This window comes from Arvicola amphibius, chromosome 1 (assembly GCF_903992535.2).
Source record: "Arvicola amphibius chromosome 1, mArvAmp1.2, whole genome shotgun sequence".
Lineage (NCBI taxonomy): Eukaryota > Metazoa > Chordata > Mammalia > Rodentia > Cricetidae > Arvicola > Arvicola amphibius.
In genome coordinates, this window is record NC_052047.1 from 85,312,473 (window position 1) to 85,373,906 (window position 61,434).

General features: G+C 45.2%; 1 protein-coding gene across 1 annotated transcript; it reads left to right on the top strand.

Moving 5' to 3' along the window:
- Positions 1-52,836: 52,836 nt before the first annotated feature.
- On the top strand, positions 52,837-53,415 carry LOC119812398 (39S ribosomal protein L35, mitochondrial-like). The gene has a single exon (XM_038327077.2). The coding sequence runs from the start codon at positions 52,837-52,839 to the stop codon at positions 53,413-53,415; it is 579 nt and encodes a 192-aa protein (XP_038183005.2).
- The last annotated feature ends 8,019 nt before the right edge of the window (positions 53,416-61,434 follow it).

Below are 61,434 nucleotides of genomic sequence, written 5' to 3' on the forward strand. Positions count from 1 at the left end.
GCTGGAGAGATGGCTCAGTGTTTAAGAGCATTGCCTGCTCTTCCAAAGGTCCTGAGTTCAATTCCCGGCAACTACATGGTGGCTCACAACCATCTGTAATGAGGTCTGGTGCCCTCTTTTGGCCTGCAGGCATACACACAGACAGAATATTGTATACATAATAAATAAATAAATATTAAAAAATAATTTAAATAAATTCTTAACATATAATAAGATTGAAGCAGTCTCCACAATGGAAGCTCATGGCCAAATGGATTTACTACTGAATTTTGCCAAACTTTTAAGAAAGATTTAATCCCGACACCTCCAAGCTGTTTTACAGAACCGAAAGGGACACTACCAAACTCAATTGATAACATCGGTATAACCCTGATACCGAAAGCAGATAAAGAAACAACAGCAAAGAAAGCTACAGGCCAACCTCCCTGATTAACACAGATGCAAAAACTCTCAACAAAATACTTACAAACTCTGTTCATGAGCATACAGAAAGATACCACATCACAGCAAAGTTGGTGCCCTGCCAGGGACACACAAAGGTTTCAGCCTGCACACCTGAATTAATATAATGTGCCATATTAATAGACTGAAAGACAGAATCACCTCAACAGATACAGGAAAGGCATTCGACAAAGCGCTAACTGCCTTGATGATAAAAAGCATTTTAGAAACTAGAAATAGAAAGAGCAAACACATCTCAACAAACTGACGGCTGCCTATGACACTCAGACAACATTATACCAAATGAGGAAAACTCAAAGTATTTCCGCAAAACCAAGAGTAAGACAAAGGTGCCCACTTTCTACACTTTATTAAAAGCTAGAGCAATAAGACAAGAAAAGCAAATGCAAGGGTATAGAAATAGGAAAGGAAGAAATGAAATCCTTATTCACATATGATATGATTCCATACATATTCTAAAGACGCTACCAGAAAACTTCTGAACTGATACTTTCAGCAAAGTTACCACTTTGGTGCAAAATTACCGCACAAAACCAGGAACCTTCTTGTATCCCAACAACAAATATGCAAAAGAGGTGTCCTAGTCAGTTTTTATTTTATTATTGCCACAACCTCGAATTACCTGAGAAGAGGAAACCTCAAGTGAAGAATTGTCCTGATCAGATTGCCCACAGCCAGGTCTGTAAGGAAATGTCCCAAGACCACTGTGGGTAGCACCATCTCTAGGAGGGTGGGCTGGCTTTAAGACAACTAGCAGAGAAAAAACTAGAGAGGGAGCTAGTAAGTCCGCGGCATTCCTCCCTGTCCTGCTTCAGTTCCTGCTTGAGTTCCTGCCCTGACTTCCTCCAATGACCTGTGACCTGGAAGTGTAAGGCCAAACAAAGCCTTTCCTCTCCCAAGATGCTTTTAGTCAGGTGTTTTAGCAACAGGAAGCAAACTAGAACAGGAAGAACTTTAGAAAGAGTCCCATTCACAACTGCCTCAGAAAAGAGCAAGAAAGAGAGAGAACTCACACTGGAACAAACCTAATCCCGGAGATGAAAGCCCTGTACACTGGAACCTTTAAAACATTCGAGAGCAATATTGAGGAAGATACTAGAAGATGGAAAGGCCTCCATGTGCATGGGCTGGAAGAGTCGATATCGTGAAATTGCCAGTTTGCCAAAAACAATCTGCAGGTTCCTTGTAATTTCTTTTGAAATTCCAATTTCAGTTTTCTCAGAAATAGAAAAAAAAAACAATCCCAAAATGCATAATGAAATACAAATGAGAAGGCTGGAGAGATGGCTCAGAGGTTAAAAGCACTGACTGCTCTTCCGGAGGACCTGAGTTCGATTCCCAAGCAACCACATGATGGTTCACAACCATCTGTAATGAGATCTTGTGCCCTCTTCTGGTGTGCAGACATGCATGCAGGCAGAACACTATATGCATAATAAATATATAAATCTTTTTTAAAAAGGAATACGAAAGGCAGCCAAAGAAAGAACACAGGTGGAGATGGTATATCACAGATCCGTAGTCATAGATACCGCATGATGCTGGCACAGAAGCGGCCTTGCAGACCAGTGAAGCATGATAGGGCACACAGTACGAGCAGCTAACTTTTTGGCAAAGGTGTCATAAACAGGCAGTGGGGAAAAGACAGCCTATTCAACAAATGGCACTTTCAAACTGGACACCCACCTGAAGTAGAATAAAATTAGATCGGCCATAGCTCTCACTCTGCATGAAAAACAACTCTAAGTGAATCAAAAACCTCAACTTAAAACACGAAATGTCTGATTACAGTACCCAGTGTATGAAATTCTCAAGACAAAATAAAATGGAACAAGAATAAGGGCATCTTCAGTGAGCTAGGTGTGCTCTGCTTCTCAGCACCTTGCATGCTACTCCGCTCGGCCATCCCTTTTCCCAGCTCCACGAAGTGTCTTCTCATAGACCTGCCTTTTGTAGTCATCCCAGAGATACAGCTTCAGTAGCATCCTCCACGGCCCCGTCTCCTCAAGAAACCTTGGTGGATCTCTCAGGCTCCTGGGTACCGGTGGCCACTGCCGTCTTGAATCTGAGTTTAATCAAGAAACTTCTGAGTAGGATTCCAGGAGTACAGGAAATGTCCCAAGAATTAACAAGTGGTATTGTGTAAAATTAAAAGCCTTCTTCACCAAGCTGGAGAGATGGCTCAGCAACAGTGAAGAGCACTTGTTGCTCTTGCAGAGGACCTGGGTTCAGGTCCCAAAGTCCACATGGTAGCTCACAACCATCCATAACTCCAGTTCCAGAAAATTCTTTTTCTATGGGAATCAGGTGTTCACATGGTACACATACGTCCATGCAGGCAAAACATGCATACAAATAAAATAATAAACCTGATTTCAAGAAGCCTTCCTAATGACAAAAGGAACTGTCAACGGTGTCCAGACAGCCAAAATTGGAAGAAAGAAAAATTTTTGCTCATTATATCTCAGACAAGGGATATCTAGAATATCTAGATATCTAGAATGCAAATGCCTGAAAACACACACACACACACACACACACACACACACATACACGCTAGATAAATGTAAGTTTACAAAATCTGAAGGGCTGGAAAGGTGAGGCAGTGGTTGCAGAGGACCTGCTTTTAATTCCTTCACACATGTGGGAGCTTATAACTGTCTGTAACTGCAGCTCCAGCAGATCTGATCTCTTCTGACCTCTGCAGGCACCAAATACATATATAGTGCACAGACATACATGCAGGAGAAACACACATGCACATAAAATAGTAAAATCAACCTATTTTTTGCTTGCTTTTTGAGACAGGGTTTCTCTGTGTTAGTGTGTCTGTCCTAGAATTAGTTCTGCAGACCAGGCTGCCCTTTAACTCAGAGACCCGCAAAGGCGTGTACCACCATGGCCCTGCTGTAAATCTAAATTTTTTTTTAAATTAGAAATAGAGTGACTGTATGACCTAGCTATAGCTCTCCTGGACATACATGCAAAGGACTCAGCCACAGACAGGTGCAGCCTCGTTCATTGCAGCTCTTCTCACAACAGCCAGGAAATGCAATCGGCCTGATGTCTCCCAACAATGGATGGATAATGAAGAGCAGTGTGCATACACAATGGAATTTTATCCAGCTGTGAACTAAATATGATTATGAAATGTGTAGGAAATTGGATGGGACTGGAAAGAGGGCATTAAGTTTGGTAGCTATAGTGTTCTGAGTGAGAAATGTCCCCCGTGGTTCCAGGTGCTTAAGTACGTGGTCCCCAGCTGGTGACACCGTTTGGGTAGGATTAGGAGGTGTGGCCTCATTGAAGGAAATACTTCACTCGAAGTGGGCTTTGAGGGCCACAAGACTTGCCCCATTCCCTGTTCGCTTTCTGCTTCCTGCTTCTGGTTGGAGATGTGAGCCATCAGCTGTCACCAAGCCATCCACCTGCTGCCATGATACCTGCTGTGACGGGGCCTAATCCCTCTGGAATCACGAGCCAGAATAAACCCTCTCTTCTCTTTGTCACCCTGGTCGTGGTGTTTTATCTCAGCAATAGAAAAGTAACGAATACATCCCCCAAGCTCAGACAGGCAAACACCATATGTTCTTCCTCGAGTGTTGATCCTAGCTCCTAATTGTTAAATATGTGCAGTTAGGTGGGAGTCAGCGTGGGTGGCGGCCAGAAAAGCAGAAAGGAGCCCATGAGATGGAGAGGAAAGAACAGGAGCTGGGGGTCAGGCAGCGGAACACTGGAGCACGTGATGTGGAAGTGTGAAGGACAATATTGGCGGTGGAGGGCGCAGCAGGGACAAGGGGAAGGGAGACGAGGAGAATGTGGGGGGAAGCAACAAAAGGAATCGTGTATGAAAATTCCACAATGGAAACTGTCACTCTATAGGCTAATTAAAAATAAATTAAGGGCTGGAGTTGGCTCAGAAGTTAAGAGCACTCTCTATTCTTCCTGAGTTCAATTCCCAGCAACCACATGGTGGCTCACAACCATCTATAACGAGATCTGATACCCTCTTCTGGCAAGCAGGAATGCATGCAGAAAGAACACCATATACATAATAAATTAATCTTTAAAATTAATTAATGTCAGGTGTGATGATACAGTCCTTTAAACCCAACAATTGGGAGGCAAAAGCAAGCAGATCTCTGAGTTCAAGCTCAGCCTGGTCTACACAGCAAGATTTGGGCTATCTAGGGCTACATAGTAAAACCATTTCAAAAGCAAAAACAACCACAAAACTGTCTCTTTAAAGAAAACCTGGTCATGCTGATTTCTGTCTATAATCCAAGTGCTCAAGAGACTGAGGCAGATGTAGCAACATGAGTTCACACCCATCTGGACTACACAGTGAGCCTAGGTCAGCCTGGTCTACAGACTGAAACCCGGAATCAAAACAAGAGCCAAGAGCTCTATTGGCTCATGTGACCTTGGGCAACCACAGTGTATTAGATTACTTACTAGCACGCCAGGTGGGGCATGTGTACTTGCTAACACTTCCTGCTTCGTGCAGATTAATATTGCAATTGGAGAGCTCTGCATGGAAGTGATGTAATGCTCTGAATGGGCCCAGTCGCTACAGAGCACCTTCAGTGTGAGGACTGTTAGGTCAGGTCCAGTGTGGGGGCCGTTAGGTCAGGTCCAGTGTGGGGACCGCTAGGTCAGGTCCAGTGTGGGGGCCGCTAGGTCAGGTCCAGTGTGGGGACCGCTAGGTCAGGTCCAGTGTGGTGGACGTTAGGTCAGCCCATTCTCCTCCCGTCCTTTTAATGACTATTATTTCACTCCCTGCTTTTTTTATTTTATTTTTAAAAATTCAGTATTTTTAACTTCTTTTATTTCTATTAGTGTTTTGCCTGTCTCCTGAATGCGCACCATGTACATGACTGGTGCCCTTGGAGGCTAGAAGAGAGCATCAGGGGTTACTGGAGTTACTGATGGTTGTGAGCCACCATGTGGGTGATGGGAACTGAACATGAGTTCTCTGCAAGAGCAACAAGTGCTCTTAGCTGCTGAGCCATGTCTCTAGCTCTTAAAAAAAAATTTCAGTCAAGCAGTGGTACAGTTAAGCAGTGGTGTTGTGCAGTCTATAATCCCAGCACTCGGGAGGCAGATGCAGGTGGATCTCTGTAAGTTCAAAGCCAGCCTGGTCTACAGAGTGAGTTCCAGGACAGACTGAGCTATTATACAGAGAACCCCTGTCTCAAAAAAGATTCACATTTATTTTGTGTGTGTACATGTGTACATGTGTACATGTGTGTGTGTGTCACAGGATGCATGTAAACATCAGAAGACAGCTTTCAGGAGTCAGTTTTCTCCTTCTACCGTGTGGGGACCAGGAATCAGAGTCGGATCCGCAGGCAAGAGCCTTCGCCTGCTGAGTCATCTCAGAGGCCTAAATGCCTTTTAAACTTCTTCTAAAGCTTGTGTTTTCCAGGACTGTGCAGTTCCATACTGCGATAATAGCCTTGCGAGTTTTCCAGGCCACCCCCACCTTGAGGGCCACTAGCAGTGACTGCTTCCCAAGATCAGATAGCCAGGCTTCCACTCTCAGGGCAGGTGGCTTTAACCTCCGCAGGAAGAATGTCCGTGATGTCTTCAGTTCTTGAAGATGAAGAAATGGAAATCTCTGGAAGGAAAAGGGAATGAGGCTGACTAAATATTAAAGAGAAGTCCGCAGCATGTTGGCTGAAAACTGAAGCAACAGAGCAGCAGGCTAGTGGCTGTCAGGATGTCACGTGGCCACTGGACCAGCAGGGAGAAAAAGAAACAGACCCTGCCAGACCCTCTAGGACTAGCATGGCCGACCAACATGCCCACTAACTCTCCTTTGCTTCATTATATGGACATTTCCATGTTATTGGCCTTGTAGTTTTGGCTGATCCACCATGCAGATGTCATAACACACCTCTGAACTCACGCAGGGATATGAAGAAGAGAGTAGACACTACTCTGGATACTCTGTGCTTCTAAAAATTCCACCTCACCCCTACCCTTAAGCTTGGCCATTAGGTATGCTGTCTAAGACAGCCTCCAAGACAGCGGGCGGGCGTTCTGCTTTGAGTGTGCATATCCATGCACGGCAAGCTGCCCCTCCACTCCTCATCTCTTCTTGCCTACGAATACCTCTCCGACAGTGACAAGAACTGGGAAGACTGGGCAAGGACTTGGTCTTCTTATGTCACACGGAGACCCCCCAGAGCTCTTATCCTTAGCCACACTCCACTCTGGAGCTTTGAGCTCTCCCCATTTACCAGGTGTGTCTATTTATACAGCCTTTTGGCACTGCAGCATGACATTGGGCATCTACAAATTCATATTCAAGAATCACATGAGGGCGGGAGAGATGGCTCAGAGGTTAAAAGCACTGGCTGCTCTTAGAGAGGTCTTAGGTTCAATCCCCAGCCCTTGCACAGTGGCTCACAGCTGCCTGTAACTCCTGTTCCAGTTGTTCTGATGTCCTTTCCTGACCTCCACAGGGACCAGGCACACACATGGCAAAGAGATGTACATGCAGACAAAACATTCAAGCAATAAAAATAAATAAGATATAAAAATAAAAATAAAATTTAAAAAAAGAATTGTATTACTGAGTTTAAAAATACAAACAATGTTTTAAATAAACATAGACAATTTTGTATTGGTCCACACTCACACATAGCTATCCCAGGCTGTATGTAGCCCACAAGCTGGGGATTGAACAGGCCTGATAAAGTGTCGTGCCCTGCACTGATCACTCCAGCTTTCAGCCAATACCCAGTTTCCAAATGAGAAATCACCCTTCTCCCACGAGCTAAGCTTAAGGGGTCTTTCTCTCAGATAAATATTTGTTTATGAAATTTGTTTGTCCTTTTATGAGCTAAAAAGGCAAACTCCAGTCCAAGCATGGTGGCACACCCTTTAATCCCAGCACTTGGAGAAAGAGGCAAGCAACTCTCTGTGAGTTTGAGTCCAGCCTTTGTGTACATAGTGCATTCCAGTCTAGCCAGAGCTAAAAGAAGGAGGTGGGGGGAGAGAGTGAACTCTACAAATTACAGGATCCTGAATTCTTTTAAAGATTTTATTTTTTATAAGCCCAACATGGATGCTAGGAGCCCTAACCTCTAAGCCATCTCTCCAGCCCCAAAGATCTCATGTTATGAAAGGTTTATTTGATTGTTAGGAATTGAGGCTCACTAAAATTGGTGGAAATGGAATCTGGCTTATTTTGTTGTAAGGTGTGAGGAAGAGGGCCTTCCATTAACCATAGAGAAGCTGTTCCTACACATTCTGTGGCTGAAGCAAGCAAAAGTTCTAGGTTAGCTTGGGTTACATAGCAAAACTCCATCTTAATGATTAATAATAATAACAATAATAATAATAAGGCTGGGTACAGCATGCCTACCTACAATCCCAGCTCTTAGAAGGTAGAGGCAGAAAGATCAAGAGTTCAAGGTTATCCTCAATGCATAATCAGTCAGAGACCACACTGTCTACATGAAACCTTGTCTCAAAAACAAAGTCTAGGACTGGAGAGGTGGCTCAGAGGTTAAAAGCACTGGTTGCTCTTCCAGAGGCCCTGAGTTCAATTCCCAGCAACCACATGGTGGCTCATAACCATCTGTAATGAGATTTGGTGCCCTCTTCTGACCTGCAGGTATACATGGAGACAGAACGCTGTATACATAATAAATAAATAAGTCTTTATTTTTTTTTAAAAAAAGCAAAGTCTACAGAGAAAACATAACAAAGAAATCGTATCATAACCTGTTCACAGAGCTTTCTGTTCCTCCCAGTCCTATAGTCTTTCAGTCCCAAAGAAAAACATGGAGGCCTACATTAATTATAAACTGATTGGCCTATTAGCTCAGGCTTCTTATTAACTAACTCTTCCATCCTAAATTATCCCCTAATTCTTGTCTGTGTTAGCCATGTGGCTTGGTACCTTTCCTCAGTGAGGCATTCTCATCTTGCTTCCTCTCTGTCTGGGTGACGACTGCAGACTGCTTCTTTTCTCTTCCCAGAATTCTCCTGTTCTCGTCTCCCCGCCTCTACTTCCTGCCTGGCTACTGGCCAATCAGCATTTTACTAAAAGTAATACAAGTGACAGGATAAAAGAACGCTATCCCACAGCAATAACCTGGGCATAAAAGCTTGTAATGTCCTCACTTGGGATTCTTGGGTCGGGGTATTACTGGAAGCTGGAGACCAGCCTGAACTACATAGTGAGTTCTAGGCCACCTTGGTCTGAAAATAAGATCTAGTATAAAACAAATAAATAATAAAATAAATAGATGTGGATTCCTACATGGCTTTGAACCAAAAGGATAATCCTAATACAGCCCTGAGTGTACTATGTCAGAAACAGATGTGTGTCATCTTTCCATAATGTAAGAATTTATTAAACAATAGTATTTATTAAATAATAGAATTTATTAAACAATAGCAGTTCACAAACTAAGCCAGTTCCATTGACTGCAGTTCACCAAGCACTGCTGGTTTCTCCTGGTAGACAGTGATTGGCTGCCACAGGTTCTTCCATGACTATCCACTAACAGTATCCTCGGATCACATATGACCCTTCACAGAAGAATACCTACATTACAGAGTCGCAACCAGAGACTTAGGAGGTTGTGGGGTTCAAGGAGGCCTAACTGAAGGCAAGAGCAGAGAGCTGGTTCAGACTGAGAAGCCACTGCAGGCGTTAGAGTCTCTGTTAACCCGGAGCTGTGAGAGGTGCCCAGAGCTGGTTCAAAGTGAGACACAGGGCTGGCTTAGGTAAGACACAGCATCTGTGCAAGATGCAGGAGAAGGTCCAGATAGATGGAACCGGAGCCAGTCTGAAGCCCTGAGGACAGAGCTGGGAGTCTGTCCATTTTCTGACCCATGGGTCAGATGAATGGACCAATCTGTCTAGTCCTTCTGACAGCCAGTGCCATCATGACCCCTCGAAGATTTCCCAGGCAAAGGGGTGGCATCAGTCACTGGTCTGGTGTTTGGTAAGTTTTTCTGACATGTTTTTTCTATGCTCTTGTGACTGTGTGTTTCTGATCCGATTTGATAAGTTCCCAGGAGGTAACAATTTACCTACAGGGTAAGTTAGCTGTGGACTGTGCCACGACTCGTGCCAGACAGAATGTTTGTGCACCCCAACAAGATATAGAACCCTGCTTTCTCGGCGTTTGCGCTAGAAGTGGAGCAAACTGCTCTTCTGAAAATGAGTCACTTGAGGAGCAAGGCAAGCCGAAAAGCTTCTGTTTTATGTAACAAAGAGTCTCAGAGCAGGCTCCAGCCTGATCCTCACAAGTGCCCTCTGGGGGAGTCGGCTCTTCTGCACTCTTTATGTGGCCATTGTGGCCCAACCCAAATCAGCCTCTGGAGTCCCTTTGGATGCCCTGGTTGTTTTTAAGGTAGCTTCCTCAAATTCTGAACCCTAAGCACTCACACAGTGGAATGCTCCCCAGAGATTCAAACGAGGTAGGAAAACTCAAGGTGTACAAGGATAGAGCCGTCACCAAGGCAGTGCTTGTGATTTTGTTTGAGGTTTATTAAAAGGGCCTCACGTAGCCCAGGCTGGGCTCAAATTCACTACGTAGCCCAGGATGGCCTTGGATATCTGGTCCTCCTGCCTCTACCTCCTAGGCGCTGGAATTACAGGTGTGTACCCTCAGGCCTGCCTTACACAGTGTTAGGAGCTCACGCTTTGCACACGCTAGGTAACCATCCTACCAGCCGAATTGTGTCTTCAGCCCATCAAGAGTTTTGAGGGGATAAAAAAAAAAAATCAAAGAACAGTACAGAGTGGTATCACTTACTGGTTTCATTGTGGGGATTGAACACAGGGCTCACTCATGCCAAGCATGTGCTTTCTCACTGAGCTATAATTCCTAACCCAGTGTCCTTCATATGCCACTATTTGTGTTGGAGGAAGACTTTATACATATAAGTATGCGTATGGGTGTAGACAAAAATACCTAAGAGTATGTTAATGCCTAAGGTGGCAGAAAAACTAACCTCTTACTCTATTATTATGATTATGATTATGATTAGTAGTAATATTTAAGTGTATTGGGTCTGGGCTGGAGTGCATGTGTCTCTGCTGATACAATACTCACCCAGCATGCCCTGGGCCCATTTCCCCAGGACTACACAAACCAGATATATTACACATGTGTAATTCCAGAACTCTAGAGAGAGGCAGGAAAATCCACTCTAGCCATCCTCAGCTGCATAGAGTTGAGGCCAGCCCGGGCTACAGAAGACCTTGTACAGATAAGCCAACTGTGGAAAGGGTTGCCATACTCAACAGCCCAAGTGTGAACTCTGTAGCCTGATGTGTGTGGTGGTACCCTGCCGTTGTGCTGTATGTGACCTACAGTCGTACATAGCAGTCCTGGTGTGCATGGTTTACAGACTAAACAGGAAGAGGAAGAAAAGAAAGTTTAAGAAAATATACCTCTTGAGCAGAATAGCTATTGTCTGAAGAATTCTTGCTTAAAATATCCTAGTGTTCATGTTTCTCTGTCTGGACAGAGTTTTCTTTTTATATCTGTTACCAACTATTCATTTTTTAAGATTTATTTATTTGTATTTCGTGTGTATGGGTGCTTCGCCTTGTGTATGTGCACCACGGGCATGTGTGGTGCCCTCAGAAGCCTGAAGAGGACATCTGGTCCCCTGGAACTGGAGTTAAAAACGGCAGTGAGCCACCATGTGGGTGCTGGCAATTGAACTTGTGTCTTCTCAAGGAGTAAGAGCTCTTAACCAATGAACCATCGCTCTAGTCTCCAGCTATCGATGTTTTTAATGTTATTGCATTTAGTTATTTTTATATTTACCTCTCTCTCTCTCCCCCCCCCCTCTCTCTCTCTCTCTCTGTGTGTGTGTGTGTGTGTGTGTGGTGTGTGTGTGTGTGTGTAATGTGCATTATATATGCGATCACGGACATGGAGATCAGAGAAAAATTAGCAGGAATTTTGGAGGAGAATTTGCAGGAATCAGTTTTCTTCTGCCATGTAGGAATTAAACTCATGTTCTGAAGTTCATCAGCAAGTGCCTTACCTGTCAAACCTCCTCATCCCCCGGTTTCAATGCTCTTTCATTGTCATTTTGTCAGTGTGCACACTGCTAACCAGGCACGTTCTATGACCTAAGAACTCTAGGGTGGATTGGGGACGTAGCTCACAGGGAGAGGACTTGACCAGCTCTAAGATCAACCCCTGGTAACACAGCACCACCCTGGGCGGGGTAGAGAGACAGACAGACAGAGATCTCCAAGATGAAAATAAGCCCCATCTGGGATACATTGGATCCTGTCTCAGGGAACAAAAGAACGGGCTATAGAGATGGTTACTCTCCCAGAGGACCAGGGTTCAATTCCCAGCACCCACATGACAGCTCCCAACTGTCGAAAACTCCAGTTTGGGCCTTAATGTGCACCAGACAAACATGTGGCACACATACATATTTGCAAGCAAAAGACTTAAGCAAAGGAAATAATAATTTAAAAACAGACTAAAATTTATTGGATTTCTTCTGGAAGCTGAAGATGGCCAAATATTTAGTATGGACCAAATAAAACCTGAAAAATGGGGCTGGAGAGATGGCTCAGTGGTTAAGAGCACTGGCCGCTCTTCCAGAGGTCCTGAATTTGATTCCCAGCAACCACGTGGTGACTCACAACCATCTGTAATAAGATCTGGAGCCCTCCTCTGGCATGTGGGCATACATGGAGGCAGAATGTTGTATACATAATAAATAAATAAATCTGAAAAATGTTCTTAACTTCCAGCCCTCCAAATTCTTCTATGTGAGTTTCCCTTGCTATTCTACAGAAAGCATGAGAGACACACACACTAGGGTGTGTGTGTGTGTGTATGTGTGTGTGTGTGTATGTAACTGTTCATGCACATATATGCATGTGGAGATGCTCTTGTTCCAGGAATGTGGCCACAACATAAGGAGCTATAACTATAGGACTTGTGACAATTACCTGGTCCACCCAGGTAACTAGTAATCAGAATGATGCAGTAGGGGGTGGTTATATTGTGTTGGGAAATGGAAACAACCAGTTGCTGATTGAGTGTGGTGACTGAAATCCCAGCAACTAGGAAACTGAGGCATGAAGCATCATGAGTCCCAGACCATTCTGGCCTACAGAGTAAAACCCGCTCCAAAAAAATTCTACAGAGTAACGGATAGGGAATCATCCTGATTTTCTGAAGTTGTATAACTATTGTGCAAAGGGTACGAAAGTAACATTACTGACCTTTGGAATTAGATTTCTGGGGGGAATAGGCTTTATTTGTTTGTTTTTTTACTTCTTTTTCTTTGTTGTATTTTACTGAAATAAGGTCTTACTGTGCGGTCCTGGCTGGTCTTTACTGAACTCACTACGGAGACCAGGCTAACCTCCAACTCACAGGGATTCTCCTACCTTTGCCTCCCAACTGCTGGGATTAAGATGTGTTCCACTATAACCAATTGTTGTGTGTTGTTTTTAGTTCCTTCTTTGTTTGCTCTTGCCCACATTTTTCAAAATTGCTGTAACCAACATGGCTTCTTTTATAATTAGGAACTCCCTCCACCTAAAATTCCATCTGGAGGATTCTATGAGGACCACAGCTTTCTGGTTAGTCTTCTGCACTGAGGGATGTACATAGAGTAAATTCAAAGCATTGGACCTGGGTTAGAAGGGAATTCCTCCAGTACAATTGAGTACCATAGGGCAGGAGGTAAAGCGGAGGGGCGGTAGATAGTAAAAGGGCACAGGACACTTTAGATGATTGTCGCCTTGCTCTCCTTCCGAGCAGTCATCCAGTGATATCCTAGCTAAATGGGTTATTTTACATTTTCAGAACTGATGAACTTTATGAATCACCAGGACAATATGCCATATTTTTTTTAAGGACATGATGTTATGTAGCCCAGGCTGCCTTCAAACTTGCTATGCAGCTGAGGATAGCCTTGAACTCCTGATCCTTCGGCCTCTATCTCCTGAATGCTGGCATTGCAGCTTTATGTGGTGCTGGGGCTCTTACCCAGGGCCTTGCCCATGATAGGCAAGCGCTAGGCCCACTCAGGTAGCCCCTCCCCCAGCCCGCTATGCGCTTTTTGGCTCTGATATTCATAGAGACTTTGAAGTCTAAAATGCAGGCTGTTAGGGAACCTTGTCTGTACTAGAGAGTAACAACTCTCCCAAAAAGTGATATGAAAAATTAAAAATAGAACATACAGGTCAGAGCTGGATGTAGTGGCTCATATCTAAAATCTCAGGGAGGCTAAGGCAGGAAGAGGGTTAGCCTAGGCTACAGTGTAAGACCCTGCCTCAGAAGGAATGGGGTGTGACTGGAAAGATGGCTCGCCCACTAAGAATATGTACTGCTTTTCCAAAGGACCCAAGTTCAATTACCAGTACCTACATCAGGTAGTTTACCACCACCTGTAACTCTTCATTCCAGGGCACCTGACACCTCTGGCCTCTTTGGGTGCCCACATGCATGTACATACCCACACACAGACTCATACACATGCACATGATTAAAAATAAAATAAGTTTTAGCTGGACTTGAGTTGTATATACAAGAATGAAAACTGCAGGAAAGATGGAGCTGGTCAAAAACAGCCGGATACGCGGCAAACTGTGTGCCCCGCCCTTCCATTGCCATAAAGAATGCACAAGGGCCTGGTGCCACGTGAGACAAGCTACCCAGCTCTCCACAGAGCACATTCCCACATCAAAACCATCTTCAAAGCTGTGAACCACTCCCGTGAGTTCCGTAAGAGCAACCCAGGACCCCGCTTCATGTGGGGCTGAAATGTTGATCTTCATGACAGCCCCAAGATGCTTAGTTGACAAATACCAGTTTGGCTGCCACGGATCTGAACAAGAGCATTTTTCCCATTCACCAGTGTCTGAGAAAATGAGCAGTAAATATTTGTCCTGGCTTGCCTTGGAAATTGCTTCCAGGAAACTAGCTCCCACTGAGAGACGTGTTTGTGAGAGATAAGACGCCTGCTCTGTGGGGATACCAGCTTTGCGTTCTGATGGAGGAAGACATCAAGGGCAGGCCTGCAGGCAGCATGCAGTGCCGGAGCAGAAGTCTGTGGAGTCAAACTTTCTATCTAAGACCTGTGTGGTGGGCTCCTGAGATGGAGCTCTCCATAGTGGGGGGTCAGGAGCCGCGGTCTTCTAGTGTTGGAGTCTGATGGACTAAGCCTAGAACAAACTTCACCCTCTGGAGGGTGGGCTTCTGGACTATTAGCTATGACTCTGTGCCTAGCTCAGAGCCTCCTGCACAGCAGGGGCTAAATCAGTACTTGTGGGCCGGATTCATGCTTTCTATAACGTTTAACCCTTTAGAGGTCATGTTACACTTTCAAAATTAAAACAAAAATGAATGAATGTAGGTGTCGAGGATTGGACTCAGGGACCAATAATAAGCATTTCAGTGTTATCTCTGAACCCCTAAGGAAACTATTTTCTCACTTTCTCATACTCAAAACAGCAAAGACTCACTCTCCAAGAGAGTTTTTCTTCTTTTAAAGTGTGTGTGTGTGTGTGTGTGTGTGTGTGTGTGTGTGTTCGTGCCGCATGTGTATATGTGTGTGTTCCTGTGGAGGCCAGAGAAGGTGCTGGATCCTCTGGAGCTGGAGTTACAGTTGCAAGTTGCCTGACGTGGGTGCTAGGAACCAAACGTGGGTCCTCTGGAAAAGCAGTGTGCTCCTTAACTACCGAGTCAAGTCTTCATCTTCCACGGAGACAGTTTTCCTATGCGAAAATAATTATTTCCCTTCCATAGCCTTTTTGTTAAAGTACATTTATCTTGTATGTGGGAAGGATGGGTATGGGGGAGGTGATATAAAGTACACCTGGGCAACTTTCTTATTTTTCTTGTCTTTCTTTTCTTTCACTGAAAATATTTTTCATACAATATATTCCCCTCCCCCAGATCCCCCTAGATCCTCCCCATCTCCCTACCCATCCAAATCCATGCCCCCCCTCTCTCTTTTTCTCTCTCTGAAACAAACAGGAAGGAACCTCCAGTGAGCTACGGACAAGATGAAGTATATTTGTGTTCCCTGCCCCTCTATACCCTGGGACCCTCTTTGACCAGGAGTACAGTTGGGAGCAGCTATGAGAATTAGAAAATCACTTCAAGATGGATTATTATTTGCAGTCTGGCACTCCAAAGATAGTTCGACAAGATATATATATATATATATATATATATATATATATATATGGTCTACAGCTCTGCCTGCCTGGGGAAGCAGTCTCTGACCGAGCACCCACAGGATAGGTGTTGGTAACTCCGAGGATGGCTGGACTGGTGTTATAGATAAGGAGTATATATGTGTGATGTCAGCACATTGGTGCACACACCGTAAGGTAGGGACATTTCTCAGAGAAGGAAGATGTGGGCTGGAAACATGAGATGTATCTATTACTGATGACATATGATGTTTTAGAACAGTGGTTCTCAGCCTGCGGAGGTCAAACAACCTTTCATAGGAGTCATATATCAGATATCCTGCATATCAGATATTTACATTATAATTCATAACAGTAGTAAAATTACAGTTATGAAGTAGCAATGAAATAATTTTATGGTTGGGGTCACCACAGCATGAGGAGCTGCACTAAAGGATCGCAGTGTTAGGAAGGTTGAGAAGCGCTGTGTAAATGTACTTTTCTTTTGGGGCCTCCAGCTCAAAAAAAAAAATTACATGGAAAGTTATTGTTAATTATGAAAGCTTGGCCTTTGCTTAGATTTGTGTCTAACTAGCTCTTATAACTTAAATTAGCCCATATTTTTAAATCTATATGGCTTGCTACCTCATCTCCATTTTATCCATCCTGGTATTCCGTGTCTGGCTGGCGACCCTGCCTTTCTTCTCCTCAGAGTTCTCTCTGTCCAGAAGGCCCACCTATACCTCCTGCCCAGCTGTTGGCTGTTTAGCTTCTTATTAAACCAACCACATTGACACGTCTTCACACGGTGTAAAGGAATATTCCACAGCAGCCCTGCTTCAGAACTTAGCCTCTTATTGTTTAGACTCATTTGCTTGTTGCAAATTGAGGGCCCTTGACGTTCACTACAGAGGTTTTCTGATCAGGAATAATAATAAGAAGCTTGCGTGCATTCCAGAGGAACTGTCACTGGGCTTTTTGTGACTAGAACAGGGAGCTCAAAGTAGCTTAAGAATCCAGGTGCGGTGGCTAACACCTGGAATCCCAGCACTTCGGAGGCTCAGGCAGGAGGATTGTAGCAAGGACCACATAGTAAGTTTGAGGCCAGTCTAGAATACAGCATGAGACTCTTGTCTCAACAAACAAGCAAGCAACCTCCTCGGGCCCTGTGGGCTTTCCCACCCAAGCCTCTCCTCTAAAATGAACACACACTGTGTGGCCCTTGTCCGCATGCTGCCCCCTCATTTCAAACAGGAAGAGCCTATTCCACAGGGCAAAGGTCAATGTAAGACTGAAAATTGACCACCCGCCCTGACAACCCTGCTGTGGTCTGGAAGGCTGGGGCACAGGTCTTTGGGGAAAGATCATAATTGTTTGTAAAAGAGGCCTATGGGCTGGACACAGTGGGTGCATGCTTGCCCTCGGAGTGAATAACTGCTCTGGACGAGGGATGGGGGAGCCAGGGGTCGGAGTGAAGAGGACCCCTCCCTGAAACTCATGGCTTCTGTCTCGTCACATCACCCACAATTCCTCATTGGAAGTTTGCTCTCTGTGTCTTTAAAGTTTTTTCCCTTTTGGTTTTTTATGACAGGGGTTCTCTGTGTAACAGTCCTGAAGACTGTTGGCCCTTTGTAGACCAGGTTGGCCTCAAACTCACTGAGATCGACCTGCCTCTGCCTCCCAAGTGCCGGGATTAAAGACATTTGTGATAGCCGCCTGGCTGTGTCTTTAAACTTTTATCCCTCAAATTTAAAAGCCCCACATACCTTGGCCCATTCTGTTATCAGCAATACTAAATCTCGTCAAGTCCTGCACGCTGTCCTCTGACCTCTACATGGGCGTTGTGATATATACATCCACACACATAAACACAAATAAATAATAAATGTAATAAAGAGAAAAAAATGGCAAGAACCAAAGAAATAAATGAGGCATGCTGTAATCACATGAGTAATCACAGCAGTTAAGACAAGAAGGCAGGAGGAATAAATAGTTCAAAGACATCCTTGGCTACATAACAAGTTCAGGGTCAACCTGGGCTACTTGAAACCTTGTCTTAAAACAAACAAAAACAACAACAAAAAGAGGTGTGTGGAGCCCTGAAACTACTTTCGAGAATATTTACCAAGCTCCCAGGTGGACACTGCAGTGCTAGGAAGCCAATTCAGGGTTCCCAGAATGCTTGGCAAGCACTCTACAACCAAACTACAGCCCCCAGAATGCTGTGCAAGCACTCTACAGCCAAACTACAACCCTTCAAGCCATATTTTCACCCTCTAGCCCCAGGCTGTCCTGGAACTCACTGTATAGTTCAGGCTAGCTTTAAATTTAACAACACTCCTAGCTTGGCCTCCCAAGTACTAGGATTACAAACAGGAGCCACCATGCTCAGGTTGGCTTCAGGTTTTCTGGAACACAAAGTCCAAAACACATCCAAGAGAAGAGGCTAACAGGAGTTCGACCCAGAAGTACCCGAACCCCAATCCCTAGCCCCAGTGGACTGCAAGGGAAGTTGCTGAACAGTAGGGGGAAACAAGAAATTATTTAAGAAATTATAATCGTATCAGGTGCTGATGGTGCACACCTTTGATCCCAGCACTCAGGAGGCAGAGGCAGGTGGATCTCTGCAAGTTCAAGTCCAGCCTGGTCTACAAGAGCTAGTTCCAGAACAGGCCCCAAAGCTACAGAGAAACCCTGTCTCGGGGGGAAGAAAACAGAAGAAATTATAATCACACGAACAGGCATGGTTGCTCACCTGTAATCGCAGCACTCCTAGGCCAAGACAGGAAGGTGCTATGAATTCAAAGCCAGGCTCGGCTCCAAAGCAAGTTCTGTACTAGCATGGACTGTAGGATAAGGCCTTGACTCAAAATATCAGAAGAGGCTCAGGCAATGGCTCAGTTCATAAAGTGCCCACTGCACCAGCATGAAAACCTGATTTGAGATTCCCCAGAACTCGCAGAAAACAAAAGCAAACTAACAAAACCCTGGATGCACTGATGTACTTCTGTAAAGGATGTAGGCAGAAATGGGGCATCCCTGGAGCTTACTGACAGCCAGCCTGGCAGAATCAGTGAGCTCCTAGTTCATGAAAGACCCTGACTCAAGCAAAAAGATGGAGAAATAGAGATAGATACTCCTAACATCCGTCTCTGGCCTCTACACACACATCTACATTCCCATGTGCACACTTACAAATGCACACACACACCTGCACACACCTACACACTTAAAATGCATACACACACACGTGCACACTGAAAAGTGCATACACACTTACACACGGTGCACACTTACAAATGCACACACACCTGCATACACACGTGCACACTTACAAATGCATACACACTTACACACGGTGCACACTTACAAATGCACACACACCTGCATACACACGTGCACACTTACAAATGCATCCACACACCTGCACACACGTACACACTTAAAAGTGCATACACTTACACACACGTGCACACTTACAAATGCATACACACTTACACACACACGTGCATACTTACAAATGCACACACACCTGCATACACGTGACAAAAGCATACACACACACCTGCATACACATGTGCGCACTTACAAATGTATATACACACACCTGCATACACATGTACACACTTACAAATGCATACACACCTGCATACATATTACACACTTACAAAAGCATACACACACACCTGCATACACATGTGTGCACTTACAAATGCACGCATACCCTGCATACACCTGTGCACACATATACCTGCCCCGTCCCACAGAAAGACCCAAGGTGGTACATTGTAAGTCTTTCTCCTGGGCAGAGACCTTCTAAGGACCTTGAGGGGGAATCTCATAGACCTGTCATGAGCATTTTATTTATTTATTTATTTTAGCAGTCACATGGACTTCCAAGATTTAAAAAATGCCCTCAGTGTAACTATGCCCCAACAAGAGGTGCAATTGAAATCCCATTCTTTGCATCTGTAATAGCCTGTCTCTCTCTTGTAACCGATAGGCTGTGGCAGAGGTGATGTCGTCTGAGTCTGGGCCAGAGGAGGCCTTGTAGCTTCAGTTTGGGTCTTCTGGGAGATAGTTACCAAGATGCTCTGTAGTAGTTCTTTCTCCTCAGGACAACAAACACACAGAGACTTATTATTAATTATGAAAGTGTAAACTCGGGTTAGGCTTGTCCACAACTAGCTCTTATAACTAAAATTAATCCATGTATATTAACCTACGTTTTATCATGTGACTTTTTTTTTACCTTTCCACCATTCTGTATGTCTGACTTGGTCCGCGTCTCACTGGCGTCTCCAAGAGTCCAGATTCCTCTCCTCTTCCTCGCCCTTCCTGAAATCCCACCTATCTTCTCCTGCCTAGTTATTGGCCATTCATCTCTTTATTAAACAAATCAGAAGGCACTTTGACAAAGACACATCTTCACAGTGTACAAGAAGATTAGCCCACAACAATGCTCTCTCTCCAAGGCAGCCCTGGCTCTGTGAGAAGCCCAAGACTCAGGAGTCAGGAGTTGATGCCCCAGTCATCAGTCCTCGCTGAGGCTAGCCCCTGTGGATTAGAGCTCAGACAGCAAACCTGCGCCATACAGCATTAAGAGTATCAGAGTTCGCAGTGTTCAAGTCATCTCCAGCGTTTGAGTCGTCTGAGCGGAGGTTCTAGACATCTCAGTGCAGTAGAGACATCTCCACCGTGTTATATGCAGAAAGATCCTTGATCCACAGAGCTGGAACATATTATCTTTATGTGGCTTACCTGTGTGTATATCTGTACATGCGGTGCATGCAGTGCTCGGAGAGTCCAAGAGAGGACATCAGATTCCTCGGAACTGGAATTACGGATGGTTGTGACTCACCACGTGGACGCCGCGAACCAAACCCAGGTGCTCTTAACCACAGAGCCATGTCTCCAGCCCTGACAGTCACTTTAGCTTTTGTTTTGTTCAGTTTTTTTTCAAGACAGGATTTTCCCGTGTAGCAGCTCTTGCTATCCTAGAATGAGCTTTGTAAACCAGGCTGGCTTCGAACTCAGAGATCCACCCTGCCTCTGCCTCCCTTGTGCTGGGATTTAAGACGTGGGCCACCCCAGTTCGGCTAGTTTGTTTTTGTTATAGTGTGTGTATATGTGTGAGTACATAATCTGTGTGTGGCGATGGGGTCCCGTAACATGTGTGGATATCGGAAGACAGCTCTCCCTGGAGCTGGTTCTTTCCTTCCGTCTTTACACAAATTCTGCGCGCTGAGCTTGGGTCACTGGATTTTACCCCTTGATCCACCGAGTGTCTCGGCAGCCCCCAGCAGCCAGCCACTTTTTAATCTCAGCAGTAGAGCGCTTATGTCGTATGCGTGAGGTCCTGGGGGTCAGTCCCCAGTACAAGCAGGAGGGGAGGATGAATCTTTCACTGACAAAGTAGGGCCCACATGAGGTAACCAGGGTATCCCCGCCAGCCAGAGCAGCAGCGCCACCAACGTAGAAAGGTGCCCTCTCCGTGCCGTGCCTGTGAAGCGGAGGCAGCGGGCTGAGACTGGACTGTTCCACCCCCCGCATCACGTCCCCCACCACCTGCCAAGAACCAGGGCTCTGCCTGTGGCCCCAGCTGTTTGAGAATGGGAAATTGCAACTAAAAACCTCATTCCATTTCTTTGTCTTTATTCCGTTTCTTTATGGTTTCCTTGTCCCCTGAACCATTCTCCACAATAGGCATTGATTTCCAGGACTCTGTGTGAATTTTGTAACTATGAATTCCAATCAGGAGGTATTAGATCTTTGGGTCATTTACACAAAGTCTCTATTTTGGAATGTTCTGAGGGACTGCCTGCTGACCCCGTGTTTATTTTTTCAGCTGGAGGGTGAAGCTCCCAGGCAGTTATAAAAGATGGGAATGCCAGTGTCTTGTCTGTTTTCAGTCTTATTGCAAGTTTTGTATTGCATAGCTGTCATATTTCTCCTTTCAGCCTGTAAAACACAAGGAATTTTTATGCCTGTATTTCCAAAGTAAATACCTTTGTCCTTACAGCCTACCTCTACTACACAGAACTATTTAACAGAGAATAGACTTAAGTAGGAAAAACAGTATTTCAAGATTCTGGGAGAATGCTAATGCAAGATACTTTTTATTGTAAAGGCTGTATTACTCTTTTTCTTTTTGCAGTGGTGAGGGTTAAACCCAGGCTCTCATATGATACCCTAGTACTCTATCATCAAACTAATACTCAGCCTTGAAAAGCTGTATTTTAGTATCTGCTACTCCAATATTCCTCCCTTAAATTACCTCTTTTCTTGAGGAGTTTTAGTTCCTCTTAATAACTTTGTTTGCTCTACTTAAGTGCATGCATGTGTGTGTGCATGCGTGTGTGTGTGTGTTTTATCCCTATCCCGGGTGTGTAAATGGGGTCATGAATACCTTTAATCCCACCAGTTGGGAGAGAGGCTGAAGGACCAGGATTCTAAGGTAATCCTCAGTTTTATAGCGAATCCCAGGCTAACCCAGGATACCTATGGATACCTACAACTTTGTCTCCAGAAAAAAAGTGTATAATTAAAAAACAAATAAATAAAGGCTGGAGAAATGACTCAAAACTTTCAGGTGCTTGTAGAGTACCCGAGTTCAGTTCCTAGCACAGCACCCTTGTCAGGTAGCTCACAATCACTTGTTTTTTTAAATATTTATTTATTTATTATGTATACAATATTCTGTATGTGTATATGCCTGCAGGCCAGAAGAGGGCACCAGACCCCATTACAGATGGTTGTGAGCCACCATGTGGTTGCTGGGAATTGAACTCAGGACCTTTGGAAGAGCAGGCAATGCTCTTAACCGCTGAGCCATCTCTCCAGCCCCCGCTCACAATCACTTGTAACTCCAGCACCCTCCTCTGAATTCTGTGAGCACCTTCACACACACACGCACACACCCACACACACACATGCATACACCACACACATGCATACACCCATGTAAAATAATCTTAACTAACTAATTAAAAATAAAAAATAAAAATATGCTATCTCATACTGTATGAACACTATTCTGCCTATTCTTTATCCTAACTATAACTCTTTCTAAATGTATTTATTAAATCACTTAGTAAATATCAATCAAATATTGAGAACAGAAGAAAGACCAACAGTGTTTTTGTTTTGTTTTGTTTTGAGGCAGGATCTCTCTATGTAATCCTGGATGTTCTGGAAATTGCCATATATACCATATATGATTATTGATAGCCTGGAACTCACAGAGATTCACCTGCCTTTACCTCCTGAGTGCTGGGACTAAATACATGCACAACCCGGCTGGAGGTGGTCTTTACAGCACCTACCTTTGGTTTTGAGATGGGAATGAAATAAATATGGAAATATCACATTGAGAAAAAAATGATTTTAAAGCCGGGCGGTGGTGGCTCACGCCTTTAATCCCAGCACTCGGGAGGCAGAGGCAGGCGGATCTCTGTGAGTTTGAGGCCAACCTGGGCTACAAGAGCTAGTTCCAGGACAGGCTCCAAAAGCTACAGAAGAAACCCTGTCTTGAAAAACCAAAAAAAAATGATTTTAAGAAGAAAGGGGGGGTGGGGGGGATAGTTTTCACTAAGAAAAGTCACTGTGATAGAGAATTTAATTCTTTTTTCTTAGATTAATTTATATACTATGTATACAATATTCTGCCTGCATACATCCCTACAGGTCAGAAGAGGGCATCAGATCTCATTATAGATGGTTGTGAGCCATCATGTGGTTGTTGGGAATTGAACTCAGGACCTCTGGAAGACCAACCAGTGCTCCTAATCTCTGAGCCATCTCTCCAGCCTGATTCTTTTTTTTTTAAACTATCTTTTCTCATTTTACATACCAATCCCAGTTCCCACCTCTTCCCATCCTCCTGTTCCCTCCACCTTCCTTCCCACCCCAGCTCCCATCCACTTCTCAGAGAGGGTGAGGCCTCCCACGGGGATGGTGGTTGATTCTAACATCAAACTGACTAAATGACAGTATGGGTAGAAGTTAAAGCCACTGAAATAACCCCTACCGCTCCCAAGAGAGGAGAGGTGACACACCACACACCAGGTTTAGAGAGGAAGCAGAATGGAGAAGGGAAAGCAGGGTCCAGACCCTTCGTTGTGTCTTCTGTGGGAAAGGCAAGGCTGACAGGGGAGATGGCACAGCACTGTTGAGCAGAAATAATGTCAGGATGGCCCTGGGTTCCATCCCTGGGGCACGGAGGGAGGGGAAAGAAAGAAGCTGGCATGCTGGTGCACAGCTGCAATCCTAGATCCTAGGAGATGGAGACAGCAGGATCACAGATCTAAGGCTGGCCTGGACACACAGCAACACCCTGTCTTAAATATATAAAATGGTTTTTAAAATCCTATATATTACGTATGTGAATGTATGTGTGTGTGGTTAAAATTTAGCTCAGTTGGAAGAGTGCTTGCCTAGCATGTATGAAGGCCTGAATTCCTTCCCTGTCACAAAAATTAGGCACAGTAGCCCATGTCTATAATCCAAGAATTTTTTAAGGCTGTAAGAGGATCAGAAGCTCAAGGTCGTCATCCTTGTCCACGTAGCCAATTTGTGTTTACTCTAGGCTACAAAAGACCCTTTCTCAACAATAAAGGGATTGACAACGTCGGCGAAGCTCCAGGCTTTGGTTGCCAGGCTCCTCACCTAGCACTAGGCGATGGAATGAGAAACTCGGGCCTAGTGTGTGGGTGTTAAAGAAAGCAGTTGGGGTTAATTCAAAGCTTTGTAACACAATTTCTGTGCACCCTTAATGATGGTCTACAAAGGAGATAGAAATAATTTTCAGGGACTGGAGAGATGATGGCTCAGCAGTTAAGAGCACTGCTTTCAGAGGACCTGAATTTGGCTGCCAGCATTGCTTATAACTCCAGCTTCAAGGGACCCAACAACTTCTTCTGGCACCACCCCCTCCTAACACACACATAGTAAAAAATCTTGTTGTTATAATAATTCTGGTTCTTAGTTTTGCCCTATGATTTTGAATGTGAAGTAGATAAACATACAACCTAAGAAAACATGAAAGAATAACAGGACAGGCCTTTCTAAGGATCAGAATTTGCCAAGACCTAGAAGCAGTGTTGGAGTCTTTCTGGGGAAAGATCTTCAGCAATTGCCGAAGCCCTGGGCTAGAAAGGGATCTAAAGAGGCCAGCATGGAGCCGGGAAGGTAGGCAAAGGCCAGACACCATGCAAACCTCTTTGGGCTTCCTTACAGTGGTGACTCTTTGCTAAGGGAGAGACACAATTGTGCTTATATTTTTGTTTTTATTTAATTTTGTTTGATATGCAAAGTTTCATGCATCCCAAGCTAACCTTGAACTTGCTGTGTACTGGAGAATGACCTTGAGTTTATGATCCTTCTGCCTCTACTTCCCTCACGATGAAATGATAGATATGCACCATCATGCCGGGGATCAAATTTGGGGCTTTGCGAATGCTAGGCAAGTCCTCTATTAACTGAACCACATCCCAGGCCCCATAAGTTCATAATGTTTGCATGTGAATATGATGTGCACACATGTATGTTTATGTATGCATGCAGGTGCATATGTGTGTTAATGTGTCTCAAAGCCAGAAGTTGATACTGGATGTATTCCTCGGTCATTCCTTACCATGTACTGAGGTCGAGTCTCTCACTTGAACCCAGGAACGACCGATTTGAGTAGTCTGACCAGTGTGTTGAGAGGACTCTGCTCCAGCACTTGTAAACTAGTATTACAAATGGGTCACCACACCCCTGTCTTAGTCAGGGTTACTATTGCTGTGAAGAGGCACGAGGACCATGGCCATTCGTATAAAGGAACATTACACTGTGGTGGCTCCCTTACACTTCAGAAGTTCTGTCTATCATGGCAAGGAGCATGACAGCATGCAGACAGGCATGGTGCATGAGAAATAACCTAGTGTCCTATAAGGCAATAAGAAGTCAATTGACTATCATACTGAGGAAAGTTTGAGAAAAAGAAACCTCAAAGCCCGCCCTCACAGTGACACTCTTCCTCCAATAAGACCACATCTACTCAGCGCTATGGTGGTGGCACATGCTTTTAATTCCAGCACCCGGGAGGCAAAGGCAGGTGGATCTCTGTAAGTTTGAGACCAGCCTGGTCTACAAGAGCTAGTTCCAGGACAGGCTCCAAAGCTACAGAGAAACCCTGTCTCAATAAACCGAAAAGCAAACAAACAAACAAAAAAACCACACCTACTACACGACCACACCTCCTAATAGTGCCACTCCTTTTGGGGGTTATTTTCTTTCAAACCACCACCCCACCCCAGCATTTATGAAGGTGCTGGGAATCCAAATTCTGGTCCCACACTGGCGTTTACTCACGGAACCATCTCCTCAGACTGTTTGTAATGTCTAAGCATCAGGGCTACTTGGTTGCTGTGAGAGAAGGAAGGCCATAGATCTCTGGTGAAGGCAGGAAGCTAGAGGCTATTCGGAAGCTGCTACAGTTCATAAGAAAAGATTGCTTCTCCTATGCTCTGTTTTGAAAGGTTTGTGGATTTGGTTTTATATTTTGAGGCAAGGTCTTATTATGTAGCTCTGGCTGTCCTTGAACTTGTTTGTTTGTTTGTTTGGTTGGTTGGTTGGTTGGTTTGGTTTGGTTTGGTTTGGTTTGGTTTTGTTTTTTTTGGTTTTCAAGACAGGGTTTCTCTGTAGCTTTGGAGCCTGACCTGGAACTAGCTCTTGTAGACCAGGCTGGTCTTTAACTCACAGAGATCCGCCTGCCTCTGCCTTCAAGTGCAGGGATTAAAGGCGTGCGCCACTGCACCCAGCTGAGGTGTTCTGGTTGTTGTTGTTTGTTTTTCAGGCAATGGTCACAGCTTTGCGTAGATTCATGCTTGTCCACTGTGGAGGCGGCTGGCACAGTACTCAGCAGACGGTTTCCCTGCTTCCGTGTCTTACCACTGTGTTTCACCGTCTTCAAAACCTGAAAATGGAATAAATAAACAAGGCAGAGGCCCAGCCCTGGTGAGGGTAAGGCAAAAAGGAAGTTGAGAGTTTGAGGCCAGTCTGGCGTACAGAGGGAGTTCCAGGTCAGCCAAGGATATAGATCGAGATCCTGTCTGGAACTTCAAAAGAGAGCTGAGGCCGTGTAGACTCTAACTTGCCCATCGTGCAAGTAAACATCTATAACTTCACTTCCAAGGGACCTAGTGTCTTTTTATGGCCTCCCTGCATGTAAGTTATGCACATAAATTAATGCAAGCATACATACATGCATACATACATACATACATACTTGTGTGTAATTGTTTAATTAAAAAACTTTAGATTTATCTTTATGAGTGTTTTGTCTACATGTATGTCTGTGTACTGTATGCAGACTTGGTGCCCACAGAGGTCAGAAGAGAGCATCAGATCTTTTGGAACTGGAGTTATAGATGGTTGTGAGCCACCATGTGAATGCTAGGAATTGAACCCAGGTCCTTCGCAAGAAGAGTATGCTATCTTAATGAGCCATCTCTCCAGCTCCACCCCCTCCCCCGCAAAAAACTCCAAATTTATCCCTCCTGCTCACCTCACCCCAGTGCTGGAAGTTGAACGTATAGTCTTATACAGGAAAGACTGTGTTCTACCTCTGAGCTACATCCCAGCCCAACCAGGAGTTATCTTCAGGAAATAATCATTGGTAGTATAAAATATTTTGACACAAAGATTTACTCACAAAACTGAAAAATTTTAGAACACCTGTGCTGGCTAGTTTTATGGCAACTAGACACAAGCTGAAAAGGGGGACCTCAATTGAGAAAAATGTCTCCATACAATCAGGCTGCAGGGCATTTTCCTCCTTCCTTCCTTCCTTCCTTCCTTCCTTCCTTTCTTTCTTTCTTTCTTTCTTTCTTTCTTTGAAACAGGGTTTCTCAGTAGCTATGGAACCAGTTCTGGAACTTGCTCTATAGACCAGGCTGGCCATGAACTCACAGAGATTCACCTGCCTCTACCTCCTGAGTGTTGGGATTAAAGGCGTGTACGACCAACTGCCCTGCCATAGGGTATTTTCTTAATTAGTCATTGATGGGTGAGAGCCCAACCCATTGTGGATGGGGAGCCCTCCCTGTGCTGGTGGTTCTGGGTTCTACAAGAAAGCAGGCTAGTAAGATATGATGAGCAAGCCAGTAAGCAGCACCCGTCCATCTCCACCGCATCAGCTCCTGACTCCAGGTTTCTGCCCTGCTTGAGTTCCAGCACCATGTCTACGTGCATGCCACTGTGCTTCCTGCCATGATGATAATGGTCTAAACCTCTGAACTGTAAGCCAGCCCTAATTAAATGCTTTCATTTATAAAAGTTGCCATGGTCATAGCACCTATTCAAACAATAGAAAATCTGACTAAGACAAACACCATGACCACAGCAACTCTTATAAAAAGAAATGATGGGGGCTGGAGAGATGGCTCAGTGGTTAAGAGCATTGCCTCCTCTTCCAAAGGTCCTGAGTTCAATTCCAAGCAACCACATGGTGGCTCACAACCATCTGTAATGGGGTCTGGTGCCCTCTTCTGGCCTGCAGGCATACACACAGACAGAATATTGTATACATAGTGAATGAATGAATGAATGAATAAATAAATATTTAAAAATAAAATAAAAATAAAAATAAATGATTTAATTGGGGTTTGCAGGCAGCAGGAAGAAAATCACTGGGCTTGGCTTGGGCTTTTGAAACCTCTAGTCTGCATTTGTGTTAACTAAATAAAATTAATCTTGGGTCAGGAGACTGATTTAGCAGAAAGTAACCATAGAGCATCAGAGGGCCTGGAAGGAGTAGCAAGGGATTTAGAGTGGCGCAGGGTTTTTTCTTTGATGAAATGAAAAGATGCGCTCTTTTTCAGAGAGGCCAGCAAGGAGAAAAGGTTACCCAGGTGCTACCTAGCCTCTCTGAGCTAGCAGGTTTTCACCCAGACTTTGAATCTCAAGTCTTATTTATAAATAGAATGATAGAGTTTTAGTTAAAGCTACCTTTAGCAGCAGCAATAGGGCCTGTGTCTTTGAAAACAGAATTTGTTAATCCCAGCAGTGAGAATATGACCACTACCACAATTCAAAGCCAAATTTGAAGCAAGCTTTAGTTAAATACTGGCCAGGTAGATGGGTTCTGGCCAGGTCCATACCCAGGTTTTGGGGAACTGGTCCAGAATCGAGTATAGCTTAAGAAAGAAAACCCATAATTCATTGCATTCCCATCAAGTCCAATCAGGGGCAAGCACACATCCTGAAGTACATCCAGCCTGTGACTCCCCCACCCCTATGTGATCAAACACATCCAGGTATATGGGTCAAAAAATTGTTTAGGGGAATGAAAAACATATGGCTTGTTATCGCCCATAAACAATAGCCTCCAGCATTTCATGAAATTTCTGTCCTTGGGCAAGAGGCTTGCAGATCAGAGGCATTTTTGTTTCATGGATCTCTTAGGCACAGTAATTAAAACTTAAAATGTGACTTTGGCTCTCACAAATTCCTACCAGGCTGTGGCCTGAGCTGCTGGGCCACTGCCAGAGAAGCAAGCCAGTAACTGTGGAGTTGCCATTGCTGGCTGATTAGCAGTAGAGTAAGGTGAATTAAAACAACGCCCTCCCACAAGGCCACACCTTCCAATCCTTCTTAAGTGGTACCACTCCCTGATAACTAAGCATTCAAATAGACGAGCCAATGGGGCCATTCTTTTTCAACCACCACACAGGATCTTGTTACATAGCCTTGTCTGGACTAGAATTTGCAATGTAGACAAGGCTGGCCTCGAACTCACAAAGATCCACTTGACTCTGCTTCCTTGTGTCCTGGGATCAAAGTTGTGTACCACCAGGCCCAGCTGAATAACACAGGTGTTTTACTGATAAAAAAAATTAATAAGAGGGTTAGAGGCATAGCTTATTTGGTAGAGTTCTTGGATGCATGCAGGATACCCTGTCCGCTATAATCCCCAGCCCCCCATAAACTGGGTGTGACATCATATGCCTATAATTTCAGTTCCAGGAAGGAGAAAACAGCATGAGTAGAAGTTCAGGTTCATCCTCAGATACATAGTGAGCCAAGGTCAGTCAAGGCTCCCTGATACTCTGTTTAAAAACAAACAAACAAATAAATAATAAAGCAGGCCACGGAAATGACTCAGCAGGTAAAGGCACTTACCCTGCAAGCCTAGTGGCGTGAGTTCAATCCCTAGAACCCATATGGTAGAAGAAAAGAACAGATTCCTACAGATTTTCCTCTGAACACCATGGCATGTATGTGCTCACAGCGTGTGCACATGTGTATACACATGCGCGCACAGGCACACACCCAAGTTACTAAATCCACCATGGTGGTTCACGCCTATAATCCCAGCCTCAGGAAACTGAAGCAAGAGGACCAAGATTTTGAGGCCAACCTGGGCTATATAGCAAGACTCGGTATTGAAACAGAGGGTGGAGGGGAGAGATGCTGCTTTCATCGTGTCCTTGCTTCCTAAGTAAGTGAGTCTGTTCTCTGTCTTGATCTTTACCAGCTGATGGTCATGTCTGCTGTCACCATCGTCACAGTCTCCGTCAATGAAGGGCCAGAATTCAATGTTCAGGGTGTGCGGTCTCTCCCAATGTTCGACCTGACTTGTTTCTCTGGCCATCTGCTCGCTTGCGTTTCGGCATGCACTCTGTCTGTCTGGTTTCGGACACAGTTTTGCCCAGAGGGGCTTGGAAAGGCCTCCTAATCCTCTGCTCCACGTCCCAAGTGCTGGTGACAGGTGTGTGAAACCTTGCTGAGCTCTACATGAACTCTCAGTAGTTATTTAACTTTTCTGTTGTTGTTGTTGTTTTGTTTTGCTTTTTTGAGACAGCGTTTCTCTGTGACTGTCCTGGAACTCACTCTATAGACCAGAGTGGCCTCAAATTCAGAGATCAACTGTCTTTGCCTCTTGAATGCTGGGATCAAATGTGTGCTCCATCATTACAAGGCTGCTTACTTAATATTTAAATTTTACCTTATTTGGGGGCTGGAGAGATAGTTAGTGGTTAAGAGCACTGGCTCCTCTTCCAGAGATCCTGAGTTCACTTCCCAGCACCCATATGGTGGCTCACAACTATGAATAGTGGGATCTGATGCCCTCTTCTGGAAACGTGTTGTATATTCAGACAGAGCACTCATACATAAAATAAATAATTTTTTTCTAGGACAGTCCTAGCTGTCCTGGAACTAGCTCTGTAGACCAGGTTGGCCTTGAACTCACAGAGATCCGCCTGCCTCTGCCCCCTCCCAGTGTTGGGATTAAAGGTGTCACCACCGCCCGAAGATAAATAAATCTTTTTTTAAACATTTATTTATTTATTATGTATACAATATTCTGTCTGTGTGTATGCCTGCAGGCCAGAGGAGGGCACCAGACCCCATTACAGATGGTTGTGAGCCACCATGTGGTTGCTGGGAATTGAACTCAGGACCTTTGGAAGAGCAGGCAATGCTCTTAACCTCTGAGCCATCTCTCCAGTCCCCTAAATAAATCTTTTTAAAAAATAAAATTTACTTGATTTTAATTATATGGCTGTCTAGGAGTTTGTACCTGTGAGTGCAGATGGCATTAAAGGCCAGAAGAGGGCATTGGATCTCTTGGAGATGCAGTAATACGCAATTGTGAGTCCTTAGATGTGGGTGCCAGAAACTGAATCAGGCCCGCTGGAAGGGCTTCTCTCCAGCTCCTGCTTATTTATTTGTTTGTTTGTTTGTTTATGTTAGCCTGTGTGTTGGTCGTCAACATGACAAGCTCCAGAATCACCCAAAACACAAGCCTGCAAGAGATTATCTTATTAGGCCAGCCTCTGCCACGATTGTGATTGGGTTCACTGAAGTCAGAAGACTCACCCAAACAGGAGGTAACACCGTTTCCATAGCCTGAGTCCTGGACGTCTTCTAAAAATGAGAAATAAATGTGGACACAAGCATTTGTTCATCCTTCTCTGTTTCCTTACCATTGCTGTGATGGGGCCAGCCTACTCAGCCTTCTGTGGCCACGGCTTCCTCACCATTGAACTGGGAGGGCAAACCTTTAAGGGCAGATGAGATGGTTCGGTGTCTAAGGTGCACATTGCACAGGCCTGAGGGCCAGTGTTCAACCCCAGAACTAACATAAAGGTGGAAGGAGAGAACCAGCTCCACAGGGTTGTCCTCTGACCTCCACGTGCTTCTCATCGCACACACTCGTGCATGTATGGAAACACACATATATTATAATTATAATATGTATACCATAGTGTGTGGGGTGTGTGTGTGTGTGTGTGTGAAGACGGAGGACAGCCTCGGGTATCATTCTTCCTCAGACACTGTCCACTTTGCTTTGCTTTCGTTTTGGAGACAGGCTTTCTCATTGGCTGACTGGTAAGCCCCAGGGATCTGCCTGTTTCTGCCTCCCCAGCTTACATTTTCCCTACAGCATTCATTGCCTTATCTCCTGTGTGACCGTGTGCACGTAGAGGTCAGAGGACAAGCTGTGGGAGTCAGTTCTCTCCTTCCTTCACGTGGGTCCTGGGCATCAAACTCAGGTGGGTCTTCAGGCTGGCAGCAAAGCCTTAGCCAGCTGAGTCATCTTACCCACCCAACGCCAGCTCTCTAGAGGCAACTCAGGTCCGAAGGCTTCTGTGACAAGCACTTCACTGACTGAGCCCCCTTCCCAGCCCAGTTTTTATTTCTTAAGGTCAGGGTCCAGCAAGTGGAATGCCATTATTTCCGTTGTGTTCTTCTAGACAATTTTCATGAGCAATAAATAGAATCATATCTCTTAGTGGCACATCTGCTCAAGAGGTTACTGTGTATTTCAAGTCATAATATCCTTCCTGAGTGGGCTCTCACCTCATTCACAGCCACTCTGGCCAAAATAAAGATCTCTGCCCCTACCCCTTTGCCCTCTCGCACTTAAAGCAATCCAGCTTCCATTTCCACAGTGGAACCTGCTCTTGCCTCAGTCGTTAAATTGGCTGCATTTGTTCACTTATTTGAGCCACGGCCTCACTGTAGAGCCTTGACTGGCCCAGAGCTTGCTATTAAATTAGGCTGTCCTCAAACACATCTGCCTTTGCTAGGAATAAAGACATGTGCTATCACATCCAACCCGGTATAGTTTTTAAAGATTTGTTACTTTTATTTCTGAGTGTAAGGTTGCAAGAGTTTGTGCACACAGGGTAGGTGCAGGTCCCTATGGAGGCAAGATGGCGTTAGAAAAGGCAGCTGTGTCTGGGTCCTGCTGTAGCTGGGGTGGTGTCTGTGGGCCATGCTGAACTGACACTACCCTTCACTGGCCCTAGCATAGCTGACCCTACCCCTCACTAGATACTTTAGCAAGAGAGCTGGCCCCAACTCTCATGGGAGAGCTGCACCACCACCCCCATCTCTCACTACAAACATGGGAGAGCTCTGGCTCCCCCTGAAGGGGAGACCCCAGTGGCTGGGACAGACCATTTCAGATACCACCCAGGCCCACAGCCAGGCCTTGGGTTGGCCCACCCTAAGGTCTATTCTATCTAGGACCTGCTGGAGCTTGTGAAGGGACTGGTCCTGTGGGTCAGTAATTGTAGGATCTCCATGACTCATGGCAGCTGAGGGATATCTGTTAAGGTTTAAGTAAAATGCAGTCGGGTCCCAGGCAGGAAGACCAAGACAGATAGGCATGACAGGCAGAGTGAAGTTGGATATTTATTTAGGGGGTTATGGAAGGGAGGGGGAAGAACAGAGAAAGGCAGAGAGAGAGGGGGGGCGGGAAAGGGGAGAAGTGGGGAGAAAGGAGAGACAGAAGCTGCCTCTATGAGAGAGACGGAAAGAAGGGACTCAGGCTGGAAGCTGAAGATCAGCTTGCCTCAGCAGACGGGGGTGGGGTTGTGGGGGTGAGGGTGTGGGCATGGCTTGTCTCTTAAAGGAGTGAAGGCCCAGTGAGGATGGTGTGCCAGAAACCAGAGGCCTTGGACTAGACCAGCCTCATTGCAACAAAAATTTGCTAGTAAAGTTGATAGATTGAAAGGGTGTACATGTGACACTGCGGGGCTCCCAATGCCACCAGAATGAATGAGGAGGTGTTGGAGAGGCAGGAAAAACGGAGGAGCGAAGAGGTTTTTCGTTTGTTTGTTCTTTTTGTTTTGTTTGTTTGCTTGTCTTATTTTGGTTTGATATTTTTTAACTTTCTTTTGGAGGAGCACTGCAGGGGTGAGGGTAGTATATGGAAGGACTGGGAGGTGAGCAGAATTAGGGTGCATGTTGCAAAATTCCCAAAGATTCAATAAAGAAATTGTGTTAAGTCAAAAAGAAAAAAAAAGGGCTAGAGAGATAGCTCAGGGATTAAGAGCACTGGCTGCTCTTACAGAGGTCCTGAGTTCAACCACATGGTGGCTCACAACCATCTATAATGAGATCTGGTTCCTTCTTCTGGTGTGCAGGCAGATATGAAGGCAAAACACTGTATACAGGATAAATAAATCTTTAGATCTTTAGAAGAAAGGAAGGAAGGAAGGAAGGAAGGAAGGAAGGAAGGAAGGAAGGAAAGAAGGAAGGAAAAAGAAAAGGTAGTTGTGAGTCTCTTTATGTGGTGCTAGGAAACGCAGGTATCCTGAAAGAGTAGCAAGTATTCTTAACACTCCATTTCTCCAGCCTTATACATTCTTCATTTATAGTGTATTCTTCTGTGTGTCTGTGTGTATCTACATTCATGTGTCACAGCATGCTCGTGGGAGTTGGTTTGCTCCTTCCATCATGTATGTCTAAGGTATCAAACACAGGTCACCAGGCCTTTTGGCACGGTCCTTAATCCACCAAACCATTACACCAGCCCAACCCTCTTCACTCTTTATGGTGAAGACTGTAAAAATGCCACACACACACACACATGCACGCAAGCACGTGTGTATGTATGTATATATGGCCATCAGTACTCAGTGTAGATGACCCAGATCTTGTTGATAGCATCCTAAGCATCACAGTGAACAGCCAGGTGAACACACACTTGTAATCCCAGAACTTGGGAGATGGTAGCAGGAAGATTATCTTAAGATCTAGGTAATCCATGCTGGCTACATAGTGAGTTTGAGACCAACCTGGACCTCATAAAAACCCTGTCTCAAAAAAAAAAGATAGGGATGGTGATATGGCTCCTTGTTCTTCCAGGGACCCTGGTTTAATTTCCAGCATCCATGTAGTAGCTCATAACCCTCACCAGGCCCAGGAGATCCAATGCCTTCTTTGAACTCCATGGTCACCAGGTACACACACAGTACACATATACATTCAGGCAGAACTCATACAGAAGGAGGAGGAGGAGGAGGAGGAGGAGGAGAAAAAGAAGAAGAAGAAGAAGAAGAAGAAGAAGAAGAAGAAGAAGAAGAAGAAGAAGAAGAAGAAGAAGAAGAAGAAGAAGAAGAAGAAGAAGAAAAAGAAGAAGAAGAAATGCAGAAAGAAAGCAGGACATGGCAGCACATGCCTTTAATCCCAGTGCTCAGGATGCAGAGGCAGAGGTGGGGGGATATCTGTGAGTTCAAAACCAGCCTGGACTATAGAGAGAGTTCTGATGTGGGATTCCCCTCTGTATGCTGTGAACATGTTTTATTACCATTAGTTAGCAGGAAGAAAGAAAGCAGAGTCAGGCAAATGCCATGTAGCTGACAAAGGGGAAAGAGGACAGAAACTTACCGGTAAACCACAGCCTCGTAATGATATATAGATTAATAGAAATGGTTTAAGATATTAGATAAGAGCTAGCTAGAGCCAGGCAATGGTGGCACATGACTTTGACCCCAGCAATCAGGAGGCAGAGGCAGGCAGATGTTTGTGAGTTTGAAGCCAGCCTGGTCTATAGAGCTAGTTCCAGGACAGCCAGAGCTATTGCACAGAGTAACTCTGTCTCAAAACAACAACAACAACAACAACAACAAAAAGCTAGCTAGAAATATGCCTAAGCCATTGGCCAAACAGTGTTGCAATTAATATAGTTTCTGTGTGATTATTCAAGTCTGGGCAGCCAGAAAACGAAAAAAACAATTTCCACTTACAGAGTTCCAGTCCAGTATGAATACATAATGAAACTCTTATCTCAAAAAAATAAAATAAAATAAAATTCAAGGCAGGTGTGACCTTCTAGGCCTCGCCCTCATAGCCTACTTCTGCCAGCTAGGATTCACACCATAAAGGTTCCATAAATCCCCCTAAACAGAGCACCAGTTAGGGAGCAAGTATTCAGACCCACAAGCCTGTGGAGGAGACTCACACCTAAACCCTGGCAGCATAAGGCCTGCCTCCAGCTTGGGACCGGCCTATGCCGCACAGAAAGACATGGCTCAGAAAAACAAGAAGTCAGGACAGGGAGTTGGCTCTGTGAGTGAAAGGTGTTTGCTGTCAAGCCTGACAACCGGGATCCCGTCCACAGGACCCAAATGGGGAAAAGAGAGGACCAATTCTTGCCAGCTGTTCTCTGGTTCCTACTTACACACACACACACACACACACACACAGAGAGAGAGAGAGAGAGAGAGAGAGAGAGAGAGAGAGAGAGAGAGAGAGAGAGAATAAGAATTTCAAATGCTGCTTTTGTTCATGATATTTTTGTGAGGGTCAGGCATATCTAATACACGAGAGCACTATTAATCAATGAGTTTTTTTAAAACTATACTCGTTGGGGGCTGGAGAGATGGCTCAGTGGTTAAGAGCACTCTGCCTGCTCTTCCAAAGGTCCTGAGTTCAATTCCCAGCAACCACATGGTGGCTTACAACCATCTGTAATGGGGTCTGGTGCCCTCTTCTGGCCTGCAGGCATACACACAGACAGAATATTGTATACATAATAAATAAATAAATATTTAAAAAAAAAAAAAACTATACTCGTTGTGAGTATGTATGTGGGTGGAGCATATGAGGTCAGGACAACTCGTGAAAGTCGATTCTTTCCTTGAACCTTATGGGTCCTGGGGACAGAATTCAGATCATCAGACTTGGCAGAAAATGCCCTTAACCACGGGCCATCTCACCAGCCCACACAACTGAGCAGGTTTAGATGTTCTTTCTCATTAATGCTTTCAAACTATGCTACCTTTGGCAAACTGTCTTTTCCAGGAGAGACAGCATGAGAGACAGCGAGAAAGCTAGCAAACTTGACTGTCTATCTCATCCTCCTTCGTTCAGTGTTGAGAGGCTTTTCTCTCAGGCAGTCAATAAACCCAATTTGATTGCACTATGCTGGCCACTGAGGGCTGACTGCATTGTGCTGGTCACTGAGGGCTGACTGCATTGTGCTGGCCACTGAGGGCTGACTGCATTGTGCTGGCCACTGAGGGCTGACTGCATTGTGCTGGCCACTGAGGGCTGACTGCATTGTGCTGGCCACTGAGGGCTGACTGCATTGTGCTGGCCACTGAGGGCTGACTACATTGTGCTGGCCACTGAGGGCTGACTGCATTGTGCTGGTCTCTGAGGGCAGGATGATAGCAAGGCAACCATGGCCTCTGCTTTCACAGAATGCAGTCAGGAGACAGAGGCAGGAGGACAGAGAGTTAGTGGCCAGCCTGGGGAAGAGGCGAGGGAGGGAGGGGGAGGGAGGGAGAGATAGAGAAAGATTCAGAGAGAGATGGAGGAGAGAGAGAGAGATTGGGAGAGAGAGCACGAGAACTCACTAAGGCAAAGAGGAGGAAATACAACTTTGAATAGAATTAGTGGTTTTGCTTATTTGTTTTGTTTTGTTAGAGACAGGGTCTCTCTGTGTAGACCAGTGCTGCACAACTTCTAATTTGTCTTAATAATGAAAACCCAGAGCCAGATATCAGGGTAAATGCTGAAAGATTATAGAGACAAAGGAGCAAGCTACAGCCAACTCTTACCTTGCTAACTCCTCAGCCGGAAAAAGGGCCAAGTTCTTGTCTCCTCCCGCCTTATATTCCTTTCTCTGCCCATACCTCTCTGGTTAGCTAGTGGCTAGCTCTGCCCTCTCATCTTCAGGCAAGCTTTATTTATTAGAGCACAAACAAAATATGACCCCAGACCAGGCTGGCCCTGAACTCAGATCTACCTCTGCTTCTCAAGGGCTGGAATCAAAGGAGTGCACAACCACACTGAGATTGCAACATCTCTCCTGTCGGAGCCCCTGGGAAGAGGACAACTGAGTCCAAGTCCTAAGGGTGTGACGGTGAGTCACGTAACTCTCTGGACACACGATGGCAAGCAAAGGCTCTAAGGTCTGAGAAAGGGCAAAGGCTAGTGGGGCTGAAGGAAAATGGCAAGGAGGGCAGAAAAGTTCAGGAAGGCGAAGGCTTCCACCAGAGAGGAGGTTGTTAGGGGCTGGGCAAGTGACCTGCGACGGAGTCCACAGGTTTCTGCAGATTTTAACCAAAACCTCTTCTCAAGATCGTTGTAAGGTAGGAAATTGTTAGTGAAGAGTGCCCGGAAAGATGGCTGCAGTCTGGACACTCGGGAGGCTGAGGTAAGAAAACTGGGAGTTTGAGGCCAGCCCGGCAGTTCAAGGCCATTCGGAGCTACAGAGCACAGCCCAAAGCTTGACCCTCTTTAAAGAAAAAACAATAACCCAGTACTTTGAAAGACAATAGAATCTCAGCAGACGGAAACACATGGTGTTTTAGGGAGGGTTATGGTAAATGTAGGATTAATTTGTGTGTTAAAATGCCATAAATCAATTCCCGGCACACACAAAACAAAATAAAATGCCTACATGAAGTAGGGCTGGGGATTTGGCTAAGTTGGCAGAGTGTTAGCCTATTATGGATCAAGCCCCAGGTTCAGCCGCCAACACTGCCTAAACCAGGTGTGGTAGTAAACACTCGTGATCCTAGAACTCAGGAGGTGGGGACAGGAGGATCTGAAGTTCAAAGTCAGGCCAGCACTGAGTCAGTGCTGCCAAGACTGATGACCCAAGTTCAATTCCAGGGAGCCACAATGGGGAAAGAGAACTGGCTCCTGCAAGTAACCTCTGACCTCCGTACATATGCTGTGTCATGCTCATATAAACACACACACAGTAAATAACAAATGCAATAAAAAATGTATGTGTTTAATGTTGTTGGGCACGGTGGCACTCACCTTTTCACCAATCAGTTGGGAGGCAGAGGCAGGTGGATCTCTGTGAGTTCGAGGCCAGCCTGGTCTACATAGTGAGTTCCAGAACAGTTAGGGCTATGTAGAGAAAAGCTGTCTAAAAAAAATAAAATATTAAAAATAAAAAAAAATGTGATCTCTCAGCTTCCCACTGGCCCTTCCATACCTTCTGCTTGCTGCCTTCCTGCCACCCTCGGCTGTTATGGCTCTGGAGACACCAGCCTAAACACACTTTCTCTTCCAAACTGCCTTGGCCTGGACATGGTATTAAAGCAACAGAATAGTAACTAGCACAGTGATTCTGCCAGCCTTTATTTTAGTTTGGCTTATTAATTTATTTGTTTTGTTTTTTGTGTATGAGTGTTTGCCTGCATGTAAGTATGTTTTCCATATGCTTGTTTAGTGCCCCCAGGATTCAGAAGAGGGCACTAAATCCCCTGGAACTAGAGCTACAGAAGCTGTGAGCTGCCATGTGGGTGCTGGGAACTGAACCCAGGTCTTCTACAGGAGCAACACGAGCTCTTAGCCACTGAGTCATCTCTCCAGCCCAGTCAGTGTTGTTGAGACGAGACCCCAATCTGTGATCCTAGCCAGCCTGGAGCTCATATTGTGCACACCAGGCTAGCCTCAAACGTACAGGCATCTTCCTGGCTCTGCTTCCAAGTGCTGGGATTATAGAGGTACGTATATACCACACTTCAAGAGGTGCCCCTGCCACATATCTAAGAGAGATCCTGCAGTTACAAACCAACTGCAGTTTAGAGATGGCTGCTAGGGCTCTGTCCTTTAACAGACATCGTAAGTGAAAAGTTGAGAAACCAACAGAGGCCCCAGGTCACTGGGAACCCACACAGACCAATCTAGTCAATTCCATGTAATATTCAGACAGTGCATAAATCTGAAGGGCCAGTTAATTATCTGCGATTCATTATGAACACTGTGTTTAAAGCTGGATTTTTTTGTTTTTCGAGACAGGGTTTCTCTGTGGCTTTGGAGCCTGTCTTAGAACTTGCTCTTGTAGACCAGGCTGGCCTTGAACTCACAGAGATCCTCCTGTCTCTGCCTCCTAAAAGCTGGGATTAAAGGCGTGCACCAGCACCGCCCAGTTTAAAGCTGGATTTCTAAATGACAGCATTTCCTAAGCAAAGGAGTTTTTTCTCCCAGCCTATGTTCTAAGAGCTCGAGATTTTAGTTAACAATGAGGGGTAAAGACAACCTGATGCCAGCAGGCAATCAAGAGACACTTGTCTGGGAACAAAGATGGATGAAAACCAATGGAGGAGCTGGCTCCAATTTCAGAGTCTAGAGACCAAAACTGCTCTCAGGAGCAGCCTAGCCCTGGGACAGTCTTCTGGTTCTATCGACAGATTGAAACCCAGGGAGAGGGAATGTATTTTCTTATCTTCAACCCACCAATCACAAGTCTGTGAAATATTAATGTGTCAAGCTAAAATGATCTCCAGTTCTCCAAGAGGTATCCAGGTAACACAACTCAACTAGGTCAGAAGTTAGAAAGGACTGAACTCATGTGTGTACACACACACACATGCACGCACACACACAGAGACACACACACAGAGCTATATGGACACACACTTACTGTGTTATGACAGTAAAGTTATTTTATCCAGCTGGGTGGTGATGGTGCACTCCTTTAATCCCAGCACTCAGGAGGCAGAGGCAGGCGGATCTCTGTGAGTTCAAGCCCAGCCTGGTCTACAAAGAAAGTTCCAGGACAGTTAGGGCTACACAGAGAAACCCTGTCTCGAAAAATCAAGAAAGGGGGAAAAACTATATATATACATAATCAGAATCAAGTAATTCCTAGCCAAGGAACAAAGCAAAGTGGCCTCAATTTTCAAGAGATTCAGATTAAAATTGGTAATAAACTGAGATCCAGGAGGCTGGGGAGATTGCTCAGCAGTTAAAAGAATATGCTGCTCTTCAGAAGACCTGAGTTTGATTCCCAGTACCCATATCAAGCGTCTTGCGACCACGTGTCTTCCAGGTCCCTCTTTTGTGCTCCAAGGGCTCCGTACTCATGTGCACACACTCCCACATGGATGCACACACATGCACATAATGTTAAAGTGAAATAAACTTTATAAAGAGAAGAAAAACCAGGAGCTGGAGAGATAGCTCAGTGGTTAAGAACACTTGCTATCCTTGCAGAAGACCCAGGATTCAATTCCTAGAACCCATACCACAACCACCTGTAACTTCAGGTCCAGGAGATCTGCCCCCTCTTCTGGCATGCATGGATATTGCATACAAGCACTGCATAAAGTAGGTATACACATACACAAAAATATAAATTAATTATTTTTGTTTTGGGGAACAAGTTCTCTCTATGTAGCCTGGCTGGCTTATATCTTACTATGTAAATCAGGCTGGCCTTGAATTTATAAAGAAATGTCTGCCTCAGCCTCCTGAATGCTATTAAAGGTATACACTACCACACACAGTTCAATATTAATTTGAAAAAAAAAAACAGCCAAAATCAAGCTAGTCATGATAGAATATGCCTTTAGTGCCTTTAGTCTCAGCACACAGGAGGCCAAGGCAGGAAGAGCTTTTAGTTTTAAGCTATCCTGGCCTACAAAGACAAAGTAAATTCTGAGCCAGTCAGGATACAAAGTGAGACAGACCCTGTCTCAAGTACACACACACACACACACACTCAAAAAAAATCAGGTACAACTTCAGGATGAGACTCAAGAAAATTTTTGTGCACTACTGCCCGTGAGACAGCCCACGACTGCCGGGCGGTGGTGGCGCACGCTTTTAATCCCAGCACTCAGGAGGCAGAGGCAGGCGGATCTCTGTGAGTTCGAGACCAGCCTGGTCTACAAGAGCTAGCTCCAGGACAGGCTCTAAAGATGCAGAGAAAACCTGTCTCGAAAAACCAAAAAAAAAAAAAAAAAAAAAAAAAAAGACAGCCCACGACTGCCCATGAGACAGCCCACACGCTCCTGTATCAAAGTCATTGTTATTTTACCATCTCACACTGGAGACAACACCCTGTCTGGACCGCTCAGCGTGTAACTTCTGATCTGATTTCCCTTTTTGTCTCTATGAGCTGCCCTAGCAGCCCAGCTTCATGATAAATATGTGAAACCTTAACAGAAATGTAGGGATGCATTCCTTTCTGCCTGCTCTTGACTGTGAGTGTGCGGTACCTCCCTATCTAGATCCCTGCCACCTCACTTCCCTCCTGTGACATCTGTAACCAGGAATTGTGAGCTAAAATAGCCACGCCCCTTTAAAAAGAAACAAAAGAGGTGCCTAAGAGAACCATGAATGACTTACAGAATACTCAGAACATAACCCAAGGGCGGGGGGTGTAGACAGCAGCCTAATCTGCTGAGATCAAAGGTGGTTTTGAAATTCTTTTTTGTGTCCATCTATAATTTCACAGTTTTCTACAGTGAGTGCTGGAGAAATGGTTCAGGGCTTCAGATGCTCCTGCAGAGGGCCTGGGCTCAGCTGGCTCCCAGTACCTACATCAAATAGCTCATAACTGTAACTTCCATTCTAGAAGAGTTGAAGCCCTCTTCTGGCCTCTACAGGCACCTGTCCACGCATGGTACGAACACACATATACAAATTTTTAAAAGTATTTTTAAACCTACAATAACTAAACCTTAAAAAAAATCTTTCATTTTGAGATAGGTCTCTATTTATGTATCTCTAGCTGGTCTGGAACTCACTATGTAAACCAGACCCAGCTGTCTTTGAATTCACAGAGATCCACCTGCCTCTGCTTCTGGAGTCCTGAGATAAAAGATACGGGCCACCAACCCCAGCTCAAGTCATTTTTTTTAAAGCCAAAGTAGACACTTAAATTACTTTTATTCTGTTTCTAGTTAGAAAGTTAATTTGATTCATAGATGGGTCCAGTAAGATACCCCACCCTTTTCGTCAGGGCACTCAGTAGACAGAGCAGACATGTCTATGAGTTTCAGGTCAGTCTGGTTCTACATAGCAAGTTTCAGGCCAGTCAGAACTACACAGACTCCCTCTCAAAACAACCCTTCCCCATGGCTAGATAATCATACAGCCTCAAGTGTGTGCACCCCCACTAAGATTTCGTAATGTCGAACACTTACTGAGTTCTAGGTATTGTTTCCTTACGTTGCCTCCTAGGATCCTCCTGAGAGCCTCATGAAGAAAGTCTTGTCATGAAGCTCATTTTAGGAGGGAGGAAACAGAGTAATCCAGAGTAAGAACATCGCTAGCCAGGGCTCCAAAACCAGCCCCTGTCTTTAAAAAAACAATAGGGCACGGGGCAGGGAGACAGCTCAGGACAAACGTGTTTATGCTGAACTGGAGACCGGAGTTCAGTCTCCAGAACTCGTGAAAGGTGAGAGTTGCTCTCCGACCCCCACACGTGAGCTGGGGCACAAGGCTGTCCACACTCACACACACACTAATAATAAATGCAACTTTTTTAAAGAGTCATGTGATGTCATGCACGGTGGTACTCTCTGCCGTTGTGTACCTCAACCCCGCCCCCCCCACCTCGTCTCTGAAATCCCTAATTGAGGCCTTTCTGCTCAGCGTCCCTTCTTCTTCCGTCCCACCATAACCTCCACAATATGGCTGGTTTGGGTTTCTTTTCCACTTCTTTTTTTCTGTTTTGGTTTTATGAGACAAAGTCTTGCTGTGTATCTCAGGCTGGCTTTCAACTCACGGCAATCCTCCTGCCTCAGCCCTCTGAGTAACTGGGATTACAAGTTGATACTACTGAGTCTGGCTTATGTTCCTGTATTTAAGCAGTCCTACATAAACTTCCAGCCATCTTTCTCTCTGTCTCTGCTTCAAAGATTGCTTTATTTTATTTTATGAGTGCTGGCCTACATGCATGTATGTGTGCCACATGCGTGCCTGGTGCCCTCAGGAGCCAGAAGAGGGCATTGAAACCTATAACAAGTCTTTCTCAGTCCTGCCTATCAGCTCCCAAATAATGACACAGAGACTTATTACTAATTATGGAAGTTCTGCCTTAGCTTAGGCTTGTCCCACTAGTTCTTAAACTTAAATTAAACCATTTATTTTAATATGTGTTCTGTCCCATGGCTGGTAACCTCTTCTCCATACTGCTCAAGCTGTTCCCTCTGCCTCTGGCTGGAGACTCCTTCCTTCTTCCCAGAGTTCTCTCTACCTGGAAGTCCTGCCTATACCTCCTACCTAGCTATTGACCAATCAGCTTTTTTATTACACCATGCAGGTGGTGGTAACTGAACCCCAGTCCTCTGGTTGAGCAGCAGAATGCACACCAAGGACGTGTGTGGTGCTCATGCCTGTAATTCTAACCCTTGGGAGGCTAATGCAGGTAGATTGCCTTGAGTCTGAGGCCAGCCTGGGCTACAGAGTGAGACCATGTCTAAAAACAAAAAGTTAATATAAAGATTGAGAAGGGAAAGCCGGGCGGTGGTGGCGAACACCTTTAATCCCAGCACTCGGGAGGCAGAGGCAGGCGGATCTCTGAGTTTGAGGCCAGCCTGGTCTACAAGAGCTAGTTCCAGGACAGGCTCTAGAAACTACAGGGAAACCCTGTCTCGAACCCCCCCCCCAAAAAAATGAGAAAGGATGAGAAGGGGGAGAGGAACTTATCCTCACCTAATCTTCTAATCTCTGGGTCAGGAGAGACCTACCATGTCACCCACACCCCTGCCTTCTCCCAGAGCAAATAGAGAACAGAAGAGAACATCAGATCCCCTGAAACTGGAGTTACAGTTGTGAGCTGCCTTGTGAACGCCAGGAATCAAGCCTGGATCCCCGAGAAGGTAGCCGGTGCTCTTAACCACTGAGTCATCTCTCCAGCCACCAGCTTGGGGCAGTGGTATTTGGGCTTGGCGTCATCTGGACTCCTCCCTCTTTGCGTCCTCCTCAGAAACTGGGAATAGACCTAGAAAGGGACCCTCGCCTCTCTCCATCCTCTGAGCCTGGGCAGCTGAGGTCCAGATATCCCAGAGCTGCAGCAGCCTGTGCCCTAGGAGACCCATCGCCCTGGTTAGCTATCAACAGCATCAGTCGCAGCCTCTGCCTGAGGCTGTCAGCACACTTCTGTATCCCTGACACTAGGCCCCAGGGAAAAGGAACTCTACTGGGGCTAAGGGTGGAGAGCTTGCTAAACAGGCACGAGGTGAGCTCTGGGCTCCGTCCCTCGGACACACAGGAGAAGGGGGGAAAGACAGCCATCTGTGGGCTTGTTGCCATTATCAGGGAGGCACTGCTAAGTGTCACCGGGCACTGAGGTCCCCCAACCACATGCCCGCATCCTCTGTACTGTGTCCACGTCTATCTCTCCTGGACATTTTCAATTTTTGGCAGGTGTGTGACACTGTTGAAACAGGGTCTTAGGTAGCCCAGGCTAGCTCTGATTCACTCTATGGCTGAAGATGTTGGCGATAACACTGAGTCCCCTAATCTTCCTGCCTCCTCTCTTCCATATAATCACTGAGATCACAGATAATGAGCTACCACAGTCGCGTTTTCCTTTGGTGCATGTGTTGGGGGATGTCTTTTGTTTTGTTTGGGGATTGTTTCTGTTTTTCTTTTTGGTTTTGAGACAGAGTCTTACTCTGTAGACCAGGCTAGCCTGCAATTGAACTGTGAAGGTATTCCTCGAACTCTCAGGGATCCTCCTTCATCAGTGTTCCAGGGAGTGGGGTTTCAGGTGTGAGCCACCACACCAACGTCCCAATCCTTTATTCATGAAGGGTTGATTATCTTATTTTATTTTTAGTGAAGGATTAAACCCACAGGCTCAAGCTAGACAAGAGTTCTGTCAGCGTGCTAGGCCCCAGGAACAAAGGAAGTTTTGTCACCTCAGTTTTCTGAGACAAGACTTCTCTATGTGGGACCAGACTGACCTCAGACTCCACACTCACTGCTAGGATTGTAGTCACGTGTCACAACTGGATCCCAATAAAGGTGGGTTTTTTGTTGTTGTTGCTGTTTGTTTGTTTGGTTGGTTGGTTGGTTTTGTTTTTGGTTTTTTGTTTTTTTTTTTTTTTGAGACAGTTTCCCAGTAGCTTTGGAGCCTGTCCTGGAACTCGCTCTGTAAACCAGGCTGCCCTTGAACTCACAGCGATCCACCTGCCTCTGCCTCCCAAGTGCTGGAATTAAAGGTGTTCACCCCCACTGCCCAGCCCCAATAGAGTTTTTTATATTTTTAGTGTGTAGGTGTGTAGCCTGTCTCTGTGTCTGTGTATGTATTCATGAGCGCGTGTACTCCCGGAGACCAGAAGAGGGTGTCAGATTCCCTGGTGCTAGAGTTACAGGCAGCTGTGCCACCTCTCATGGCTGCTGAGGATCAAATTTGGGTTCTTGGCAAGAATATTAATAACTCTTAACCTCAGAACTGAGTTTTTAATATTAAGCCCCCACCAATATAATGTATTATCAATCCAAAACAGATATGCAATATTAAAGGCATAAAGATAAAAGCCTCCTGAGCTAGGGAGACAGCTCAGTTGGTAAGTGCTTGCCTCTCAAGCAGAGGACCTAAATTTGATACCCAGTGCCCTTGTATGAGGCAGACTGATCTCCACCCACATGTATAAACACACACACACACACACACACACACACACGCACGCACACACGTGCACACAAGCACAGTTCAGCTTAGTGATTGAGAGTTCTTGTTGTACAGTCGTGAGGAACAAAGCGTGGGCCCCAGCATCCACGCACATAACCAGCCAGGTGTCCTACATAAGCCTATAGCCCCAGCTGCATGGGAAGGCAGGAACAGGCCAATCCCTGGGCCTTGCTGGCTCCTGGCCTGGCACAGACAATGTAAGCCCTGAGCTCAGGAAGACATCCTGCCTCAAAAGGAAGAGGTGGAGAGTGGAGGAAGAGGGCACCTGGTGCCCCTTCTGGCCTGTGCCAGTGCGTAAGCATGCATGCATGCGTGTATGTAAAAATGAATGCTTTTTAGGAAACCCCTCAATTGTGATGATATTTTGCTTGTGTTTTAACAAAGCTTGCCTGAAGAGCTGAGTACAGAGCTAAGCTACTAGAGGCCAGGCAGCGGTGGCACACACCTTTAGTCCCAGGACTCAGGAGACAGAGGCAGCAGAGGGATCTCTGTTAGTTCCAGGACACCCTAGGCTATACAAAAGAGAATTCTAAAAGAGAAACAGAGCTCACACCAAGGTGATCCCAGTACTTGGGGTCCCATGCCTTTAATTCCAGCACTAGGGAGGTGGAGACAGGAATGATATGGCTGGTAGAATATAAGGGGAAGGAGGCCGGAACTCAGTGCAGTCTGAGGCAGCAGTCTAAAAGCAGTCAGTCTGAGGACAACTGTCTGAGGACAGGATCGCGCCTTTGGTCTGAGTATCGGTAGAGGTAAAAGGTCTCTCGAGTGGCTGGCTGCACTCTGATCTCTCAGCTTTCACCACCTAATATCTGACTCCGGGTTTTTATTATTCAGACCAGCTAGAATTCAAGCTATGCCATTATGCTAGAGAGATGACTCAGCAAGAAAGAGCACTTGCTGCTGTTGCAGAGGAACTGGGTTCGATTCTCAGTATCCACATGGTGGCTCTCGATCTCCATAACTGCAGTTCCAGGGGACCTGACACATGCTCTGACTTCTGTGGGCACCAGGAACACATGGTACAGAGACATACGCGCAGGCAAAACACACACACACATAAAATAAACAAATCTAGAAAGAAAGAAAGAAAGAAAGAAAGAAAGGAAGGAAGGAAGGAAGAAAGGAAGGAAGAGAGAAAGAAAGAAAGAAAGAAAGAAAGAAAGAAAGAAAGAAAGAAAGAAAGAAAGAAAGAAAGGAAGGAAGGGGGGGCTGGAGAGATGGCTCAGCGGTTAAGAGCATTGCCTGCTCTTCCAAAGGTTCTGAGTTCAAGTTCCAGCAACCACATGGTGGCTCACAACCATCTGTAATGAGAAAGGAAGGAAGGAAGGAAGGAAGGAAGGAAGAAAGAGAGAGAGAGAAAGAAAGGAAGGAAGAAAGAAAGAAAGAAAAAATGAAACAACAAAACTAACAATGCCATACACCTGTCAGGGTGGCCAAAAGTCTAGAACACGGATGACACCAAATGTATATAAGGGTGTGCAGCAGGGAGCCGCTAGTCAAGAAGTCTTTGTTTCCTTCCTTCCCTCCCTCCTCCCTCCCTCCCTCCTCTCCTTCCTTCCCTCCTCCCTTCCCCTCTTTCCTCCTTCCTTCCCTCCTCCCTTCCCCTCTTTCCTCCCTCCTCTCTCCTCCCTTCCCCTCTTTCCTCCCTCCTCTCTCCTCCCTTCCCCTCTTTCCTCCCTCCTCTCTCCTCCCTTCCCTTCTTTCCTCCCTCCTCCCTCCCTCCCTCCTCTCCTTTCTTCCCTCCTCCCTTCCCCTCTTTCCTCCCTCCTCTCTCCTCCCTTCCCCTCTTTCCTCCCTCCTCTCTCCTCCCTTCCCCTCTTTCCTCCCTCCTCTCTCCTCCCTTCCCCTCTTTCCTCCCTCCTCCCTCCTCCCTTCCCCTCTTTCCTCCCTCCTCCCTCCCTCCCTCCTCTCCTTCCTTCCCTCCTCCCTTCCCCTCTTTCCTCCCTCCTCTCTCCTCCCTTCCCTTCTTTCCTCCCTTCTTCCTTCCCTCCCTCCTTCCTTCCCTCCCTTCCCACTTTCTCTGTTTCCTTTGTGTGTGTTTGGAGAGGTTATCTCAGTGTAGCCAGGTTTGCCCCACAGTTGCCAGCCAGGCTGACTTTGAACTCATGATCCCTCTACCTAATTCTCCCGAGTAGTTGGGATTGCAGACTAGTGACACCAGGCCCAGCTCTGATGTTTTTTATAAAATGAGATATAGCCTCACAATAAAATCCAGTAATCATGTTCCCTATATTCACCAAAATGTACTGAAAACTCATTTCCATAAAAATAAATACTTAAAGCAAAAGTAAATGCCTATTTATGTCTATAAATCATGATTTTTTTTTAGGTAAGACACAGACAAACAAACTTGTACATCAGATAGTGGGGTCTCATTCACTAGTAAAAGAATCGAAGCATCTGAAAAACAGACAGGGAACCAGACACTTTAGGTCAATCGTTCTTCTAGGTGTCTTTAGTTTTTGTTTGTTTGCTTGTTTTTTTTTTTTGTTTTTTGAGACAGGGTTTCTCTGTAGCTTTGGAGCCTGTCCTGGAACTAGCTCTTGTAGACCAGGCTAGCTTCGAACTCACAGAGATTTACCTGCCTCTGCCTCCCGGTCCTGGGATTAAAGACGCGTGCCACCACCACCCAGCTTGTTTGTTATTTTGAGACAGGCTCTCACTGTGTAGCCCTGTGAACTCTTACTGAGTAGATTGGCCTAGTGATCATCTTTAATGTGTGGGAGAATTTTTCTGGGGAGACACATCTACTCACCCCAGAAAGGAAACCCTGGAGATAGCTCTGTGGCCCAGGCTGGCCTCTAACCTGCCTCTGCCTCCCAAGTTTTGAGATTAAAGGCATGCACCACCACTGCCCAGCTGAACCAATGAGGTTATACTGGGGTTACTAATAGGAGTATGGAAGAGAAGTTACTTACAGGAGCAAAGATGGCTCCAAAAATGTTAAAAAAAAAAAAAAAGCAACTATAGAGAAGTTTGAGACATTAAGAGTTCGTGCTGATTTTACAGAGGACCTGAGTCCAATTCCTAGCACCAACATGTGGCCACTGGACACTTCAGCGTATGTGCACACGTGTGTACAAGTTCAGACACTAGAAGATGGTATCAGCTGTTCTCATCTCTCACTTTTCCTTTTTATTATTCTTTTATCTTTATGTATATGGGATGTTTTTCTTCACGTGTATCTGTTCACTGTGTCTGTGCCTGGCACCTGTAGAAGCCAGAGGAGGGCTTCAGATCCCTAGACCGGGAGTTACAGATGGTTGTGAAGCACCATGCGCATGCTGAGATGCAAACCTAGGTCCTTTTGAGGGACAGCTGCGCTCTTAACCACAGGGCCATCTCTCCAGCCGTTTGGCCTACAAGTGTCTACCTAAACTTGGAGTTCACATTTTCTGCACTTGGCTAGAAGTCAGCAACCCCTACAGATTTCCCAGATTCTGTTCCACTCAGCACTGGATTTACAGTCTTGTGCTGGACGTACAGCTATTTATGTGGATGTGGGGATCTGAACCCCAGTCCTCACAATTGTGCAGCAAGCACTCTTAACTGTTGACTCATCACCCCTCTGCCCTCAGCCCCCAACCTGATTGTTTCCTCTTTTTTTTTCTTTTTTTTTCCCCTTAGTTTTTCGAGACAGAGTTTCTCTGAGTAACAGTCCTGGCTGTCCTGGAATTCACTTTGTAGACCAGGCTGGTAGCACGAATAATATAAACCCAGAGACAGATATTGGGGTTCAACCTGAAAATCAGAAAAGCAAAGCAGCCAAGCCACTAGAGAGTTCTTACTTCTAAGAAATCCTCAGACTGAAAGAGAATCAGTTCCTGCCTCATCCCACCTTATTTTCCTCTCTAGTGCTGGGATTAGAAGTGGGAGCCAGCACCACCTGAGTCTGTTTCTGCATTGATCTTGTGTAGCCCAGGGTGGCCTTGAACTCACAGAGATGCCCCTGCCTCTGCCTCCCAAATGCTGGGATTAAAGGCGTGCGCCACCACACCTGAATACTCTCTGTTTTTTTTTTTTTAAAGGACTTTCTCTAACCTTTTAGATATGAATATTTACTGAGAAAAGGCACCAACCCACGTGCCTAAACATAGATAAGAATTATGGGTTAACTTAAGTTGTAAGAGCTAGTTAATAATAATCCTGCGATAGTAGGCCAAACAGTTTATAATTAGTATAAGCTTCTGTGTGCTTCCCCGGGACTGAATGGCTGCAGGGCTGGGCATACGAACACTTGCATCTACAGGCTGGTCTTGAACTCACTGAGACCCACCTGGCTCTGCCTCCCGCATGCTGGGACTAAAGGGGTGCGCCACCGCCACCCAGCTCTACTTTTCTTTCTTACCTCCACTTTAAAGTTTGTTTTGCAGCAGTTTTCTTCAAGATCATGTAATTTACTGATCAGGGCTGTTTATAAATGTATCACTTGACATATGTGTAAGTGTGTATGTGTGTGTGTGCCCATGGAGGCCAGAGGACGGTGTCATATCTCCTGGAGGTGCCATTATAGGCAGTTGTGAGCCACCCAATGTGAGCATTGGAATGAAGCTCTGTTCCTCTGGAAGAGTAGCAGGCTTTCTTTTTTGTGTGGTTGGTTTTTTTGCTTGTCTGTTTGTTTTTGAGATCGGATCTCACCAGGTAACTCTGGCTGGCTATGTAGACCAGACTGGCCTCAGACTCATAGATATCCACCTGCTTTGACCTCCCCAATCCTGGGGCTAAAGGTGTGCACTCCCACACTGGACACTGCCAGTCCAGCCCCCGGCCCTGCACCGTCTTCTTTTAAACAATGTGTTATGTGAAGAAAGATGATCTCTAACGGAGCATGTTCACAAAGTTATCAATTTATACATGTGAAGAGTCTTTCTATACAAAGTTGTATTCATTTCCCCAGTGGAAGCTGCTTGCTGTCTTTAGAGAGACACTTCTTTGGGGGTGGGTTAGCCCTGATGCTCTCTTTATATAAGTGTAATGATTGTTCTGTCTCTTTAAGAGACAAGCCACGCTCACTCCTTCCCCCATCTGCTGAGACAGGCTGATCTTCAGTTTCCAGCCTGAGTTCTCTCTCTTTTCCATCTCCCTCTAGAAGAGGCAGCTTCTGCCTCTCATCTCTTCTCTCTCTCTCTCTCTCTCTCTCTCTCTCTCTCTCTCTCTCTCTCTCTCTCTCTCTCTCTCTCTCTCTCTCTCTCTCTCTCTCTCTCTCTCTCTCTCTCTCTCTCTCTCTCCTCTTCTCTCTTCTCCCCCTTCCCTTCCATACTTCCATAACCCACTAAATAAATATCCAACCTCACTCTGCATGGCATGCCTATCCCTCTGTCTCTCACCCACTGTCCCACTGTTGCCATGTGGCTCCTTGCCTGGGACCAGCCGCCTTCAAAGACCTGAGGCATGGTCTTGTGCGCAGTCCCTGCACTCAGTACCTGCTGCCCCCTGCCTGCCACTACATGGCCTGCTGCCTGCTGCCTCTTGGGGGACCTTCAGCGTTTCTGCCACTGCAGCTACTTGGGGATCTGCAGCAATTTTATTAATCCATTACAATAAGTTATAAAACATTTTTAGTTTTTGATTATGATTTTTGAGGAAGAAATGTGTAGTAGTGTTGGGTTACAATCATGCATTGATCAAAATCCTTAGAATGGAGCAGCGTATACTGGTGTCAACACTCGGGAAGCTGCTACAGGAGGATTCAAAATTAAAGGACAGTCTAGATTGCAGAGCATTCCAAGGCAGCCTGGGCTACATAAAACTGTTGGAGGAGGAGGCCCACATCACCTCCCTTGTCTGTTAAAATAAAAAGGAAGGTTTTAACTTTAACATAGTAAAATTACATTTAACAAAACAGGTATCAATCAAGAATTAGTTATAATATTTATATCTACTTTATCTTTTGTCACAACTAAGGAAAATTATAATAATAACTATCTATTCTTCAACTCCATCAAAGACTCCAGACGGATTTAATATTACCTAAGTAAACAATAAGTCCATTGTAAGCAACTTACAACAGTCTAGAATTTATAGAGACATCTCACTGCCTGGACAGTCACCCAAAGTTCTTCTGTACCATTGGGGCATCCATCTTCAGCCTACAGGCCCATAGTATCCAGCAGACTTTTCCAGGAAGTAGGAAATTTCAAAAACAGTTCTGCCTATATTGGCAGTTTGTCTGTCACTTCCTTCTGTATCTTGCAGAATGTCTGGCAGACTCTTTCATGAAGCAGAAACCCTGAAGGATTGTCTCGCCTTTAGGCAAGTTTAGCAGTCACTTCTCTGTGGGTTCTGCAAGTCCAGTTCACCCAACATACCATCAAGCAGTCCAGGAAAGAGCAGATTCTTGCCCAAAAAGCTATCAAAGTCCATGAGGAGCCTCTTTGATGCCCATCTTCCTCTTGAATTGATTGGTGCTGCCAAGAGCAGATGTGTCTTATTGTCATGAAAAGTTCTAAGTTCTTAAAACATTTTAAATGCCATAGTCTATACTCTTTGAAAGGCTTGAAGAATGCCTATCTAGACAGTCAAGATGGCGGCTTCCGTCTTCACGGGTGCCATGAGAGCCGCTTCAGGAATATTACGGCCCCTGAATGTTTTGGCATCTTCAACCTATTGGAACTATGCCAAGAATTCCTGTCTTAAGTCTGTACTGTCCACCATTCATTTTAGACATATTCAGACACCAGTTGTCTCCTCTGCTCCAAGACTTGTCACATCTGTCAGAAGCCTGACACATGGGCCGACTGCAGCAGTCCTTAATAGAGTGGCCACACTGGTTCCCAGTGTCCTGAAGCCGCCAGTCAGAACTCTAACATACTGCAGCAAACGGAAAGGCAAGAGGAAGACAGTGAAATCGGTCGTGCATCGGTTCCTGCGACTTCATTCTGGCCTTTGGCTGAGGAGAAAGGCGGGCTATAAGAAAAAATTATGGAAAAAGTCAACGGCAAGAAAGAAGCGCTTGAGGGAATTTGTGTTCTGCAACAAGACCCAGAGTAAACTCCTAGATAAAATGACGACGTCTTTCTGGAAGAGGCGCAACTGGTACGCCGGTGATCCTTACCAGATGTACCACGAACGAACCTGCGGGTATAGTTCAGAGCTTTCCTAGGCTCCCTGCTGGGGAATGTGGACCTTTGTGTGCATGTCCTTGCAGAAGTGAGTATGTGGTAAACTGTGAACTGACCTCCTGATAGACAAACAGAATAGCACCATTGTGCTTTAAAATAAAGGTCCATGCATTAAACATCCTGGAGTTGGTCATGGAACTAAAAGTTAAAAAAAAAAAGAATGCCTATCTATCTAAAATACATCTCTGTACATCTAGAAAATCTAATTAACATGACTATAAGCTTGACTATATAGATGACTATTAACCTATATTCTTAATTATACATTACATTTTTAAATGAGGTGCACACACAATACCTTCATCAAGATCAGAAATACATATACACAATACAACAACATTGACCTTAAACTTGTATCAATAAACAAAGATCCATACCAATGCAAATCTCTATCGCATATCCCCCTTTAAATGTAAGCAAACATTTACAAACAATATTTGGGAATGTGGGCATAGTTCTCTAGACTACTTCCTGCTGACTGGGGCACTGTTAATCAGGTCTTTCATGGTGTATCCTGTGTGATAGGTTCATCTCAGTCAGCAGTTGGACAAAGTAATTTTTTTGAGGGGTATTCAAGGTGACCTTTCATGGGGTATTGGTCCTTCAAACTACATTAGCCTGGAATGAATCTACAGGTTCTTATCCTCTGTGGAAACAAAAGGAGACCCTCTTTTCCAAAGCAACATATACTTAGACCCAAATTTTGAAGACAAAATACCTTTACCTTTATAATATACATGCTGGTTTAGCTTAGCAGCCCATACAATGAAATGTCTCTCTGTACTTAGCTCCTTCACAGTCAAAAAATTCAAAGAAAACACAGTAATATACACAATCTAGACTCTGTGTATATAGTCCATCTTTAAATGGCTTGTCTTATTCTATTACTTTTTAATATTTATTATCTTTACTCCTTTAATCTATGACTGTCTGTATTCTGTCTTTTTAAAGACTTTGTTTTATTTTTTTGTACTCTTTTTCTTCTCTCTCTCAAACCTATGTACATTTTTTAAATACACTGTGACTCATTTAGAGGTCTTTTATGTCTGGATTTGCCTTTATTGCATATCTGTAATATTTTCTGACCAGAAGCACTTCTTAAAATGCTAAGATCTTGTGGGGCTGGAGAAATGGCTCAGTGGTTAAGAGCATTGCCTGCTCTTCCAAAGGTCCTGAGTTCAATTCCCAGCAACCACATAGTGGTTCACAACTATCTGCAATGAGGTCTGGTGCTCTCTTCTGACCTGCAGGCATACACACAGACAGAATATTGTATAAATAATAAATAAATAAATATTTTTAAAATGTTAAGCCCTTCTTATGAACTTAAGCTGCGCCATTGCTAAGGGAAATATAGCACTCCTGCTTGCCCTGCCCAGCCCAGCATGGTGGAGCTGCTCACCATGCACAATGGCCCATCTCTAGACACACAGCTGGTCCATGTTGCCACCAAGCAAGCTGTAGCACATTGTTCACAAACCCCATTCAAATGCTGGGTCTCCTGAAAGAGCCAGAGGTCACGATGGCAGCATGACCCAAAAGCTGGCATTTCAAAACAGCCGCAATTACTGCTGAATCAGGAAAACCTCTCTTAAGGGAGCTGCAGCATGCCTCAGTAAGCAAAGCCCATGGGGGGTGGGGGGCGCTGAAATACAGCTAAACTTTGTTTTTTAGTGTCTAGAATTCCTTTTCAAGCCCTCTCAGGTTTTAAGTGGATTTAGTCAGCCACGTTGGTGTGCCAATTTGTTGGAGGAAGAGGAAGCTGCTCATTTGTTCTTGGCTGCTTAGACCTGAAATAATCACATAGAAACCATATTATTTAAATCACTGCTTGGCCCCTTAGCTCTAGCTTCTTATTGGCTAACTCTTACATATTAATTTAACCCATTTCTATTAATCTGTTCATCATCACATGGCTCTGGCTTACTGGCTAAAGTTCTGGTATCTATCTCTGGCAGGGCTACATGACTTCTCCCTAACTCCTTCTTCTTTCTCCCAGCATTCAGTTTAGTTTTCCCCACCTCGCTCTTTCTGCCCTCCTCTGCTATAGGCTTAAAGCAGTCCTTTATTCACCAGTGGTATTCACAGCATACAAAGAGGAATCCCACATCATAAAATCTATCTAAAACAAAGAACCAGCAACAAATTAATAACCCAAAGCAAACAAACAGCGGCAGTTTATTCATACACACATCTGATAATTCTGGGTTTGATTTTAAAATTTGAAGTAATAAATTGGTATGACTACTTGCTTTATTTTACAAAGTATCCCAACAATTCAGAAAGACATGAATTCTAGCTGGCTTTGCTGGCACACACCGATATTCTAGGCAAAGGCAGGAGTTCCAAGTCAGCCTCAGCTACAGGGTAAGATCCCGTCTCAAAACAAACAAACCACTGCATGGAAAGCCTGATGCTCTGCTTGAATCCCAGTGTTTATTCTTAGTTGAAAAAGTCCCTGGGGACAACAGAAATGCTCTTTTTAGGGAAAAGGAAGTTTTAAAAATAGGGGTTCGAGAGTATGTGTTGTGAACTAACTGGGTGAGCAGGGAAAGCCCCAGGCTCTTTTTAGACTAGTAGGGAGCAGAGGCCGGTAGCTTAAGGTGGCTGGTCAGTGGCTGAGCCTGGACAAAGAGAGGAAGCACAGAACAATGGGTCCCTTCCACCTCTGCTCTGGGAGGGGCTGCTGCAGCAAGGGTGGGATTGACTCAAATCAGTGAGCTCAGGGATTAGAAGCCACCTTGGAGGAGCGTTCAGATCTCTTCAGATTCTGGATGTGGCTGTGAGCGGAGAACAAGCACCTCTCAGGACCAGGTGCTTCTCCAGGTCCCTCTTTCTAGTGGGGTCCATGATCTGGGGGGCGGGAGATGAAGAAGTTGACACTTCCACTAGTCTCTGTCTCGGTTTTTTTTTTTTAAATTTATTATTAGTTTGTCTTTTTGAGTTAGAATTTCACACAGCTCAGGCTAGGCTTAAACTTGCTATGTAGCTGATTTTCCTGATCCTTTTGCTTCTGCCTCCCAAGCACTGATATTTCAGACAATGTGTGACCACACTCCATTGCTGCTCAACAATTTTTGTGGGGGTCAAATTTGTCAGTGACATCATAAAATCTTTTCACTGAGAAACTGCTCTTAAACCGGAATTCCCAGCATTCAGCAGTCAGAGAGAGGGAGGTTTCTGCAGTGCTGAGGCTGGGCGGAACTGCAGAGCAAGACCTCATCTCAAAAAAGGAAGGAAGGAGGGAAGGAAGGTTGGAAGGAAGAAAAGATTCTTCAGAAAAAAAAAAAAAGAAAGAAAAAGAAAAGGTTCTTTTTTGTTGCTGCTGTTGTTGTTGAGATGTGGGGTTGTTTTTTGTTTTCTAAGACAGGCTTTCATATAGCCCAGGCTAGCCTCAAACTTTCCACAGGGTTTAGCATGGCCTTGAGCTCCTCACTGTCCTGTTTCTCCCTCTCAAGTGCCAGAGTCACAGGTGTGGCCACCAGCTAGAAGGTGGCTTTTGCTTGATTTAGTATCTCAAACCTGTAATCCTGGCATTTGGGAGGCAGAGACAACGAGTTCCAGGCCAGCCTGATCTACAAAGCAAGTTCCAGGCTATCAGGGTGGGCTTCATAATGAGATCCCATCTCAAAAACACAAAACAAAACAATGACAGCACAGAAATAGGGAGATGACTGTCATTAAACTGCTTCCCACGCACACAGGGGACTAGTTTGGATCCCAGAACACATATAAATGTCTGGTGGGCACAGAAGCATCTCTGGAATTCTGAAGGCAGATATAGGAACTCCCCACCTCCCCACCGTCCCCGCCCCCCACGGCCAAAAGCTGGCTAATGAGCTCTGGGTTCACCTGAGAGACACCCACTCAGTGAACGAGGTAGAGAATGACTGAGGAAGATTACTGATATCAACCTTGGGCCTCCACAGGCACGTACACTCATTTGACTCACACATGTGCGCGCGCACACACACACACAGAGGCAAACACAAATATACATATATATTCACATAACACACACATACTCAAAAGAAAGCAAGAGACAGTGTTCCGTGCGTTGATTTTGGATTGTTGTTCATCTCATCATCTGAAAAAGCAGTACTGTTTTTCCTTGCCTGGGTCAGAAATCAGGATATTTCTCACTTGAATGCCTCATTTAACAAGCATTGCCCCAGACTGCGGCTACTATTGTACCAATGACCATGTATGATTTCTCACTTACTTTTATCATGTTTACCTTGTCTGCAAAAGGGAAGTGTTAAACAATGCCTCTGCTCCCAAGTACTCAAAAATCTCTGAGTTGATTCCATCTAGTTAGTGTATGACTGTCAAAATGCTCAGAAGAAAGCTGCAGGTCAGATCAACCATATGAATCACTCTGGAAAAAAAATTAACCAAAATAAGTTGGGCCACATTTGGATGTATTTCAGGCTGAATTGTTTATTCAGGTTCTCCTGGAGCTATTAGAACAGAATCCTTTAGGTGGATGGAGGGAATTCACTTGTTGGGAGCTCTGTTTGACCTTGATGGGCACCTTCAGAATTTAAACCCTCCTCTGACATTCAGTTTGCTCTATACATACTATCAAAGCAAAATCGTCTTTTCAGCTCGGGTCTCAATAGTCCTCACACATGCAGGACTGGCGAGTACACACAGCAGTATATTGAGAGGATTAGGAAATAACCTAAGCAAAATCTTCTAATTTTATTTTGTTTTAGTTTTTTAAGACAGGGTTTCTCTGTAGATTTGAAGCCTGTCCTGGAACTAGCTCTTGTAGACTAAGCTGGCCTCGAACTCACAGAGATCCAACTGCCTCTGCCTCCCAAAGGCTGGGATTAAAGGTGTGCACCACCACTGCCTTGCTATATGCCTACTTCTTACAAAGTGCTTAGCCTAGTTCAGTGGTGGTGGCACACACCTTTAATCCCAGCACTCAGAGGGCAGAGGCAGGTAGATCTCTGAGTTCAAGGCCAGCCTGGTCTACAGGGCTAGTTCAAAGCAAAACAAAACAAACAAGCATACAAAATGGGTTAACCCAAAATATCACCAAGTAAAGCAAAATATTTGAAGAGAAATGTCATAAAATGAAAATCTTTAATGATTGATAAACACAAGAAGAAGGACCCCATTAGTCAGCATAGAAGGAGAATGAGCAGTGCACAATGGTGAGCTGTCCAGATGGGGCACATCTACAACCCCTTGACAGAAAGAAGCAGGAAGATCAAGAGTTCAAAGCCAGCCTGGGCTACATGAGGCTTATTTCAAAATCAAAACAAGGGGGCTGGCCGGGCGGTGGTGGCGCACGCCTTTAATCCCAGCACTCGGGAGGCAGAGACAGGCGGATATCTGTGAGTTCGAGGCCAGCCTGGTCTACAAGAGTTAGGTCCAGGACAGGCTCTAAAAAAGCTGCAGAGAAACCCTGTCTTGAAAAACCAAAAAGAAAAAAAAAAACAAGGGGGCTGGAGAGATGGCTCAGAGGTTAAGAGCACTGGCTGCTCTTCCGGAGGTCCTGAGTTCAATTCCCAGCAACCACATGGTGGCTCACAACCATCTGTACTGAGATCTGGCGCCCTCCTCTGGCGTGCGGGCATACATCGAGGCAGAATGTTATATACATAATAAATAAATAAATAAATAAATAAATCTTCAAAATCAAAACAAAATAGAGTTGGGCATGATGACTCAGCACTATGGAGGAAGAAGGACACCTGAGAGTTTGAGCCCAGCAGGGGTATCATAGCAAGACTGTTTCAAAAACTAAATACAAAGCCCGGTGCACTAGTGCATGCCTGAAATTCCAAAAATTGGGAGGTGGAAACAGAAGGGGCAGGAACTTAAAGTGAGCCTTGCGTACGTAATAAATTCAAGGTCAACCTGAAATACAAGAGATTGCCTCAAACAACCAAAATGACTGCTAGGTACGGCTGCTCACACCTTTCTTTAATCCCAACTATCCAGAGGCAGATCTCTGTGAGTTCAAAGCCAGTATCTATACAACATTTCTGTGGTGAGTTTCAGGTCAGCCTTGGGCTACATTAAGGCCCTGTCTCAAGGCCCTGTCTTAAAACAAGAACAGAAAGCCAACAAGATGACTTGGTGGGTAAGGTCTCTTGAAGCCTGAAAGCTGGGGAATCTGAACCTTAGAGCCTACAAAGTGGAGGGAAAAGAGCCAACTCTCAAAAGCTGTCCTTTGAGCCAGACAGTGGCGGTGCACACCTTTAATCCCAGCTCGGGAGGCAGAGGCAGGTGGATCTCAGTGAGTTCGAGGCCAGCCTGGTCTACAGAATTTGTTCCAGGACATCTAGGGCTGTTGCACAGAGAAACTCTGTCACGGAAAACCAAAACCAAACCAAACCAAACCAAAAAGCAAACAAACAAACAAACAAACAAAAAACCTTGTACTTACTCAGACCCTGCTAGACATCTGTTGCGGTACAAATCCACCCCAAATATTAAAAAAAAAAAAAAAAAAAAGACTAAAAGACTAGTAAGCCTGAGAGAGCCGGTATTCGGGGAGAGAGAGGATAATTAACATGAAAGCCCAGGCCCAAGGGTTGCGTGTGTGATGCTCAGCATAGGTGGGAAAGCAGTGCTAATGGGTGGACAGAAAGGGGTTGTTTTAGAAGAAGGAAGCTAGGGAAGTTTCTTCTAAGGACTTCTGTTTTCTCCGAATTGGAGAGAGGTCGTTCCTGGAGGCAGAAGCAGGACAGTCAGAGGTTTGTGCAGTTCTGAAAGAGCTAGCATAGGTCACAAGAAACAAGCGGTCTCATAGACCCTGGCATCGAGCAGGCATTCCAGAACGGCAAAGTTGCCAGCAGTCGGTTATACCGATGAGCCAAGAGCAGAGGCTAGAGGAGAAAGAAAGGAAGGCAGAGAGAACGTGGTCTGGAGGGAGAAAGGGGCAAGAGTAACCTATGGACTCTGTGTCCCATCTCTGGTGTTAGTATCTGTGTAACATTTACGTCCTTCCTCACTGTGTATACATACGTATTCATTTATTTGTTGGTTGGATGGTTGGTTTTTTTTTTTTTTTGAGACAAGGTTTCTCTGTAGCTTTGGAGTCTGTCCTGGAACTTGCTCCGTAGACCAGGCTGGCCTTAAACTCACAGAGATCCACCGTCTCTGCCTCCCTGAGTGCAATATTAAAGGCATGCGCCACCATCACCCAGCATACATATGTACTTATAAAATACATATGTGTCTTGGTCCATGTGCATTTACATTATACATATACCTTTACATAAAAAATCAAGGAAAGCCTGCCTCTGTCTCCCTAGTGCTGGGATTAAAGGCGTACATCACCACCGCTCAGCAACAAAGATATTTCTTATTGGGTGTGCCTATAACCCCAGCTCTGGGAGTTAGAGGCAGGAGGATCAAGAGTTCAAGGTTACTCTTGGGCAGGCTGACCACAACTCTTGGAGACCTAGTCTCTATAAACAAAACAATGACAATAAACAAAACTCAGGGAACTTTTCAGAAGAGGAATGGAAATAATGCAAACCAGCAGGCATTCTGGGAGGACGGCTATGAATGCTGTCTTCTGGGCAAGAGTGCTATCCAGTCAGGATGACAGAACTAGGTGCCTGCACTAGTGCTGTACAACAGACCAGTCAACAGTCAGGCATGGGTGGAGGAGGGCCCTACACCTCTGTGCCCAACCACACAGATGCTGGGAAAGACGTCATTCTGTGCAGTTGTGCAGCCACTGGTGACCCCATCCGGCTCCAGTGACTGAATATACGGTCCGGGTTAAACTAAATGGGCCACAGCAACAAAGCCAAAGTCATGATTCTGGGAAAGGCTGGTGGTGGGGAGGGTGTGATGGGGATGGGGAAGAAAGAAGGAGAGAAGAGAAAGGGGGAGAGAGCAATCATGATGCGCTGCACACATTTATGAAACTGTCAGAGTGGTGTATGTGTGTCTCCAAGTGAGGGCATCCACCTGTATTCCAGAACACAGACAGTTGAGGGAAGAGGAGTGGAAGTCTGGGTTTCTTG

Bases quoted from the DNA above. Each gene is read 5' to 3' on its own strand.
- LOC119812398 (XM_038327077.2), top strand. From the start codon at position 52,837: ATGGCGGCTTCCGTCTTCACGGGTGCCATGAGAGCCGCTTCAGGAATA.